This window comes from Homarus americanus, unplaced genomic scaffold, assembly GCF_018991925.1.
Source record: "Homarus americanus isolate GMGI-L3 unplaced genomic scaffold, GMGI_Hamer_2.0 scaffold57709, whole genome shotgun sequence".
Classification (NCBI taxonomy): domain Eukaryota; kingdom Metazoa; phylum Arthropoda; class Malacostraca; order Decapoda; family Nephropidae; genus Homarus; species Homarus americanus.
The window spans coordinates 54,339-126,427 of NW_024746467.1; the positions used below are offsets into that span (position 1 = coordinate 54,339).

Below are 72,089 nucleotides of genomic sequence, written 5' to 3' on the forward strand. Positions count from 1 at the left end.
CCCATCCAATACGCCCAAGGCCAGTGTGTCCCATTGTCTCACCTCCTGTGGGCGTGATCTCCTCATGATGGGCGGCACAAGTTTTCCCTTTGGCAGTCTTCTGAGTAGCCAGGTAGAAGCGTGTGACGTCAACACGGGTCAATGGCGATCACTAGGGACATCAGGTCACTCGCCGCCTCAGTTATATGGTCAAGTAAGCATCTAAATTAATTTTTTTTTAAGTTTCAATTATATTAAAAAAATACTAAATACAAAAATATATTAATTTCCCCAATATATTAAACGATTCTTAATTAATTGCTATAGTGAATTAAAAAACTCATATTATTTACACCAGACGTTCATAGTTGATAAAAATAATAATTAAATTTACATCTCATAATTAACGTACGTACATATATAATTACATTTAACCCATTAATTAAATTATTATTTTGATATATAAACTTTAGGCTGTGTGTGTGTGTGTGTGTGTGTGTGTGTGTGTGTATATGTGTGTGTGTGTATGTATGTGTGTGTGTGTATGTATGTATGTGTGTGCGTGTGTGTGTGTGTGTATGTGTGTGTGTGTGTATGTATGTGTGTGTGTGTGTGTGTGTGTGTATGTGTGTGTGTGTGTGTGTATGTGTGTGTGTATATGAGTGTATGTGTGTTTGTGTGTGTGTGTTTGTGTGTGTGTGTGTGTGTGTTTGTGTGTGTGTATCTGTGTTTATGCGAGTGTATATGTGCGTTATTTATCTGTGTATGTGTGTATGTGTGTGTGTGTGTGTGTGTGTGTGTGTGTAAGTGTATTTATGTGTGTGTAATACGACCGTGTGCACATTTTCACCAGGCTGTACGTCGCTTGGGGGACAATATGTACGTCGTGGGCGGCACGTCGGGCTATCACTTCTCCATGCACGCCCACGCCCTTCACCTGCCCACCCTCACCTGGACCTGTCTGGCGCCCCACGGTATCCTCAAGGTAAGCTTCAACCCCAGCTTATTACACCTGATTAACCCCCAGCTGAGGTAAAATTATATGTTCTTATATCTCACCTAACGTAACCTAACGTAATCTGACCTAATCTGACCAGGATGGTGAGCCACAGGGGAGGTATAGGGCAGAGGTGGGCGTGGTGCCTGGCAGACTGGTGGTCGTGGGCGGTGCTGACGCCTACAATGTGTTCTTCCTTGATGAGGTAAAGTACACACACACACACACACACGTCATCTCATAATGGCATAGTGTAACAACAACAACAACAATAATTATAATAATAATCTTAATAATAATAATAATAATAATAATAATAATAATAATAATAATAATAATTGTGTAGAAGCTGTCACCAACACAACAACCACACCCTGAGTTAACGAGCTGCATGACCCAGTGTCAAGGAATAGTCCGAGAAAACCGGACAACTCACCGACTGCACTGGCTAACCATTACCCCGGAACACAATTAACATCCAGGTCCCCAATTACTGCTGCTGGGTAGACAGAGACAAATGGCGTTGAGAAACTTGCCCATAGCTCCACCCTGCGTCATTAACACAACAGGAAAATATTGTAGGATAGCAGAACGACGCTGTCATGCCCGCCTTTGACTGACACATTGGAATTTCCTCTTTGCAGTTGCCAGTGCTGAGTTTGGACACGGGTAAATGGGAGATGGTTAAAACCCATCCAGACCCACTCGTAAACGCCTATCCCAGCCCAAGACGGTGTCACGCTGCCGTACAGAAAGATACAGGTGAGTTACAGGTGATTCACAGGTGAGTTACGGGTAAATTCTCTTAGTTATATAAGCTGTGTAAGTAACCTGTCGTGTGTACACCTGAGTTAATATTAATGAATGGTTTAAAGGGAATAAACATTTTATCTTACAAGCCAAGCCAAGGTTGAATGAAAACACACACACACACACACACACGGGCATCAGAACCAGGTCTGATAAGCGCTCGTATGTGGGATTAAATAAATTAATTTTTAGAAGAAATTCAAGAGAGAGAGTCCTTAACAGGTCCGTGTACTTATTCTTCCAGAGCTGTACGTGATAGGAGGCACGGACGGGTCAGAGGTGCAGTCTGACGTATGGAAACTGGACTTGATCTATCTCACCTGGACCAAAGTTAATCTGCAATTACCTAAACCTTTATATTTCCACGATGCAGCCCTCACTAAGGTACCTCACCCCTCACCTAGGTACCTCACCCCTCACTAAGGTACCTCACCCCTCACTAAGGTACCTCACCCCTCACCTAAGGTACCTCACCCCTCACTAGGTGCCTCACCCCTCACTAAGGTACCTCACACCCCTCACTAGGCACCTCACCCCTCACTAGTGCCTCACCCCTCACTAGTACCTCACCCCTCACTAGTACCCCTCACCCTCACTAAGGTACCTCACCCCTCACTAAGGTGCCTCACCCTCACCTAGGTACTCACCCTCACCTAGGTACCTCACACCCTCACTAGTACCTCACCCCTCACTAAGGTACCTCACCCCTCACTAAGGTACCTCACCCCTCACTAAGGTACCTCACCCCTCACTAGGTACCTCACCCCTCACCCTAGGTACCTCACCCCTCACTAAGGTACCTCACCCCTCACCTAGGTACCTCACCCCTCACTAAGGTACCTCACCCCTCACTGATATGTTGTTATTTTCCTCATTAAGTAATTATAATAAATATATCAGGTTAGTGTCAGGTTAGTGTCAGGTTAGTGTCAGGTTAGTGTCAGGTTAGTGTTAGGTTAGTGTCAGGTTAGTGTCAGGTTAGGTGAGAGGTTATGATTACAGAGCAGTTGTTTACAGAGCTTACATTAACAGAGCAGTTATTTACCGCAGTTCTATTTACAGAGCGGTTATCTCTACGTGTACGGCGGCCTGTCCTCCATAGGCAGCACCGACAGATCCTCAACCGTCTACCGCGCCAGGCTAGACACGCCGCCCCTACTGGAGGCTGCTTGGGAATCGTTCACACACTGTCCTGCCCTCAAAACTACTCCTTCTGCGTCATCTACAGCACCTACAGCCAGAGATCTCCTAGCGGCAGGTGTACCCAGGAACCTAGTCATACGGCTGGGGAACCTGAAGAAGGGAAGGGCGTCTAACCTGAAGGAGGAGAGATGTGACTACTAATAAGTATCAACAACTTTGCTGCCCTGCCCTGCCCTGCCCTGCCCTGCCCTCATGTTTTGTCCTATTTGCATTCCTGTTCATCCCTATCCTGCTTGACTGCCCCCCTACCCTATCCTGCCATCACCACACATCTGCCTCTCAGGACATCACGCCCCCCAAGGCTAAACAATAAGTTCCTACATTCTTTCTACACTTCTACGGGGAAGAGAATGATTAAGGTGATGTGTTCATAACTCTGTGTGTGTGTGTGTGTGTGTTGAGGAAATCATAATCTGGTGTCTTCAAGGTGGCGGGAGGAAGAGGAGGAGGAGGAAGGAGGAGGACGAGGAAGAAGAGGAGGAAGAGGAGGAAGAAGAGGAAGAAGAGGAGGAGGAGGAAGAAGAGGGAGAAGAGGAGGAGGAGGAAGAAGAGAAGAAAGAAGAGGAAGAAGAGGAGGAGGAGGAGAAAGAAGAGGAGGAAGAGGAAGAGGAGGAGAAAGAAAAGGAAGAGGAGGACGAGGAAGAAGAGGAGGAAGAAGAGGAGGAAGAAGAGGAAGAGGGGGAAGAGGAAGAAGAGGAGGAAAAAGAGGAGGAAGAGGAAAACAGGAAGAGGAGGAGGAGAATGTACCCTCACCGCCTCCTGCTTTCACTTTCGTCTCATGATCAAGTATGTGGTAACAAGAGAAGGTGAAGGGGTGTGTGTGTGTGTGTGTAATGTTTTGTGTGTTTAAATTTATCACATGTGTCATAATTCACTAATAAACATTCTTATTTTTTAAGTAATTTGATATGTAAACCATTTGAATTAAACACACACACACACACAAACATATAATGGTTGCCCCTAGTGTAACGAGGATGGCCGGCCCAAGGGCCACCTACTGTAGACGTGAATTTGTTTAAGGTGTAGAAGCTGTCACCAACACAACAACCACACCCTGAGTTAACGAGCTGCATGATCCAGTGTTTAAGGTGTAGACGCTGTCACCAACACAACAACCACACCCTGAGTTAACGAGCTGCATGACCCAGTGTTTAAGGTGTAGAAGCTGTCACCAACACAACAACCACACCCTGAGTTAACGAGCTGCATGACCCAGTGTTTAAGGTATAGAAGCTGTCACCAACAACAACCACACCCTGAGTTAACGAGCTGCATGCCCAGTGTTTAAGGTGTAAAGCTGTACCAACACAACAACCCTGAGTTAACGAGCTGCATGACCCAGTGTTTAAGGTAGAAGCTGTCGCCAACACAACAACCACACCCTGAGTTAACGAGCTGCATGACCCAGTGTTTAAGGTGTAGAAGCTGTCACCAACAACAACCACACCCTGAGTTAACGAGCTGCATGACCCAGTGTTTAAGGTGTAGCAGCTGTCACCAACACAACAACCACACCCTCAGTTAACGAGCTGCATGACCCAGTGTTTAAGGTGTAGAAGCTGTCGCCAACACAACAAATCACACCCCTCAGTTAACGAGCTGCACGACCCAGTGTCTAAGGTGTAGAAGCTATCACCAACACAACAACCACACCCTGGGTTAACGAGCTGCATGACCCAGTGTTTAAGGTGTAGAAGCTGTCGCCAACACAACAACCACACCCTAAGTTAACGAGCTGCATGACCCAGTGTTTAAGGTGTAGAAGCTATCACCAGCACAACAACCACACCCTAAGTTAACGAGTCGCATGATCCATTGTTTGAGGTGTAGAAGCTGTCACCAACACCACAACCACACCCTGGGTTAACGAGTCGCATGATCCAGTGTCTAAGGTGTAGAAGCTGTCACCAACACAACAACCATACCCTGAGTTAACGAGCTGCATGACCCAGTGTCTAAGGTGTAGAAGCTGTCACCAACACAACAACCATACCCTGAGTTAACGAGCTGCATGACCCAGTGTCTAAGGTGTAGAAGCTATCACCAGCACAACAACCACACCCTAAGTTAACGAGTCGCATGATCCATTGTTTGAGGTGTAGAAGCTGTCACCAACACAACAACCATACCCTGAGTTAACGAGTCGCATGATCCATTGTTTAAGGTGTAGAAGCTGTCACCAACACAACAACCACACCTGAGTTAACAGGCTGCATGACCCAGTGTTTAAGGTGTAAAGCTGTCGCCAACACAACAACCACACCCTGAGTTAACGAGCTGCATGACCCAGTGTTTAAGGTGTAAAAGCTGTCACCAGCTCAACAACCACACCCTAAGTTAACGAGCTGCATGACCCAGTGTTTAAGGTGTAGAAGCTGTCACCAGCACAACAACCACACCCTGAGTTAACGAGCTGCATGACCCAGTGTTTAAGGTGTAGAAGCTGTCGCCAACACAACAACCACACCCTGAGTTAACGAGCTGCATGACCCAGTGTTTAAGGTGTAGAAGCTGTCACCAACACAACAACCACACCCTGAGTTAACGAGCTGCATGACACAGTGTCCGAGAAGACCGGACAACTCACCGACTGCACTGGCTAACCATTACCCCGGAACACGATTAACATCCAGGTCCCCAATTACTGCTGCTGGGTAGACAGAGGCAAATGGCGTAAAGAAACTTGTCCATAGTTTCACCCTGCCCGAGGATCGAACCCGGGTCCACTCACTTGCGAGGCGAGCATACTGACCATTATACCACAGGTCGCCACACAAACACTTTCCTCCAGCAAAACTAAGACACATTTTGCATCACACTGGAGTGTTTCGTTGATACATCTGCCCAAGGTAATGAAAACCACAACACTTCCTGACCTCCCGTATGTCTATGGGAAAGGGTCGCGTAAAAGAGACGTGATTGCTGCCCGTATCATCATTGGGTATGACTTTGCTTGGGAGATTGGTATCCCCGCATCCCCGAGCAACGCTCTTGTGCATTATGCAGAAGACCCGACAGCAGCACCCTCATCCACTCCCCCCTAAGACGTCCCCACACACAACGCTTCCGTGACGCCTGCTGGACCACGACCCCCTGACGATGATCCTCCCCATACTGGCCAGATATTATGTAAATAATATTGATAATGTGCTAAAGGAATATCCTTCCTTCCTTAGGCTTTAGTAAGACCCTTTATAATATTTATATATACAATAGCTGAGACCTAGAAGGATTGTGTGATAACTGAAACAAGTGAGACGTCAGGGAAGCCACAAACAGAGCTCATGAAAATCCGTCCTTGTAAAGTTTGTTTACAAGTGTCGAAGGCGTCTGGCTGGCTGGTCAAAGAAACGTCCTGAATAATGATTTTAAACAACACCAAATAAATTATAAAGTGAACAATAACTATATCACCGGTTTATGCTTGGAATTACTGTTCTTTTAGGATTTATTTAAATTTTTACTGGAGATTATATGTGAATTTTAGCCCAGTAAAACAAGCAGCGTGTATGACGATAACTTAACCCTTTGATGACGATAACTTAACCCTTTGATGACGATAACTTAACCCTTTGATGACGATAACTTAACCCTTTGATGACGATAACTTAACCCTTTGATGACGATAACTTAACCCTTTGATGACGATAACTTAACCCTTTGATGACGATAACTTAACCCTTTGATGACGATAACTTAACCCTTTGATGACGATAACTTAACCCTTTGATGACGATAACTTAACCCTTTGATGACGATAACTTAACCCTTTGATGACGATAACAACCCTTGATGACGATAACTTAACCTTTGATGACGATAACCAACCCTGATGGCGATAACTAACCCTTTGATGACGATAACTTAACCGCTGATGACGATAACAACCCTTTGATGACGATAACTTAACCCTTTGATGACGATAACCAACCCTTTGATGACGATAACAACCCTTTGATGGCGATAACTTAACCCTTTGATGACGATAACTAACCTGATGACGATAACTTAACCCTGATGGCGATAACCTTTAATGACGATAACAACCTGATGACGATAACTTAAACCCTGATGACGATAACTTAACCTTGATGGCGATAACAACCCTTTGATGGCGATAACAACCCTTTGATGGCGATAACTTAACCCTTTGATGGCGATAACTTAACCCTTTGATGACGATAACCTTTGATGACGATAACCAACCTTTGATGACGATAACTTAACCCTTTGATGACGATAACAACCTTGATGACGATAACTTAACCTTTGATGGCGATAACAACCTTTGATGACGATAACTTAACCGCTGATGACGATAACAACCCTGATGGCGATAGCAACCCCTTTGACGATAACAACCCTTTGATGACGATAACTAACCCTGATGGCGATAACAACCGCTGATGACGATAACACCAACCCTTTGATGGCGATAACTTAACCTTGATGACGATAACAACCCTGATGACGATAACTTAACCCTTTGATGCGATAACAACCTTTGATGACGATAACAACTGATGACGATAACACGATGGCGATACTTAACCCTTTGATGGCGATAACTAACCCCTTTAATGACGATAACTTAACCCTGATGACGATAACAACCCCTTTGATGACGATAACTTAACCCTTTGATGACGATAACAACCCTTTGATGACGATAATTAACAACCTTTGATGACGATAACCTTTGATGACGATAACAACCCTGATGACGATTATTTAACTTTGAGGCCGATAACTTAACCCTTTGATAACGATAACTCAACCATTTGATGACGTCAACTTAACCCTTTGAGGAGGATAACTTAACCCTTTGATGACGATTATTTAACTCTTTGAGGAGGATAACTTAACCCTTTGATGACTATAACTTAACCCTTTGATGACGATAACTTAACCCTTTGGTGACGATAACTTAACCCTTTGATTACGATAACTTAACCCTTTGATGACGATAACTTAACCCTTTGATGACGATAACTTAACCCTTTGATGACGATAACTTAACCCTTTGAGGACGATAATTAATAGGACTTAACACTCTTTGATGACGATAACTTAACCCTTTGATGACGATAACTTAACCGCTGATGGCGATAACTTAGCCCTTTGATGACGACCTTAACCCTTTGATGACGATAGCAACCCTTTGATGACGATAACTTAACCCTTTGATGACGATACTTAACCCTTTGATGGCGATAACTTAACCCTTTGATGACGATAACTTAACCCTTTGATGGCGATAACTTAACCCTTTGATGACGATAACTTAACCCTTTGATGACGATAACTTAACCCTTTGATGACGATAACTTAACCCTTTGATGGCGATAACTTAACCCTTTGATGACGATAACTTAACCCTTTGATGGCGATAACTTAACCCTTTGATGACGATAACTTAACCCTTTGATGACGATAACTTAACCCTTTGATGACGATAACTTAACCCTTTGATGGCGATAACTTAACCCTTTGAATATAATTTAACCCTTTACCAACGATAATTTAACCCTTTAACAACGATAATTTAACCCTTTAACAACGATAATTTAACCCTTTAACAACGATAATTTAACCCTTTAACAACGATGATTTAACCCTTTAACAACGATGATTTAACCCTTTAACAACGATGATTTAACCCTTTAGTCATCAAGGAATTAAAAACAATCATTAGTAACTGGTCAGACAAGGTCAAGCTTAGTGGATCATGAATCGCATTACGTCACCACCAAGACTCAGAAAAATGCAGTGTTTTCCCTCCCAGTAAATCCTACTTCTTGCACTGTCACTGTGTTGAAATGCCCTGTAGTATGACCTTCTCCCCACCTACTTATTATATATCATATTTGTATCACTTATGTTACTTGTATATTATTGGTCACTCAAGAGACCCATTCCCCAATTATGTAACTGTATATTTTCAGCCTTCCAGCTGCCATGGTCTTTCAATAAACAGTTAATTATTACTATTATTATTATTATTATTCCTAGAGTCAAATAAGTGTTTTTATAATCATCTAAACATTCCTTCAACATTTATAGTTTTTTGGTAGGAGCTCAGACCTCAAACTATCGCCTGGTATAGTTTTCCCCTTAATATTCCTCAAGATGTGGGGAAAAGATTCATTTTCCTTCAATGACTCACTCAATGGGTAAGGAAGAGTTGCCACATGTGGGTATTTTGACGTTTATTTCCCGTTAGATAAATTATTTTTTTTACGGGTAAATTGGTGGTTTAAGGGGGGAAGGGGGGTAAATTGGTGGTTTAAGGGGGGAAGGGGGGAGGGGGGAATTACAAGTTATTTGTTTTTGATTCTTGACGCATAAATTAAATTCGCTTTAGTAAGACTAGGTCAGGTTATGGTTAGGTCAGGTCAGGTTATGGTTAGGTTAGGTTAGGTTATGGTTAGGTCAGGTTATGGTTAGGTTAGGTTAGGTTAGGTTAGGTCAGGTTATGGTTAGGTTAGGTTACAATGAGTCGCTATTTCCCAGCCATTAAGCGCAACAAAGTATAATTCTCGTCGGTAAAATCACCAGTTTGGGCTAATATGACCTGACCTATACAGTACTTTAGAAATTAGTTAATACCATGTAATTTACTGTGATTTAATTGAATTTTGACCATTATATCAGGTAAGACAGTACCCGTTTTAGAGTTAACCCCCCCCATGCACCCCCCCCCCACCCCCACCTCACAAACACAAAAAATAAAAACATATTATCAAATTCATTTCTGCCGCCGTCTTTCTTTGCCCGCTGGTTGAAATGGTGTTAGAAATATTCCAATAAGGGGTCTAAAAAGTTTAAAAATCAATACTTACAGTTAATTGACAGTCACCACCACTTAGTTACAGTCTGTAGATTGTAGAGGAACAGTTCACCACCACTTGTTTAGTTACAGTCAGTAGAGGAGCAGGTCACAGTCACCAGCTCAAAGTGACAGTACCTTCCGGCGCAGTTAATGTCGACACACTGACTTAGAAGTAGACAACATTGACTATTAGTATTGGAAATGCACACTAGTGGCGCTGGCGTAGTGAATGAATCAGCGAACCAAGAGATCCGAACCCCCAAAAGAACAGAACCCCCCAAAAGATCCGAACCCCCAAAAGAACAGAACCCCCCAAAAGATCCGAACCCCAAAGATCCCGAGTCATAGTGAAGCCAGAAGTCACTGAACCTAACACAATGAACAACAAATCCGAACCACAGTGAAGGAAGAGCCATTAAATCTAACACAGTGAACACAGTAATCCATTTATTTCTTGAAGTTATTTTCAGTTAATATAAAATAAAATACAACTTGAAGGTAAAATTAATACACACGAATACTTCTTTATAATTTATGTATAGTGTATAATGTAGTATATACATTATAGAAGAGAAAGACTTACCTGTTCCTCTCTCTTAGCTGTACAGGTAAAGTTATTAATTAACAAAAACACGACCCAAAAATATACATAAACTATACACACAGATTATTAATACATATACATTATAAACTAGAGGTAATTATATAAACATTAGGTGTATAAACCGGACTGAACGATTATATAACACGGGATTAAACTGGATTATTATACAGAGTGGATCCGGGTTGATATACTGTACAGTGTTAAGGCCTTGTGGTACTGAGCAATAGATAGTGACACGGCATGTGACACTGAAACATGTGACACTGAAACATGTGACACTGAAACTGACATGAGACACTGACATATGTGACACTGAAACTGACATATGTGACACTGAAACTGACATATGTGACACTGAAACTGACATATGTGACACTGAAACTGACATATGTGACACTGAAACTGACATATGTGACACTGAAACTGACACATGTGACACTGAAACTGACATATGTGACACTGAAACTGACATGTGACACTGAAACTGACATGTGACACTGAAACTGACATGTGACACTGAAACTGACACATGTGACACTGAAACTGGCACATGTGACACTGAAACTGACATATGTGACACTGAAACTGACATGTGACACTGAAACTGACATGTGACACTGAAACTGGCACACGTGATATCATTTAACTGAAACCATACTGTACACACACACACACACACACACACTGATAGTGTAGAACTGTCAGCCACGAGATGTTACCCTCAAGACTGTCAGCTTCAAGTATCCTCAAGACTGTCAGCTTCCAACAGACAAACCACAGCTCTCTCTCTCAGCCTGACAGTCTACACGTCTGCTATTATCTCACTATTATGTATTGCACCACCACTGTAGAGTGACATAGTGGAGGTGGGTGGGTGGTGGGAGGTAGTGGGGTGGGTGGGTGTGTGTGGGTGGGTGGTGGGGTGGGTGTGGGGAGGTAGTGTGGGGTGGGTGGGGTGTGGGTGGCAGGAGGTAGTATGGGTGGCAGGAGGTAGTATGGGTGGGTGGGTGGGGGTATGTGGGTGGCAGGAGGTAGTGTGGGTGGCAGCAACTAGTGTATGGATGGCAGCAAGTGTGGTATGGATGACAGCAATGGATGACAGCAAGTGATAATTCATCCACTTTTCACTAAACCATGAATATTGTGGTTTATGAATACATTTATACACACACATACATATATACATACAACAGCAACATACTGTATCCAGATTTATCATTTGTTGTATTAAAATCTGGGTATTGTATTTTAGTGACTTATACTGTTATATACAACTACTGTATATGTATAATAAATTCGTCCCTTATATATCAAATTATTTTTTCTCTGGTATAAATATGTTAGCGCTGTAAATACTGTATTGTAAGGCTGTATAAACTGTATTGTACTGTAATGCTGTAAATACTGGTACTGTAGAGCCGTAAATACTGTACTGTAACGCTGTATACACTGTACTGTACTGATGAGCAGGACAGGAGGATGTATGCAAGAGCCAGACACCAAACAAAGATAGAGTGTAGAAGGGCTGAAAAGGAGTTCCAGAGGCTGGTTGCAAGCGAGGTCAAGTCAAACCCAAAGGCGTTTTACCGCTATGCAAAGTCGAAATTAAAAACGTGAGTAGGAGTATCAGACCTGAGGCTGGTGGATGGTAGTTACGCAGATTCTGACCAGGATAAAGCTGAGGCATAGAACAGTTTCTTTTCCTCGGTGTTCACAAGAGAGGATGCGATTAGCCTTCCTGCGTTTGAGGACAGACGGTTCGACACACCACTGACCCACATTGTGTTCACAGAAGAGGGTATTAGAAATAAACTGTCCAGGCTAAAGGTCCATAAGAGTCCCGGCCCTGACATGGTGCATCCTAGAGTGCTAAGAGAGTTGTGCAACGAGTTTGCCGAGCCCCTGAAGATCCTGTTCTGTAAATGCCTGGATGAACAAAAGGTCCCCAGTGAATGGAAAGTGGCTTATGTGAGTCCTATCTTCAAGAAGGTCGATCATCACTCCACGAATAACTATAGACCGGTGAGCCTGACCAGCATAATATGTAAAGTACTTGAGAGTATTATCAGAGATGCGGCACTGGAACATCTACCACGAAACAACCTTGTAAAGGATTGCCAACACAGTTTTATGCCGGGGCGCTCCTGCTTAACACAATTGCTCAAGGTATTGGATATTTGGACCCATATTCTGGAACGGGGTGGTAATATCGACAATATATACCTAGATTTTGCCAAGGCTTTCGACAGTGTACCCCATGAAAGGCTGAAAATGAAACTGGAAGGGTACAGAATTTGGGGAAATGTCCTAGCATGGATAGAAGACTTTCTACATGACCACAAGCAGTGTGTGGTAATTAATGGCACGAAATCATCATCCATACCTGTCGCAAGCGGGGTACTATAGGGCAGTGTATTGGGCCCGCTGTTGTTTGTTTGTTTCATAAATGACATGCCTGACGTTGTACACTCCTCCATACAATGTTTGCCGATGACGCCAAGTTGTTTCAGGAAATCAAGAACCAAGCGGACTGTGAAGAGCTGCAGGAGGACCTCTGTGAGCTCCAAGAATGGTCGAAGAAATGGCTGCTGAGATTCAATGTCACGAAGTGTAAGAGGATGCACCTGGGGCGTACCAACGGTAAGGAGGCGTATCATATGTCCCAACGGGATGAAGAAAGTGCACTATTTGAGACTGAATGTGAGAAGGACCTAGGTGTGTATGTTGACAATGAGCTGAAGTTCTCGGGCCATTGCGAGAAGAAGGTAAATCAGGCAAATAAATTATTTGGTCTTATAAGAACGTCGTTCAGATATCTAGACGGTCCGTCCCTCGTAACGATCTTTAAGAGTGAAGTGCTTCCCCATTTGGAGTACTGTCACCCCCTCTGGTCCCCGAGATATGCTAGGGACTGTCAGTTGGTTGAAAATGTTCAAAGGAGGGCCACCAGACTGGTGCCTGCACTTCGGCACCTCAGCTACCCTGAGAGATTGGAGCGCCTGAACTTGCCTAGCTTATACTACAGAAGGGCAAGGGGGGACCTAGTTGAGGTGTATAAGCATCTCAGGGGGCACCACTCAGTTGAGTGTCCTCACCTGGAGCTGGCGGACGCTCGCCCCACAAGGGGTCACAGCTCAAGATTGAAGAAGCAGCAAGTCCAGAAAACTGTGAGGGCAAACTTTTTCGGAGTGAGAGTTGTGAACTGTTGGAACAATCTACCAGAGAGTGTTGTGATGGCACCGAGTGTGAGCTGTGTCAAGACAAGACTTGACCAACACTGGAACGGGTTCAGATACATTCAGGAGCTGGTGCATGCCCAGTACTTGCCAACAGTGTGTAACAGAGACGTGACCGATCGCCCAAGGGGCGAACGAGCCGATCAGTGGTGAAGAGGTTAGAAGTAAGTAAAAGTAATGCTGTAAATACTGGTACTGTAGAGCTGTAAATACTGTACTGTAGCTCTGTATACACTGTACTGTACTGTACCCCTGTAACAACTGTACTGTAGTGCTGTATACACTGTACTGTACTGTACCCCTGTATAAACTGTACTGTAGCGCTGTATACAACAAGAAACTGTCTAACTGTACATTGATAACAAATGTTTCAGTACAATCAACGTTCTTGACTGGCAGCGAACACGATTCAAGATTCTGCATCAAGCTTCTGCATCAAGCTTCTGAGTCCAGCTTCGGCGTCAAGCTTCTGCATCAAGCTTCTGCATCAAACTTCTACGTCAAGCTTCTGAATCAAGCTTAAAGGTGCCTCCAATGACCTCCCCTTCACCTACAGGATCCGTGATTAGGTGCCTCTCTCGACCTCATCTTCCACCTACAGGATCCATGGTTAGGTGCCTCCAATGCTTCACCTTTCACCTGACCTCTGCTCTAAGGTGTGAGAGGTTGTTGTCACCTACAGTACAAAGCAGAGACAATACTGTACACTTGTGACTAGTACTGGAGAATACAGGTGTGTGTGTGTGTGTGTGTGTGTGTGTGTGTGTGTGTGTGTGTGTGTGTCAGGGGGCGGTACAATACACACCTCCACACATCACAGTACTGTTCAATACACACCTCCACACATTACAGTACTGTTCAATACACACCTCCACACATCACAATGCTGTTCAACAATAATACAATATTGTCGACACATTGATGAACCTAGTACAATACCCTACATTTTGTTCATTATTCACCGCCTCTCATCAGCGTCTGAAGATCTGTTCCCAAAGTCGGTGTATTTCTTTAATATCATTTTAAGTAGTTTGTGTATTATTACTTTATGTATTCATATATGAAATACATAATATATACAGGTGTTTTTGTTTTTCTTAATCATAATACAAATACTGTTTCAGTCATTTCACAAATACTGTTTCAGTCATCTCACAAATAAAATAGAATTGATCGTCCTCAGTCTACTTGTGTTGGATGTGAAATGACTTAAACTGACTCCTGGATGATAATTTCTCCAGGTCTATTAATAACAAGACCAGCCCTAACCAGACCAGACCAGACCAGTGGAATAACGTCACTACCAAGGATCTCATTCTTCACATTATTGAACACCCTAAGTCAGGTCACAGAGGTTGAACACACAATCACGAATACTCTCGCAGCTTCACACGATTTACAAGACAATAAACAAAAGCTAAGAATTTTTCCTTGGTATTTTCCCGTTCTGGTGATGACACTTGACTACGAATTCAGCATTGGGATTGTCTTGATATATGGCCAGCAGCTTTGCATTGGGGTCCAGTCGACGATCACCTGTGTGTGGGAGGACCAGAGTTTACAGTGAGACAAAAATCAACAGAAAATAAGTTAAATTTTTGATGATGTGAGGTTAGGTTTGTGTAGACACCTTCACTAGTGTGTTTACAGGGGCTCATCATATAGCCTAGGTACAGTCCCCTTCACTAGTGTGTTTACAGGGGCTCGTCATATAGCCTAGGTACAGTCCCCTTCACTAGTGTGTTTACAGGGGCTCGTCATATAGCCTACAGGGTAGCCCCCTTCACTAGTGTGTTTACAGGGGCTCGTCATATAGCCTAGGTACAGTCCTTCACTAGTGTGTTTACAGGGGCTCGTCATCAGACTGTGTGTTTACAGGGGCTCGTCATATAGCCTAGGTACAGTCCCTTCACTAGTGTGTTTACAGGGGCTCGTCATATAGCCTAGGTACAGTCCCTTACTAGTGTGTTTACAGGGGCTCGTCATATAGCCTAGGTGCAGTCCCCTTCACTAGTGTGTTTACAGGGGCTCGTCATATAGGTACAGTCCTTCACTAGTGTGTTTATAGGGGCTCGTCATATAGCCTAGGTGCAGTCCCCTTCACTAGTGTGTTTACAGGGGCTGGTCATATAGCCTAGGTACAGTCCCCTTCACTAGTGTGTTTACAGGGGCTCGTTATATAGCCTAGGTACAGTCCCCTTCACTAGTGTGTTTACAGGGGCTCGTCATATAGCCTAGGTACAGTCCCCTTCACTAGTGTGTTTACAGGGGCTCGTCAGAAACATTTACCAAAACAAAACTGTCTAAAACTATCTCAACGAAGTTATGGACACAGTATAATTTGGCTACCACGACATCACCTAACACTAACCTAACCTAACCCCACCCAAACCTAACCTACCACCTTACCAATATTTCCACCTCGTTCGTGAATGGCATGATGGCTGAGGGCATTCTTCAGTGATCCCGTCAAGAGACAAGCGAGGAAGTGTGGTGCCGACGTGAGGGATGTACTGGTGTTAGTGGTGGTAGGTGGTGGTAGAGAGGAACCACATCCACTACCACCATTCCCCACGTTGGTCTTCTTGTACTGTAGCTCCCGACGGCCCTCCACGCGTCTAGGATTCTCCGGCAGCAAAGTCAGATCTTCGATGAACCTTTGAAGGAGAGGAAGAGAAGAAGTGTTATCAGGTGTTCCTAGTGTATTACAGGAGCTATTTACATGATCCTTGTTGATGGTAAGATATGAAAAGAATTAGGTGAGGTGAGGTGAGGTGAGGTGAGGTGAGGTGAGGTGAGGTGAGGTTAGACACACATGAGACATACTTGGTCAACAAATCACCCGCCGTCATTCGAGAGTTGAGCTTAACGGGGCAGTTAGTCTTGTTGAACTGTGGGGCAGAGACTCTCAACACCCCCTCTTGGTAGTCCACCTCGTTCTCTATGGGTCGTTGTATCGTCTCTTTACTCTTGCGGGACAACAAACGACGCATCTGTGGTGATCAAAGTCGGTGGTGAAAATAGAGGCTGTGTTTTGTTAACTTATGGAGATGCAAAGAAGGAGAAGGAGGAGGAGGAGGAATAGGAGGAGGAGGAAGAGGAGGAATAGGAGGAGGAGGAGGAGGAGGAGGAGGAGGAGGAGGAGGAGGAGGAGGAAGAATAGGAGGAGGAGGAGGAATAGGAGAAGGAGGAGGAATAGGAGGAGGAGGAGCAGGAATAGGAGAAGGAGGAGGGGCTGAGACACACACACACAATTGACCCACTAGCCAACTTCACCATATATAACTTATCACCTCTATTTATTGTATATTTTCATCTTTATGGCTGCCATGTTATCTTAATAAACTGCTTATTATTATTATTATTATTATTATTATTATTATTATTATTATTATTACACACATAACATAAGAACATAAGAATGGAGGACACTGCAGCGGGCCATACTGGACAGTCCCCTTTACACCCAACCCCTATCGCTCATATATCCACCCAACCTGTGTTTGAAGCTATCCAGCGTGTTAGAGTTAATGATGATGTTTGGTAACTTGTTCCACTCGTCCACTACTCTATTTCCAAACCAATGTTTACCTATTTCGCGCCTAAATCTAAATTTGTCTAATTTAAAACCATTGTTACGAGTTCGCTCCTGGTTGGAAAGCTTGAGTACCTTTGTAATGTCCCCTTTGTTTAGCCCTGACTTCCACTTATACACCTCTATCATGTCGCCCCTCACTCTACGTCTCTCGAGGGAGTGCACATTAAGATGCTTTAACCTGTCTCTGTACTCAAGGTTCCTAATGTCCGGGATTAATCTTGTCATTCTCCTCTGAATTCTTTCCAAGGATTCTATATCCATTCTGTAATACGGTGACCAGAACTGAACTGCTTAATCCAAGTGAGGTCTAACAAGGGCAAGATATAGTTAATGCTCACTCGCTGTTTCCTGTCCTGTAACCACGCCCTAATCCATTTTAGAACATCTCATTTAATGCCATGAGCCTCCACTTTTCTTATTAGTCTTTCGTGGGGGACTCTGTCGAAGGCTTTGCTAAAGTCGAGATATACCACATCATAGTCGTGCCCCTCGTCCACTGATTCGAAAACAGTTGAAAAGAATGTTAATAGATTAGTTAGACATGAACGCCCGCTTGTGAAGCCATGTTGGGAATCATTGATCAACTTGTGCTTCTCCAGGTGATTTCAAATAGAGTTTGAAATTATTGCTTCCAGCAATTTGCCTACAATTGATGTTTAACTGATTGGACGGTAGTTAGAGGATAGTGATCTATCTCCCTTCTTGAAAATCGGTATTACATTCACTATCCTCCAGGATTCTGGTACTACACCCGTTTTTAATAACATGTTAAACAACTTTGCTAAGGGCATACTAAGCTCTTCCTTACATTCCTTTAATACTCTGGCAAATATCTCATCGGGTCCTGGTGACTTATTAGGCTTTAACTTGTCCATTTCCTAACTAACATCAACACCAGTCATTACTACCCCATTTAACCTATTCTCCTCACTGTATACACCTACAGGAGTATAGTTGTGGTGTTTGAGAGCTTCTGTCTGGTACTGGCGACGTATCTGTGCCACAAGACGGTGAGGAACTGTCCACAAGATGTCTCTGTACTTGATCATGGCTTGAGTCAGCTGGGTCGTCACGTTGGCATATGTCATCTGTTGATTATAAATTTATTGTTACTGATGTTATAACATAAATATACTTTACAAGGTCGAAAATACATTGTGAATTATCTATACGTAATACATAGTGTCCTACCTATGCATAATACACTGTCGATACACTGAATTTTAATTACAGTATACATAATACATTGTGTTTTAACTACAGTATACATTGTGTTTTAACTATGCTTAATAAAGTTTTAACTATACATAATACAGTTTTATCTATGCATAATACACTGTTTTAACTACACATAATAAGTATATAAAGAATACACTTGTAGTCAATTTACTAACTATAAAATACATCTTTATACACACCCTAACACACCCCAACACACCCTCCACACACCCCAACACACCCTCCACACACCCCACACACACCCTAACACACCCTAACACACCACACACACCCTAACACACCCACAACACACCCTAACACACACCACACACACACCACAACACAACACACCCTAACGCACACCACACATACCCTAACACACACCACACACACACACCACAACACACCCTAACACACCACAACACACCACAACACACTCCACAACACACCCCAACACACCACAACACACAACACACCACAACACACCCTAACACACCCCATCCCAACACACCACCACACACCACAACACACCCTAACACACCCCAACACACCCTAACACACCCCAACACACCACAACACACCCTAACACATCCCAACACACACCACACACCACACACACCCTAACACACCCCAACACACCCTAACACACCCCAACACACCACAACACACCCCAACACACCCCAACACACCCCAACACACCCCAACACACCCTAACACACCACCACACACCCCAACACACCTCATGATTCAGCTGATGTTCCTTGTCTTCAGATGACCGCAGGTTGAGTTTGGACCGTTGGTGATGACCGTTGCTGGTTGGCAGGAAGAGGTTAGGAGCCATAATCATCGCTACATTATAAAGACTCATCTTATTGTCAGCCTCGAACGTTACCACTCGAGCACACAGTTCGAGGATGGCCTGGAGGGTGTCTCGGTGTGGGGTAGGCAGCAGGAGTATTAGCATTGTGAGAGCTAGTACCTTCTGTCCCATGTCTTCGATACCTGCAAGTGGAAGAAGGCTGTTAGGTTACGTCGGGTCGGGTCAGGTCAGGTCAGGTCGGGTCGGGTCGGGTTAGCTAGGCAACTCAACTACAACCATAGCTGCTATAAGATTCTCACACCAAATTTTCTTAATTATTTAAACAAATATAAGAACACTTGGAAACTTTCTCATGACCTTAAATAACAATTAATAGTTTATTATTATAAAAATGTAACCTTTGGATTGTTTAATAATTATCTTGACAGTAATACAGCCAATAACAGATCCACCAACCACCATTACATACAGCCTCCCTTTACCAAGTATTGCCGGTATTGTCGGTGAATCTTTGGCTGACTGTACATAGCAGGTGTTCCTACTTATGTACAAATACGACTTAACAACACACATACACAGTCAAGTACACACAGAACCAACACACACACACAGTCAAGTACACACACAGAGAACCACCACACACACAGAGAACCACCACACACACAGAACGCGACATCAGACGTACGATGAGTCTTGTAGAAGGCTGGCATGTAGGTGAGAGTTAGTAGTGGACGTGGCAGCTCCCTCAGGAAGGTCTTGACCAGGGAGGCGACGTCGTTGGGCGTGGCGTTCCTGAGGGCAGCGTCAGCAGTGGTGGAGGAGCTGTAGAAGTTGTTGTCTAGTGTACGTCGAAGCTGTTCAGTCTGTGATCTGTTGAGGTGAGTTAGAATTAGCTGAGGGTGAGTTAGAATTAGCTGAGGGTGAGTTAGAATTACCTGTAGATTAGTTATAATTAAATAAATATAAGAATTAGGTCAAATGAGTCAGAATTAGCTAAAATAAGTTAAAATTTTCTTAAGATGAGTTAGAATTACGTAAAAGTGAGTTAGATTAGTTGACAATGAGTTAGAATTACCTTTAGGTGAGCTAGAATTAGTTAAAGTGAATTATAATTAACTTTAGATGAGTCAAAATTAGCTAAAATTAGTTAAATTTTCATTACATGAGACAGAATTAGCTAAAAATTAGTCAGAATTTGCAAAAAAAAATATAATTAGCTAAATATTTATGAGAATTAGCTAAAATAAGTCAGAACTTGCAAAACAAAATAGTCAAAATTAGCTAAACATTGGTCAGAATTTGATAAAAATATTATGGTAATATCTCCATTGGCTAGAATCCCTCAGAAAATCGTTCCCAAAGCCGGAAAATTCCGGCTTTGGGAACGATTTTCCGCGGGGCAGATTTTTTAGGTTAGGTTAGGATAGGTTAGGTTAGGTTAGGATAGGTTGGGTTAGTTATGAAGCAAAATAAATTATATAGATCATAGACTACTGTATTTAATAGCTATATAAAGTTACTGAAGTAGAGAAATATTAAAATGAAAGTGATAATTTATTGACAAAAGTAGTGGAGATGTGAGAGAGAGAGAGAGAGAGAGAGAGAGAGAGAGAGAGAGAGAGAGAGAGAGGTCCTACCTGTGACCAGGGACCCTCAGGATACCCTCTTGGTGGAGTCCTTCTCGCTCCAGCTGCCACACCAACTGTAACAACAACAACAACATAAACAACAACAACAACAACAACACTACACTGCCATAAACCTGACCTCTACGGTATCTATCTATCTATCTATCTATCTATCTATCTATCCATCTATCGATCTATCTATTAATTCTATCTATCTATCTATCTATTAATTCTATCTATCTATCTATCTATCTATCTATCTATTAATTAATTATATCTATCTATCTATCTATTAATTCTATCTATCTATCTATCTACCTATCTTCATTAGGCTTATACTTAGGCCTATAAGATCCTTGAGTACAATAAACTCTGAATACTTTAACTTGAGTACAATAAACTCTGAATACTTTAACTTGTACTTGAGTAACATTAAAGTATCACTACTCCTACTCAAGTAACAGAGTCCAACACTACTCCTACTCAAGTAACAGAGTCCAATATATTTAGTACTCAAGACTGACCTTATAGAAAACGAGAGGTACATTGGACTCAAGGTGTAACTGCGGTAGAAAGTTGTGGTCCTTCTCCAGTAGACTCTCAAGTGGTACTCCAAAGACACCGCTCTCTGGAAGGTTGAGAACAAGAATTAATAGTTTTTTTACGTTTTTCCTCTTATTCTCGCCTTTATTACATTATTTTATTTCTTTGTCTGTTTATTCCTCCTCTACGTTGATTATATTTGCATTATTTTACTTCTCATTTATCTTAATTTTTGCTTTATTGCTGTTTATTCTTCTTTACGTGAATTATTAGCATTATTTCACTTCTCTGATTTATTCTTTATTGCTCTGTTTATTCTTCCTCAATCTCTCTATCTTCTCATTTATCTCAATTCTTTATTCTTCTATTTAATCCTCTTATCCTTTTACCTTCATTATCTTTACGTTAATTTATTCTATGACAAAAAAAAAAAAAAAATTGGCCAGGTTGTTTTTATTCATGAGGACTCCATCTTGTTTTTTTTTAATAGAATTCGTAAATAATTAAAAAAAAGCAATAAACTCAACCCATCCACCCACCTTCCTTACTCTGTTTCCTTTTCTTAAGTTTCCTCCAGCGGTGATGAATATTATGCTCTGTGAAGATAATGTCCAGTTCTAAGAGGGCGAGAGAGGTCAACTTCTGGAGGTCAGGTTCATCTAGCCAGTCCATGCGAGTCTGGCCACACCGACTGGTTTCCAAAATCAGCTCCTGTAGGGCCAAAGGTAGATGAGTTAGTGGAACTTTTTTTATGAATTGACTTGAATAATTATTAATAACCTATCTGGGAATAACTAATATAATCGGTTTGTTTGAATTATCTTTGGTTTAGCTCTGTTATTGTTTGTATACCTGTACTGTCTAGGTATATTGTTTGTACTAGAGTGACTGTATGCTAGTAACTGTCTGCTAGTGACTGTCTGCTCCTGACTGTATGCTAGAGACTGTACTTTTTGTTTCTCTGGGTAAAGTTTACGTAACACTGCCCTAACCTAACTCAATAAAAATTTAATTCTATCATCCTAACAACACTAACACACACACACACACACACACACACACACACACTCACACTCACACACACTCACACACACACATACTCACCGGAAACTCATCGTCATCCCTCTGGTACCTCACTTTAAAGCCCAAATCAGTGGCCGAGCCTGAACGAGGTCTGTTCTCTCTGTTCTCTCTGTGTTCACGGTGTTCACGGGCGTCCCTAGGAAGGCTGATTGAATACGCCTTCCTTAGTTCTCCTGAAGGACGCCGGGAATCCTACAGAAGGAGTGTCAATAAATAAAACAATTTTGATCCACAGCACAGCACAGCACAGCACAGCACAGCACAGCACAGCACAGCACAGCAGTAATTTATTATTTCATGTTGAATTATTTTTTCTCTTGAGTTAACATATTAGACTCAATATGGCGCCAAAAGTACACAGAGACTATTTCATCTTGAGATTAGGTTAGGTTAGGCTATATTAGACTCATACCGTGATAGACTCCAGATCCTGTGAGCCTTGGGATGAATTAGACTCGACAGATGGGCGTTTCTCCTTGGTACAGCGGGCGTGGGGTATATGTACCGACCCGATGTATCGATAGTTCAGTACCTGGACCTCTGTTGTGGGCAAGTAAACACATCATAAAGATTCGGTAATGAGTCTTATAGTGAAAGAAGAAACTAATTAAACAGTCTAATGAATAATAATAATAATAATAATAATAATAATAATAATAATAATAATAATAATGATAATAATAATAATAATAATAATGATAATAATAATAATAATAATAATAATAATAATAATAATAATAATAATAATAATAACATACCATGGTCATCCTGCGTAGCCTCGGGGAAGCCATACTGTCCTTGCTTCGACGAGTGGAAATGCTTCACGTCCCTGGCGATATCCCTGGCGTAGGATCTTTGTCTCCTTAGTTCCTTTCCCTTGGTAGGACCTGACGCCATCTTGGGTAGCATATCTAACGAGGGGGCGCGGTAGAGGTGGTGGGGAGAGGAGTGGGGAGAGGAGTGGGGGGGAGAGTGGTCATCTCGCCATTGGTTCCTGAAATATGGAGGCAAGATGAGGGGGTGAGGGGGGGGATAGTTAGGGTGTGTTGGTAGGGGGTAGGAGGGGTGTGTTAGGGATGTGTGTGTGTGTTTGTCTAACTATATTTTCCACACAGTGATGTATGGACAATGTAATACCTAACCTAACCTAACCTAATCTAACCTAACTTAACCCTTTCTCGCCTCTGAGGTATCGTTAGGGTGTTTAATCATCAGGTAAAACAAAGGTGTGAAAAATTAACTAATTGACTTAACACCTGGAAAAAACTCACCTGGCAGACGGGGCATCACCAGGTAGGTCATGTCTACGTACAGCGGGGTGTGACCTGGTCGTTGTGTGATGAAGGTGGTGGTTGTGGTCGTTGAAGGGGGTCGTTACGGAGGGGGTCGTTACTAATGAATGGTTACCTGAGTCTAATGACCCCCGAGAACGACTCAGATAAGGGTCAACCCATGATTTAGGGTGTGGGTCCGGTGGCGTTCTTGGAGGTGAGACCGAGTCCAGCGAATCCGGGGTGGCGCTACGACTCCTTGTGCCCGTACTGGAGTTCTGTTGGGGGAGAGGGGGTGGTTAGAGTGGGGAGAGGAGGAGTGTGGGAGGGGGAGAAGAGGAGAGTGGGGAGGGGAGGGAGAGGGAAGGTTGGTGGTGAGAGGGGTGAGGAGGGAGGGAAGAGTGGGGAGAAGAGGTGGGGAGAGAGGAGAAGGAGGAGAGAGAATGTTGGGGAGATTAAATATGATTATTAATTGGGAGAGGATCAGGTTATGGGAGGGTGTTGGGGAGAGGAGGTGATCAGAGGGGTAGAAGTGTAGGAGAGGGAGTATTGGGGAGACTATTTATAACTAGTGGGGAGATGGGGAGATTAAAATGGATAGAACGTCATAGTACTAAAGTTGGCGATATTTTACGTCAATTGGCGATACTCACGTCAGTGTTGGCGAAGAAGTTGCGTATATCAGGCTTTTGGCGTTGCTTCTTCCGGCGTATAGTTGCGTTAAGGGTCCGTACGCGACGCTTCAACGCTTCTTCCTGCAGCACAACACAAGAGACGTTAATATTAGGCGTATTAATAGTTTTGCTCCGTCAGTGAGTGAGTGAGTGAGTGAGTGATTTAGCCAGTCAAAAAGTCACTTGCAAAGGCGTTGGTGTAGTGAAGAGGTGTGTGTGTGTGTGTGTGTGTGTGTGTGTGTGTGTGTGTGTGTTTGTGACTCACCTAAGGAAGTTCTCAAACTCACCTGGGAACTTAATTAAGGTTTCACACACACCTGAATCTACCTGGAGACGCAATTTTAGCTTCCAGTACACAAAAATACACCTGGTGATTCAATTAGGTGAGTGTACTTAGGTGTGTGGGGGTGTAGACTCGTAGGGTAAAGGTTCAACACTCACCTGGCGAAGTTAATGACTCACCTGGGGACGGCCTGTCTCACCTGATGGTCAAAACCTTAATTAAACCACGTGAGTGTGTATGAGTGAGTCAAATTAGTCACCTGAGTCACCTAAGTGTATCTCTTTATACCGTAAGACACCTGGTGGCCTGCTTGAATCACCTGATAGTTACCTGAGTCACCTGATAGTTACCTGAGTCACCTGATAGTTACCTGAGTCACCTATGTGTATCTATTTCTCCCGTGAGTCACCCATATCTCTCTCTCTCTACCCCACGATTGACCTGGTGGCCTGCTGAGTCACCTGATAGCCTCCTGACTCACCTGGTGGCCTGCTGAGTCATCTGATAGTCTCCTGACTCACCTGATGGCCTGCTGAGTCACCTGATAGCCTCCTGACTGACCTGATAGCCTCCTGACTGACCAGGTGGCCTCCTGACTCACCTGGTGGCCTGCTGAGTCATCTGATAGCCTCCTGACTGACCAGGTGGCCTCCTGACTCACCTGGTGTCCTCCTGACTCACCTGATGGCCTGCTGAGTCACCTGATAGCCTCCTGACTCACCTGGTGGCCTGCTGAGTCATCTGATAGCCTCCTGACTTACCTGGTGGCCTGCTGAGTCATCTGATAGCCTCCTGACTCACCTGTTGGCCCACCTGAGCACACGTGAACTCACCTGGCGAGGGTTAAGAGTACCCATAAACTTGGTCAGGGTCATGTTGTCCTCGGAGAGCTCTGAGTCAGCCTTGACAGGTATACCCAAACCCTCGAGGAAATGTTCATCTGATTCCCCTTCATCTGTGGGCAAGAGTCATGGGTTAGGTTAGGTTTGGTTGGGTTTAGGTTAAGTTGGGGGACACACACACACATACATACATTAAAAATATATATAAACTTAACACACACACACACACACACACACACACACACACACACACACACACACATAACTCACCCTCGTGGCTCCTGGCTTCCTCCTCGGAGTGGGAGTTGGAGTGTGAGATACTCCTGTAAGTACGAACTTCATTCCAGTAATCCCTCATGTCTACTCCAGCATTAGCCTCCATATTTAAGTGTGATGGAGGGATGGAGGGAATGGAGGGAAGGATGGAGGGAGAGAGGGGGGGGGAGGGAGGGAGGGAGGGTAGGTTGATTTTTGTTGCGTCTTGGTAAGGCTTCCTCCTCTTGTTCCTATATCGCCATCTTGAACCTGTGAAAATAAATTAATGAATAAATAACTTGATAAAATAGTAACAACAACAACAACAACAACAACAACAATAATAATAATAATAATAATAATAATAATAACCACAGTGACGCTTATAATCTTAGCATAATATGATTTCTGGGTATATGTATAAGTAGGTACTGTATGCCTGTATGAATGTACAGTAAGTATGTATACACACTCGTGGTACTGTGTATATTATCACGTGTATAATAAATAATGCAAGATAATTAGTACAAGCAGGGCGGGGAGGTCAGGGGATCCGCCCAAACGTTTACTCACACACACACACAGTTGAAGCGTATATGGGTGTTTGATTCTGAAATTCAACTCGACTTTTTCCCACCAATAATTGCTTGGTTACTTTTACGCGCCAAAATTATTTAATACAATACTTTACTGAACAGTGAACGAGTTAAGAATATGGACGATTCATCTTTTACAACGAACCACAAGTATTGGCGACTTAGCGAGATAAAAAAAGGCCAAACTTCTCCCACTGTCTTTTGTAGTATGGAAATAAAGCCCTAAAAAAAATGTATAAAATGAAGCAAATTTCCTTCAATCCATCACCAGTTATTCCCAAACTGTGAAATAACTACGGTAATTTTCCTCTCTACAACGTTACTATACTGTGATAAGAAATACGATATATGCTTATCTCCTGGCGTGTTTTTAACTGGGACGGCGCGGCGGCCTTGTAGTCGAACCAATACGTGACGAGAAACACATATTGTCATTTCCTGTACATTATGGCTCCTTATCGACTATATCGGTATTATATAAACGATAAAATAATGTTTTTTCCTTGATATACATTGAAAGGGAGAGGAATTTCACGTTAATTTTAAAAAGATTGATGATTTTTAGGCTATCTTGTTACATTATTTCAAACTCTGTTAATTTGTTCTGTATTTACATCTCTTGTATTTAAGGAAGAATGACAATGAACATTCTAAATAATACTAAATAAAGATAAATATTAGTGTAATTATTAGTGTTTTTATTTAATACATGAAAAAATTACCTTCCATCATCTCGATCGACCAACATTTTAAAGCCACTTCGATTCTCATTTAATCTTGGCTATTTTTCCTTCGTTTAATCTAGAGGTTTACTAAGGAGTAATTAAACAAGCTAAAATCTTTATATATACAGCTAAATTATTATTATCATCATCATTAAGGCGTAAATTACTCATCTAGCGGAGTGATGTAGAACTTCGTCGATGGCTGATATCAATACGTCTCTCCCCATGTTGTCACCTCCATTTCACTTGATATATTTCACTCCTATACTTTATCATAACACAAATATATAACATAAATATAGTTTTTTTAACCTATAATAACATATAATCTCCTTAATGGGTAAATATATCCCATATAATCACCAGTATTATAAGAATTAGTCATTATTGAACTGGTTAACGCGTCTACAGTTGGGTATACAGTCTACAGTTTAGTTCACTCACTCAGTTATCGCACTCTTGAAGGAGTTATGTAGTTTCATGTACCTAACATTAACCTAACACTAACACTAGCCTAACACTAACCTAACACTAACACTAGCCTAACACTAACCTAACACTAACACTAACCTAACCTAATACTAACTTAACACTAACCTAACACTAACCTAACACTAACCTAACACTAACCTAACACTAACCTAACACTAACACTAACCTAACACTAACCTAACACTAACCTAAAACTAACCTAAAACTAACCTAACACTAACCTAACACTAACACTAACCTAAAACTAACCAAACACTAACCTAATACTAACCTAAAACTAACCTAACAAGGCTTAAATAACTCACCCCCCCCCCCCTATAAAACACTCCACTGAACCACTCTGGGTACAAACTGTGATAACCTTAGGCCTCTCATGTAACTATCTGCTATAGGCCTAACGCACACATGAGCTGAAGAGATAATACGCTCTCAAAACACAGTACGGAGTGATAAGAATATGCAGTGGTTCTCGTTCTGTGGTGTATTAAACCTATGTGTTAAACCTGTGCGTTCAACTTGTGTGTTAAACCCTGGCCTAGTAACATGTAGTAAGGAGAGAGAGAGAGAGTAGACGTGAGAGGGTCAGGGAGTGAGAGGGGTCAGGGAGTGAGAGGGTCAGGGAGTGAGAGGGTCAGGGAGTGAGAGGGTCAGGGAGTGAGGGATAGAAGGTTAACGTATTACATGGTCTCTCTAGCCTAGTGATAAGACTATTAAAAGAGGCGGTGAAATACTCGGAGGGAGGGAGAGTGACAGGGAAGTGGGAGGGAGAGACGGATTGTGGGAGGGAGGGAGGGTAAGCGTGTCATCTCTCTAGTGAGTGTCATCATCCTGGATACCAAAAAAAAACATTCCTGCTCGATTGTAAACTAACTATTTCACTTATTATTTCTACCTTATTCTCTCCATTGTAGGGAATATCTCTCACTTCTAGAGGCTAAATAAGGCTAATATCTCTCACTTCTAGAGTCTAAATAAGGTTTTTTGTTTAAGGAGTCGCTTGGATTTTATTTAACATTATCGACCAAATGCCTTGTAGTGGACGTCTCCCCTACAACTGCCTACAACTGCGTAGCCACAGCCACCACCTGCTACCGCCTTCCCTAGCAACCAACCAGATGTTACCGTATCTTAGCAACGGAACCAGGAACCGGCGATTTTCTGGGTTTTCCCAACATGACTCATAGCGGCTGCTGGGTATATAAGCTCTGTCTCTCCATTGAGATTCATTCTGATCATTCTTCTTGAACAAGCAACACCTCCTCCTCCGCCGCTGCCTGGCTGCCTTCGCTTCTCCTCGCCTGCCTGGTGGTCCTCGCTCCCGCCAGCGAGCATGGCGACCCACCAGCTGTCCTTCTCTGAGTTTCCTCACCAACCGGCTTTCATTCTGCCCATTTTCCTGAACAAGCAACACCTCCTCCAGCAAGCTCCACGCTGTCAGCATTCATTCAACCAGGAGGCCAGCAACAGGCAACATCTTCTCTAACGAAGCTCCTGCACATCTACCTCCTTCAACACGCTACTCACTGAACGTCTCTACTGAGCAGCTCCTCACCACACGGCACCTCCAGCACCAAACTGTCTATCATATAACTTACATTATACAAGTAAACCACATTAGAGTTTCCTTCCATCCTGAGTGCTAGACAACATTATAACACGAATCCCTACAGCCTTCTGACGTCATGATCCCCCAAGTATGTAGATTCAGGAATTAAATAATAAAATATAAGTAATTAACAAACCACTGTCCCGTGTAGCAATTAATTAAACGTGTTATTAGACTTTATTCAATTAATTAAGGTTTACCAGAAATAAACAGAGTAAATATAATGAAAGTGAGTTATTTTTTTTTATTGTTTCACCATTGATTACGTTTGTTGATGTTTGTTTGTTTGTTTGTTTGTTTGTTTGTTTGTTTGTCTGTCTGTGTGTGTGGTAATGCCTCGTTAACCAGTTCAATAATGACTAATTCTTATATTGCTGGTGATTATATGATATATATTCACCCTTAAAGAGATTATTATAGGTTATTACAAGTGAACGTGGGCCCTTCGTGCTTGGCTAGAGCACAACCGCCGTCCGGCTGACAGCGTACAGCGACAAAATTGTTAATTAATGCCTCCCTAAAGAAACCATCGACATGGGACCAGGTTTGTTCCACTCTAAGAATTTTTTGCGATTTTTCCACCAAGTTTGATGAAAAACGATTGTGCCGTTTCGGCTGCCCAGAACAGACACACACACACACACACACACACACACACACGGCTATTCCTATAGTATATTAGATAGGCTAAAAAGATTATATTTATGTTATATATTTATGGTATAATAAAGTATAGGAGTGAAATATATCCAGTGAAATGGAGGAGACAACATGGGGTGAGTATTGACATCAGCCATTATTATTGAACATTATCCACCAAATGCTTCTTGACGTCATGATCCCCAAATTATGTAGATTCAAGAATTAAATAATAAAATATAACTAATTAACAAACCACTATCCTGTGTAGTAATTAATTAAACGTGTAATTAGACTTTACTTAAATATTTAAGGTTTACCAGAAATAACTTGCAGTAAATATAATGAAACTGAGTTACTTTTTTCTTTATTGTTTCGCCATTGATGAGATTACGTGATTGGTTTGTTGATGTCTCTCTCTCTCTCTCTCTCTCTCTCTCTCTCTCTCTCTCTCTCTCTCTCTCTCTTCTTCCACCTCCACCTTTTGTTACTCTTCCTATTGTTTCTCCTCCTCTTCCTCCCTCCTCTTCCTCCTCCTCTATGACACCTCTCCTGCCTCTTCCTCCCCTTCTTCCCCCTGCGTCGTGGCTCTGCAATATTGGATTGGGGTTGGGTTACTAACATCGTCTACCTCCCCCGCCGGACAGGTTATCAGGGGGGTCAATCTCAGTGACGTAACGTAAGGGTGGGTGGGAGGTGGTGGGAGGGAGGTGAGTGGGGGGTGGGAGGAGGAGAGTGAGAGAATGAAAGTACTTTCACCACACATTTACCATCTACTCCTAACTTACTGACACTAACATAACCTAACACTAACACTAACACTAACACTAACACTAACACCTAACCTAACACTAACACTAACTAACACTAACACTAACCTAACACTAACCAAACACTAACACTAACCTAACACTAACCTAACACTAACCTAACACTAACCTAACACTAACACTAACACTAACCTAACACTAACACTAACCTAACACTAACCTAACACTAACACTAACCTAACACTAACCTAACACTAACACTAACCTAACACTAACCTAACACTAACCTAACACTAACACTAACCTAACACTAACCTAATACTAACCTAACACTAACCTAACACTAACACTAACACTAACACAACACTAACCTAGCTTACTGACACTAACCTAACACTAACACTAACTTCTTTTAACATAACACTAACCTAACAGCACTAACCTAACACTAGCACTAACTAACACTAACCTGTACTGACCTAACACTAACTAACACTAACGCTAACCTAACACTAACCCTAACACTAACCTAACACTAACCTAACTTTCACCCTACTTTTACTTTTAAACACACCTAACCTAACACTAACCTAACACTAACACTAACCTAACACCACCTTACACCTCACCTCTCCCCCTTACACAACACACTGGAGGAGATTTATCTTGTCAAAAAACTTTCAATTTCAGTTCATATCCTGGTGTTAAGAGACCCTGTGTGAGCTAACTCTCTCTCTGTCTCTCTCTAGAAGTGGAGAGTAAGTGGGTGAAGAGAGAGAGAGAGAGAGAGAGTGTGTGGATGGGTACAGATTCAATCCACATCCACTTAACCATCTCGTCCCCAGCCACACAGTCAAGCCGCGTGTCTACTTCCTAAGACGGACCCTGATCACAGTACCCCCCTCCCCCCCACAGGTGAGTCAAGTTTACCTCGGGTCCACTTCACAGGTACACACACATACACACAGGTACACACACACTTAGGTACACACACACACACACACACAGGTACACACACACACACTTAGGTACATTCACACACACACGCACACACACACACACACACACACACACACACACACACACACACACACACACACACACATGTGTATGTCTAAATCAAATGTAAGTCTGTATATTTTCAGCCACCAGCTACACTCTATTAACAGCCGTTTGTGTGTGTGTGTACACACACACACACATCACACCTAACCTAACCTAACACTAACCTAACCACACACAACCAAACTTCACGCAACTACGAATGGTCAGGAAGTGGACTGACAACCCTGACGTTACCTAACAACCTTGTACCCACCGAACCGCCCAATTGAGTCATTACCATCATTCACACATCAATAGCAAGAGACGAATTCATGATTTATGTGTGTGTGTGTGTGTGTGTGTGTGTGTACGTACCCTGTTAGCACCGTTTGGCTTGTGTCCGTTACGAGTGACACACACACACACACACACACACACACACCTGTAACCAGTATTTAGAGTATGTAATTAATAACTTACAACCATGGATGTATAATTATAAACATTTATTATTCATTGACCTTCAGAGGTTAGGTTATCATAGAGGCGAACAGTGAGTGTAGGAGCCGGCATCTATTCACGTTGACTGGCTGACTGGCTGACTGGCTCACCACAGTATCATTCACCCCCCCCCTCTCTGAAGTAGATAGTTCTTGTTAAAACTGACTTAATTACTCACATTTGGGAATTAGATACTTAACTTCACACTTGTAATTCCCTAGTAGTTGATGTAGTTATAGTACATGTAGAAAGTAAGTTAACAATGATTCATGGGTCAACAAGATCATTTCTCAACCGGTTATTTATAAAAAGTATAACCACAAAACTGATCACTTGTTGACGATGGCAGTACAGTCCACGGGGCTTGATTTCAGTCTGTCGCTGGACCCAAAAGAACCCAGATCGGATACTGAGACCTCTGCAGTACTAGGCCAACCTTCTCTGTACAGCTGTATATAATCAGATCTACATAATACACTGTAAATATATACACACAGCCGTCGTGTATATCTCATCCAACATTTATTGAAGAAATTAACTTCTGTAGACATTAATTAACGACAGTCCCGACATCTGGGTAATAACAACATGACTCCAAATAACTACAAGAAATATATTTAAGTGGGACTGTCTGCCCGCAAGTTCCACTCATTATACACACACACAAGTTCAAGTTCACAAGAGACCAGACGTAGGGTTCAATTTGGGTCAGGTACAGGGTACGACACACACACACACACACACACACACACACAACACACACAATAATAATAATCACACACACACACACAGTAACTGAGGGACCCTTGACCAGTTTCAAGTTCATAAGTGAGTCATTGGAGGGAGGGAAGGAGGGAGGGAGGGAAGGAGGGGAGGGAGGGAAGGGGAAGGAAGGGAAGGAGGAGGGAAGGAAGGAGGAGGGAAGGGAAGGAGGGAAGAAAGGGAGGGGGAGGGAAAGAAGGAGGGAGAGAAAGAAGGAGGGAGGGAAGGGGAAGAAGGAGGGAAGGAAGGAAGGAGGAGGAGGGAAGGAAGGAGGAGGGAAGGAAGGAGGGAAGAAAGGAGGAGGGAGGGAAAGGAAGGAGGGAGAGAAGGAAGGAGGGAGGGAAGGAAGGAAGGGGAGGGAAGGAGGAAAGAGAGGGAGGAAGGAAGGAGGGGAGGGAAGGAAGGAGGGAAGGAAGGAGGGGGAGGGAGGAAGGGGGAAGGGGAGAGAAGGAGGAGGAAGGAGAGAGGGAAGGGGAGAGAAGAGGAGGAAGGAGGGAGGGAAGGAAGGAGGACCACCACACCACCATACAATTACACTCACTTCTCTATTCACCACTAAGCCTCCTCCTCTGCCCTCACACACACGACCACATATGTAGTTACTTTGGGTATGAAACTTGGACAAGGGGAGGAGAAGGGGGAGGATGTAGATGAGGGGAGGAGAAGGGGCAGGAGGTGATGATGAGGGGGAGGAGGATGTAGGGATGAGGGGTGGAAGAGGAGGAGGGGGAAGGAGGAGAAGGAAGAGGAGGATGTAGAAGGAGTGGGGAGGGGGAGGAGGAAGAGGGGAAGAAGGGAGCCATCACATTAAGGGGGAGATAGTTATCGAAGGGGTGTATGGTGACCCAACACTCCATTGTTCCCTTGGGGTGATAAGGAAGGTGGGGGAGAGGAGGAGGGGGAGAGGAGGAGGGGAGAGGGGGAGGAAGATTGGCCTTGACCCCTGAAGGTGTTGGGGAGGATGCTGCCGGGGTACAAGAGGTCACGAGGTCATTAGAGGTCACGAGGTCACAAAAAGCCATAAAAGGTCACGAGAGGCCACAAGGTCAGAAGAGGTCAGAAGAGGTCACGAGGTCATTAGAGGTCACGAGGTCACAAAAAGCCATAAAAGGTCACGAGAGGCCACAAGGTCAGAAGAGGTCAGAAGAGGTCACGAGGTCACAAAAAGCCATAAAAGGTCATAAGAGGCCACAAGGTCAGAAGAGGTCACGAGGTAACAAAAGGTCATAGGAGGTCATGAGATCATATGAGGTCACGAGAGGTCATAAGAGGTCACAAGAGGCCATAAGACGTCACAAGGTCACAAGCGGTCATAAGAAGTCACAAGAGGTCATAAAAAGTCACCTGCCTGACCTCACACTTGTTCAACACCTCACTAGTGGCCTCAACAGGTGATGTACATGTACAGTATGTATGTACAGTATGTATGTATGTATGTATGTATGTAATAATAATAATAATAATAATAACAATAATAATAATAATAATAATAATAATAATGATAATAATAAACGGTTTATTAATAGAGCTGCAGCCGGTGGCTGAAAATATACAGACTTACATGTGATTTAGACATAATGATATAATATGCGTTGAATACATTTACAGGGCTGTACAGTACATAAATCAGGAGTTGTTTATTATTTTAACAATAGATGGGATGGTGCTGTTCTTATATCTATCGGTGCGGGCTCCTATGGGCTGAATTTTGTTGTAGTGGCGGACTGCGCAAGGTGGGCGGGGACTGCCGGTGGCAGGAGGTGGCGATGACGAGGGTGGTGCAGTAGTCCACTGCCAAACCTTGCTAGTGCTTGGTGGTGGAGGTCACTGAGGGATGGCATTTCCAGGGTGGAGAGAGCGTTGGTGTAGCCGGAGTATTCTGCGCCGAGCATGATTCTGCAGGCCCTTTTCTGTACCTTCTCTAGCTGACGTTGTTGGGTGGAGTTGAGAGAAGACGACCAGGTTGGTGACTCATTCGTTAGTTTGGGGAGAATAAAGGCGTTGTAGATGGTCCTCAGCTCTGGCGTGGGTGTCCCAAGTGACCTGAGTCGTCGTAGCATGTAGAGACGGTACAAGGCTGCCTTGACGGTGTTGTTTACATGGGCCTTCCAGTCCAGTTTGTGGTCTATGGTAACACCCAGGAGTTTGGCATACTGCACTAACTGGAGAGGATGGGCACCCACTGTGACTGATCGTTGATCAGGATGAGGAAGCACAGTAGTCCCATCTTGGTCCCCTGGGTAACACCGCAGGTGAGGTGTTGGAATGTGGAGACAGAACCCTGGTACCTGACTGCCTGACCACGCTCACTCAGGAAATGAGTGAACCATGAGACCAGGTTGGTGGGCAGCCCTAGTACAATGGCCGTGTTGATAACAGTGCAGTGATCAACAAGGTCAAAAGCTTCCTGAAGTCAACAAGGGCAACGGCCAGTGATGTCTTACGTTTCTGCAGGTTTTTGTGAAGGAAATCCAGGAAGCTAACTAAGCAGTGTGATGTAGAGGAGGTCCTCATATTGCCAAATTGGTGTGGATCAATTGACTGATAAATACGAGCAAATGCCCACCCAAACACAAAGTCTTCACAGAGTAGACTGGGTATGGGGGTAATGGCAACTGGACTGAGGTCATTAGGGGACTGTGGGGTGGTGACCTTGGGGATAGGGGTGACAAATGCGGTTTTCCATTCATTAGGGCATTTGCTCTTGTCTGAGGGATGCATTAATAATAGAACAGAGGGGGGTGGCAAGTTCAACTGCAAACTCCTTGTAAATTTTGATTGGGAGGTATGTATGTATGTATGTATGTATGTATGTATGTATGTATGTATGTAAACCCTCAGAAAGACAGTCAGACAGACAGACACCTTAGCTCACCTGTTCATTAACTAATTAGCGGCTGTTCCACTTCGGCCATCTGTGGAGGAGAGAATATATGTAAGAATCATTATACACGAGATATATAATGACGATAATGATGACAATGATATATAATGAAGATAATGATGACTCATAATAATAATGACGACACTGATATATAATGAAGATAATGATGACAATGATATATAATGACGATAATGATGACAATAATAATGACGATAATGATGACTCATAATGATAATGACGACACTGATATATAATGAAGATAATGATGACAATGAAATATAATGACGATAATGATGACAACAATAATGACGATGATAATGATGACTCATAATGATAATGACGACACTGACATATAATGACGATAATGATAACAATGATATATAATGAAGATAATGATGACAATGATATATAATGACGATAATGATAACAATGATAATGACGACAATAATGATGATAATGATAATGATGACAATGATATATAATGACGATAATGATGATAATGACGATGATAATGATGACTCATAATAATAATGACGACACTGATATATAATGAAGATAATGATGACAATGATATATAATGACGATAATGATGACAATGATATATAATGACGATAATGATCACAATGATAATGATAATGATGACAATGATATATAATGACGATAATGATGATAATAATAATGACGATGATAATGACTCAATGCTAATGACGATGATAATGACTCATAATGCTAATGACGACAATGATATATAATGAAGATAATGACGACAATGATAATGACGACAATGATATATAATGAAGATAATGATGACAATGATATATAATGAAGATAATGATGACAATGATAATGACGATGATAAGGATGACAATGATAATGACGACAATGACAATGACGATAATGACAATAATAATGACGTGATATATATCATTATCGTCATTATCATCATCGCTACCACTCCTCTACCATTTATCCTCTCTCTCTCTCTCTCTCTCTCTCTCTCTCTATCTATCTATCTATCTATTCTCGCTATTTATTATGATGTGGTATATCTCGACTTTAGCAAAGCCTTCGACAGAGTCCCCCACACGAAAGACTAATAAGACAGGTAGAAGCGCATGGCATCAAAGGTAATATCATTAAATGGATTAGGGCGTGGTTACAGGACAGGAAACAGCGAGTGAGTATTAACGGCACTAAGTCCCATTGGAGCAACGTCACTAGTGGAGTTCCCCAAGGCTCAGTACTTGGACCATTATTATTTATTATATACATAAACGACATAGATATCGGCATAGACAGCAACATAAGTAAATTTGCTGATGACACTAAAATAGGACGTGTTATTAAATCTGACGAGGACTCCACAAAACTACAGGAAGATCTAAACAAATTTTTCGAATGGTCTGAAAAATGGCAGATGAAATTCAACGTGGACAAATGTAAAGCACTCAGTATACGAGATGTAAACAGGGAACCAGTTACCAAATGAACAACGATGCCATTGAGAAATCCGACTGCGAGAGAGATTTAGGAGTAATGATAAGTAGGAACCTTAAGCCAAGTAAACAATGTGTATTTGCTCGAAACAAGGCTAATAAAGTACTTGGGAGTTCTGTTACGAACCCCTCCACCCAGCACTACGAACCACGCCATCTATTGTCCTGATCTACCTACCCAGCACCACGAGCAACGCCATTTAGGGACGAGACACGAGTATGACTCGTCTTAGTTAACACTCCGGGGTTTCCCTTCTCCATATCCTGGTTGTTGCGTCACTTCCTCCAAGTCTTCTTTGTGAGCTCCAATTCGAGGAGAGAGGACTTGGCTCTGGGAAGTGACCACAGGATCATCTATCCTCTAAACCTACGGACAGTGACTACCTACCGTCTTCTACAATACTCAGCCTTACTCGTCAGCCATCTCAGCTCCTCACTTAAGTACTTGTATCTTGTATTGCCTCCCCCACGTCCACTTGCTTCAAAATTGTTTATGTTGTATTAATATGTATATACTGTTAATGTTTAGGTTAAGTTTGGTTAAGGGTAATTTATAAGCTGAATATTTTGTTTAGGGATTTATGGTACTTTATTATACACAACGAAAACTCGCATCCTTTGTCTACCCTTTTATAGTCCGATTGTCTTTGTTTTTTGTTGTTGTTACCTGTTGGGATCTGGGTAGACGTATAACTATATTCTAAATCCCTAACTCGTAACAGTTCATACAAAGGAGTGTTAGTTACAAGACTAGCGAGGTCATCCTAAAACTGTATCTTGCACTTGTGAGACCACACCTGGATTAGGCAGTTCAGTTCTGGTCACCGTATTACAAAATGGATATAGAATCCTTGGAAAGAATCCAGAGGAGAATGACGAGACTAATCCCGGGCATTAGGAACCTTGAGTACAGAGACAGGTCAAAGCATCTTAATGTGCACTCCCTCGAGAGACGTAGAGCGAGGGGCGACATGATAGAGGTGTATAAATGGAAGTCAGGGCTAAACAAAGGTGACATTACAAAGGTACTCAAACTATCCAACCAGGAGCGAACTCGTAACAATGGTTTTAAATTAGACAAATTTAGATTTAGGGGTGAAATAGGTAAACATTGGTTTGGAAATAGAGTAGTGGACGAGTGGAACAAGTTACCAAACATCCTCATTAACTCTAACACGCTGGATAGCTTCAAACACAGGTTGGGTGGATATATGAGCGATAGGGGTTGGGTGTAAAGGGGACTGTCCAGTATGGCCCGCTGCAGTGTCCTCCATTCTTATGTTCTTATGTTCCACCATAGGTAAAAGGAAGAGGAGGAGGAGGAGGAGGAGGAGGAGGAGAGGAGAAGAGGAGGAGGGGAGGAGGAGAAGAGGAGGAGGGGAGGGAGGAGAGAGGGGAGAAGAGGGAGAGGGGAGGAGGAGGAAGAGGGAGGAGGAGAGGGGGGAGGAGGAGAGGGGGAGGAGAGGAGGAGGAGGAGGAAGAGGGAGGAGATGGATTGTACTTCAGACCTTTCTGCCTGCTGTATATACGTAAACACACACACACACACACACACCACGTGAGGCCCCTCATAACACCATCTGTGAGGGAATTACACCACGTGAGGCCCCTCATAACACCATCTGTGAGGGAACTACTACACCACGTGAGGTCCCTCCTAACACCATCTGGGAAGGAGTTACTACACTACGTTTTTGCTGTTCAACACCTACATTAATCTGTATGTTCACTGTATGTTCCTTTACCTTTCTCTAATGAAGGCTTTTGTTAAACCACCAATGTATGTAATAAGTCATTTATGCCCAATGTATATTTTCAGCCTTCGGGCTGCAGAACTTTTTGGTCAAAACCGTTTATATATATTACATATATATACACACACACACACACACACACAGTTGCTGCAATACTGAAAGAATGAAAGAGAGAGAGAGAGAGAGAGAGAGAGAGAGAGAGAGAGATCCATGTGTGGTTCACCTCTCGCCTGTTTAAAGGGACAGTAGCCTTGGGCAATACCTTGGGCAATACCTTGGACAGTACCTTGGACAGTAGACAAATCCTCCTGTCAATATTGATACTGGATAGTGTACAGTAAACCGTCTTATTCCCGGACAGGTAGACAGACAGGTGTTCTTAATTAGGTAGACAGAACCCCCAGGTAATCATGTTGACGGGTCTGTTCCCCCCTTCCCCCTTTAACAGACGGCCCCCGTCAGTTCTTTTCATTATCTATCTGTCTGTCTGTCTGTCTAGGTAAGGGTGTATAAGTGGTGGTGGTGGAGGTGGTGGTGGTGGTGGAGGTGGTGGTGGTGGTGGTGGTGGTGGTGGTGGTGATTGGTAATGATAAAGTCATAAATTCATCATCATCACTACATCATCATCACTACATTAAAGATATCATGTCATTACCCTCATAGGGGTAATTAGATAATAGGTTGTTCAGTAATTAAGTTATTATATCTCTAATTACTTCATTATAACCACCTGAAGATTAGCCCCCCACCTTATGTTACCTGGTGATTAAGCTCCCCTAATCCTACCTCTGGGGGTTAGGTTAGTGTTAGGTTAGTGTTAGGTTTGTGTTAGGTTAGTGTCAGGTTAGTGTTAGGTTAGTGTCAGGTTAGTGTTAGGTTAGTGTTAGGTTAGTGTTAGGTTAGTGTCAGGCTAGTGTTAGGTTAGTGTCAGGTTAGTGTTAGGTTAGTGTTAGGTTAGTGTTAGGTTAGTGTTAGGTTAGTGTTAGGTTAGTGTTAGGTTAGTGTCAGGTTGGTGTGTTAGTGTTAGGTAGTGTTGAAGGTTGAGTGTTGTGTTAGTGTTAGGTTAGTGTTAGGCAGTTAGTAGTTAAGTTGGTTGGGTTAGTGAAGTTAGTGTTGTTAGTGTTAGGTTAGTGTTAAGTTAGTGTTAGGTTGTTAGGTTAGTTGTTAGGTTAGTGTTAGTTAGTGTTAGGTTAGTGTTAGGTTAGTGTTAGGTTAGTGTTAGGTTAGTGTTAGGTTAGTGCAGGTTAGTGTCAGGTTAGTGTTAGGTTAGTGTTAGGTTAGTGTTAGCTTAGTGTTAGGTTAGTGTTAAGTTAGTGTTAAGTTAGTGTTAAGTTAGTGTCAGGTTAGTGTCAGGTTAGTGTTAGGTTAGTGTTAGGTTAGTGTTAGCTTAGTGTTAGGTTAGTGTTAGTGTTAGTGTCAGGTAAGGCTGTTTGTTTACACTTCACGTCTCAACACCACAGCAGTTTGGTTGGCCACTGTGAAGCACTGGAAGGATAACAGTCAAAACCAGACATAATATTTATAATAATATATTGTAATTTAAATAATAATAAGGTATAAAAAATAAATTTGTATATATGTTGAAAATTGTACATAGTTGGTCTAGTTGACTAGTGAGTGTGTCAACGTCCCGTGGCCAGCATCAGTCAGCGCCCCTTGTGGCCAGCCTCAGTGAACGCCCCATGGCCAGCAGTAGTGAACGTCCCGTGGCCAGCATCAAAGAACGCCCCGTGGCCAGCAGTAGTGAGCGTCCCGTGGCCAGCATCAAAGAACGCCCTGTGGCCAGCAGTAGTGAACGTCCCGTGGCCAGCATCAAAGAACGCCCCGTGGCCAGCAGTAGTGAGCGTCCCGTGGCCAGCATCAAAGAACGCCCTGTGGCCAGCAGTAGTGAACGCCCCGTGGCCAGCAGTAGTGAGCGTCCCGTGGCCAGCATCAAAGAACGCCCTGTGGCCAGCAGTAGTGAACGCCCCGTGGCCAGCACCAGTCAGCGCCCCTTGTAGCCAGCACCAGTAAGCACTCCTGTATTATTTACATTATTTTGGTTGACTCTACATCTGGAAGACGTAGTTGAAGGTGACCACCTCGTTGATGTAGGCCTCGAGAGTCAGAGACAACACCACCAGCAGGAGAAGTATCAGCAGAGGCGTCAAGCACCCCAACTCATCCTGACCTCCCCAACTCTCTCTCAGCCACGACACGCCCTCCTGTAGACACCAGTGGGCATCAGTCCTACTCCCGGCAGCAGCGTCAGACAGGACACAGGTGCCGCTGTTGCTCCTGAAGAGTTTTGGACGCTGGCGAGAGTCCCAGCAGGCAGCCGCCGAGGACTTGGACTCACTTCTGGGACTGCTGACGCAGGTGGTCGTCCCACTGTCAGTATTGAAGCCCAGGAAGTCCTTCATGCTGTCGGCTGAGTTGTGGAGTAACAACACAAGCAGTTATCAACCGACGGTGACGAAGGCTCAGCTCCTCCAGGTCACTGTAGACTCTTCACTGTAGATCACCTTCAGGAAAATGTCTTAGACGTGCTGTATGTTTAGTCACTAATTCTCCCTAGTGACTTATCTCTCGTTAACTGTTGTGTTTACACGTGAGGTCCTCAAGCCTTCCTTACAGCTGGAAGATGTAGTTGAAGGCGGTGTTCTCGATGAGGTAACTCTCCAGCACCACCATTAGGTACAGCACGGCCATAGCGGGAGCCAGGAGGAGGCGGCTGTCGAACACCTTACTGTCGTATTCCATCTTGAGGAGAAGTAAACAAGCTGGAGGAGGAGGCGGTGTATCCTGACGAAGGTGAAGGATGAGTGAGGCGAAGGTCTACCCTGACGCAGATGAAGGAGAAATAAGACGTAAGAGTACCCTGACGAAGGTAAAACTCAGGTGATGATACGTCAACACAGGGGGAACAGATCCAGGTGCTGCGTCGTGGTCGGTCAAGGCAGCGGGTGAGTGAATATGTGTATGTCTGCTCTATAGCCAGTCAGGCGAGGGAGTAATGGATACACGGGGAGGTGCGGGCTTTATATATACCACTGGCGGGAGGGAGGGACGGTACAGGACCCGACCTTATCATCAAACATCAGCTGCCAAGTATGGATTATTTCATCGATATTATCTCCAACTGTTTTTTTTTTTTTTTAAAGAATTTCCGGAACACCTCAGGAACACGACCTCAAGGAACATGACCTCACGGAACACGAGATCGAAACACGACCTCAAGGAACACGACCTCACGGAACACAAAGATCGAAACACGACCTCAAGGAACACGACCTCACGGAACACAAGCTCAAAACACGACCTCAAGGAACACGACCTCACGGAACACGACCTCAAGGAACACGACCACAATGAACACGACTCATGGAACACGACCTCAAGGAACACGACCACAATGAACACGACTCAAGGACACGACCTCAAGGGACACGACTCACGGAACACGACCTCACGGAACACGACCTCAAGGAACACGACCTCATGGAACACGACCTCAAGGAACACGACCTCAAGAACACGACCTCAAGACGACCACTGTCCTGACACACACACACACACACACACACACACAGACACTACACACACAACTACACCTCATGTACACACTGAGGACGCTCATGGCTCTACTCTCATGAGAGGGAATGCACACAGCCATGTCCAGCGAGAGGGAGGGAGGGAGAGGGAGAGACGGAGAGAGGGAGAGTGAGAGTGTGAGAGAGAGGGGGAAGGAGAAGATGGAAGGAAGGAAGAAGGAAGGAGAGAAGGAAGGAGGAGAGGAGGGAAGGGAAGGAAGGAAGGAGGAGGAGGAAGGAAGGAGGGAAGGAAGAGGGAGGAGGAGGAAGGAGGGAGGGAGGGAGGAAGGAAGGAGGAAGGAAGAGTTGTGGATACAGGTGAGGTTCCATCAATATATCCTCACACCTGGTGTTGAAGGGGCAGGTCATTACTAACAGGTGAATGGGTGTTACCTGGAGGACGGCAGGACGGGAGGTGGAGGAGGACGGGAGGACGGAGGTGACGGCAGGAGGAGAGGACGGCAGGACGGCAGGAGGAGAGGACGGGAGGACGAGGACGGGAGGAGGAGAGGACGGCAGGACGGCAGGACAGGAGGACGGGAGGACGGCAGGAGGACGGACAGGACGGCAGGACAGGACGGAGGACGGCAGGAGGAGGCACGGAGGACGGTAGGAGGGAGGAGGAGAGGACGGCAGGACGGCAGGACAGGAGGACGGAGGACGGAGGAGGACGGGAGGAGGAGGACGGTAGGACGGCAGGACGATAGGACAGTAGGACGGGAGGACAGGAGGACAGGAGGGGGGAGGACGGCAGGACGAGGAGAGGAGGACGGGAGGACGGAGGACGAGAGGACGGGAAGACGGGAGGACGATAGGACAGTAGGAAGGGAGGACAGGAGGACACGGGAAGACGGGCCGGTTTATGCTCTGTCACACATAAGGACGTGTTTGTGTGCGTGAGGCGCTACACACACACACACAGACACACACACACACAGACACACACACACACACACACACAAACACACAGAGTCGATAATAATAACAATGTTAATATGGCTGAGAAGAGAGAGAGAGAGAGAGAGAGAGAGAGAGAGAGAGAGAGAGAGAGAGAGAGAGAGAGAGAGACTTGGCTGGGTAACCCTTATCTTGACGATCTCTCACCCCCTTTACCCCTCACCACCCCCTTTACCCCTCACCACCCCCCCTTACCCCTCACCACCCCCCCTTACCCCTCACCCCCCTTATCTCATACTATGTTATATTTAGCCTCTTATCCAAACGTACCGTAGCGCACCGACCGTCACTCTACCGTAAATATTCTCCCAGTTATGTAAGGGTCACGTTGGGTAGATTTGGAGGGGGTGGGGGTGGGGGGGATGTAACAAGAGCCGGTGGACAGTAATAACCCCAGCTTATTTCAGCTTGAAATTATTATTATTATTATTATTACTATTAGTATTATTATTGTTGTTATTATTATTGTTATTGCTGTTGTTGTTGTTATCAGTGGTAGTAGTAGTAGTAGTAGTAGTAGTAATAGTACTCCCAATGCGTGTATGGCTCTTCCTATGACGTCGATCACGCTATGGTGTGCAAGAAAGGGGGCTTCATATGCATGAGGCATGATGAAGTAAGGGATCTCTCAGCAAATATGTTGAAGGAAATCTGTCGTGATGTCAGGGTAGAACCGACCCTCCTTCCATGGGACGGTGAGATCTTTCAACATATGACTTCAAACACATCCAATGAAGCCCGTGTTGACGTCAGTGCTCGAGGATTCTGGACGCGGGGACAGCGAACCTTCTTCGACATCAGGATTTTTTATCCCATGGCCGCATGTCACCGTAACTTAGCTCTCGATGCTGCACACAGGAGGAACGAGAACGACAAGAGAAGGGCATATAGGGAGAGAATTCAGACCGCTGATCAAGGCAGCTTCACTCCTCTGGTGTTCACAACCTCTGGTGGGATGGGACCAAGTGCAAGATGCTTCTACGCCAAACTCGCGGAGGAGCTATCCGAACAGAAGCAGCAGCCCAGAAGTTATGTTACAGCCTGGGTGAGATGTCGACTGTCCTTCTCTCTCCTTAGGTCGGCTTTGCTCTGCCTCAGGGGAACGAGAGCATCGGCCCCAAAGCCGACAACAGTTGCAGATATTGACTATGAGGCAACAGTCACTGAATGCCGCATAGATCTGCGGCTCAACACAGCTAGGATGGCTACTTATGTAGCTACTTATATTAAGGTAATAAAATAGCGGCGAAGGTGTGGCTATTGGGAGGGGGGGGGAGGAGGCTGTAGTGTGTGTGTGTGTGTGTGTGTGTGTGTGTGTGAGCTATATTTACCCAGTCTGCATCTCTGAGCTATATTTACCCAGTCTGCATCTCTAAATATAGAATTGATAACGACAAGAATAGCTTGTCCAAACATTTTTACGTGTGTGAGTGTGTGTGTGTGTGTGTGTGTGTGAGCTATATTTACCCAGTCTGCATCTCTAAATATAGAATTGATAACGACAAGAATAACTTGTCCAAACATTTTTTACGTGTGTGTGTGTGTGTGTGTGTGTGTGTGTGTGTGTGTGTGTGTGTGTGTGTGTGTGTGTGTGTGTGTGTGTGTGTACTGTGGCAGTATGTTTATCTATGTCAGTGTGAAGTGTGTGTGTGTTTATACAGTAACTCATTCACACTCACACAGGATAGGTTAGGGTTACGTTACGGTAGGGATGGATTAGGTTAGGTTAGCATTAGGTTAGGTTGGGTTCTACCTCTGACCTCTGAAACATAATTACGAGTCTTTCCTGGTGGCCGGAGAGACACTTGAGAGCACTCACACTTATCATCTGAGTCAATGAGTACAAGCTCTCTACTGTTACCTGCCTGACCTCCATCACGTAACACCTGTCTTGGTTCACCTGGGGATTAGTGGAGATGTGAGGTGGATGAGTGTTGGTGGATGGGTGGATGAATGGAGGAATGGAGGGAGTGGATAAGTGGATGAATGGATGAGTGGAGGTGGAGGAATGGATGAGTGGAAATGTGTAGTGGATGAAAATGGATGAATGATGCTTGGTAAACAGTGCTCCTTGGTGACGAGGAAGGAAGGCAGGAAGGAAAGAAGGAAGGAAGGAAGGAAGGAAGGAAGGAAGGAAGGAAGGAAGGAAGGAAGGAAGGAAGAGATGAAGGAGGAAAGAGTGAGGTGAGGTAAGTGAGAGGTGGGGTGGGGTAAGTGAGAGGTGAGAGGTGAGAGGTGAGGTGAGTGAGAGGTGAGGTGGGGAGTGAGGAGGTGAGAGGTGAGGTAAGTGAGGAGGTGAAGTAGACCCAAGCACAGGGTACATCTAGTGTTGTGTTGACATTATGAGGCAGACCCTGTTTATAGACCCATGAGGGACAACGATACACAGGTATATTTAGAACAACTATTGATTACCTGAGCTATAATTAAGTACAGTGTCACGACCCCATGATAGGAAGGCCGCGACGGTCCCTCCATGGGGGGGAGGAGGAGGGGTGATATACTATACTCAGGGTGCAGTATAGCTTGTTGAGTCACCTTGAGTTGCAGTAGTTTACCTCCAAGGCTTACGATCACCTCAAGATAACCTAACCCTAACCTAACCTAACCTAACCTCTACCTAACCTAACTCCAACCTCCTAACTCTCAACATCAAGCCTCTCGGAGTCAAACCCTCGCATTGGACAGGTGTGCAGCAGAGTCAACCGTGCGTGCCCAAGCACACACACACACACACACGCCCATGACAACGCCTTTCTCTCTCTCTCTCTCTCTCTCTCTCTCTGCATTGGGTGGTGAGTTGCCCATGGGAACGACAATCAGGTAGATATAAGGACGCTGTGCAGGTGTGTGTAGGTGTGTGCAGGTGTGTCAGGTGTGTGTAGGTGTGTGTGCAGGTGTGTGTGGGTGTGCGGGTGTGTGTGTGTAAGTGTGTGTGGGTATGTGTGAAGTGATTTGGTTAGTGGAGAAAAGAGAGAGAGAGAGAGAGGCCCTTACATAACCATGTACGCACCGCCAAGCATAAATAAATAATTCGCCTCTGTCTTATATAATAGTTTTGTCCTTTACACTCTGGGGGAGACAACAACTCAACACACACACACACACACACACACACACACACACACACACACACACACACACACACACACACACACACACACACACACCTCCCATGGGGTGCAGCAACACTTGTCTCTTCTTAGAACACCTACACTACCATCTCAGGACAGCCAGGACTTACCGACTACTGACTCTGCCATGCGGCGTTTTGGAGCAATGGGTGACCGGTATCCTGGACTGAAGTGATCACAGTAGACGATGTGCAGAACAAGTGGGATAATTACCTGGACACTATCACCAAAGCCTACCACCACTTCTTTCCAAGACACTGAGGATCCACCCCCGATGATGTCCCGTGGATTACACCCGTATCAAAAGACTAATTGAGCAGCGCAACAAGGCTTACTACACCAACAACCGCCTGTACAAAGTCTACGTAACCAGGTCATCAGGGAAATCAAGTCAGCCAAGAAGAATTATTACCCAGGAAAGTGCAGGGCCTCAAAGTCGGCATCGGTCAGAGAGTACTCCAAGGTAAAAGATCTCTGTGGTCTCAACCGTCAGTCTCCACACTTCCTTTCATCTCACATTCCCTGTGAGGAGGCAGCAGAGATAATTAAAACCATTTTACTACCATATATCATACACTACCTAGTCTTAGCCTCCTCTCCTCCCAGCTTACTTACCTTCCCCCTCCTCCTCTCCCCTCCCAGTGTTCAACCATTTGAAATCCCCAACAAACTCTGAAATTTCAATCCAAACGCTCCACAGCCCCAATTGACTTCCCAAACAAAATTTACAAGAGTTTGCAGTCACACCACCCCCCCTCTGTTCCATTATTAATGCATCCTCAGACAAAGCAAATGCTAATGAATGAAAGCACTTGTCCTCCTATCCCAGGTCACCACCCCACAGTCGCCTAACGACCTCCAGGCCGGTGCCATTACCCCCATACCCAGTCTACTCTGTGAAGACTTTGTGTTTGAGTGGGCATTTGCTCGTATTTATCAGTCAATTGATCCACAGCAATTTGGCAATATGAGGACCTCCTCTACATCACACCTTAGTTAGTTTCCTGGATTTCTTGCACAAAAACCTGCAGAAACGTAAGACATCACTGGCCGTTGCCCTTGTTGACTTCAGGAAGGCTTTTGCCCTTGCTGATCACTGCACTGTTATCAACACGGCCATTCACACTAGACTGCCCACCAACCTGGTCTCATGGCTCCCTCATTTCCTGAGTGAGCGTCGTCAGAACAGTCAGGTACCAGGGTTCTGTCTCCACATTCCAACACCTCACCTGCGGTGTCCCCAGGGGACAAGATGAGACCTGTGCTTCTTAATCCTGATCAACGACGCTCTATCTGACACTCCTCACAGCAGGTGGAAGTACGTGGATGACTGCACTGTGGGGGTTAATGGACAACACCTCACCGGACTACTCACCATACAGGCACCTGGACAGGCTACAGGCATGGACTACGGAGAAAAAGGTCACCATCAACCACACACAAAACTGCAGTCATACATCAATACCGCCACCACTCCAGTGCAAGCTCCAGCAGTAACAGTGGTGCCATCCTCTCCAGCTGGTGCAGTCTGCAAAACTCTGGGTGTTACCATAGACCACAAACTGGACTGGAAGGCCCATGTAAAACAACACCGTCAAGGCAGCCTCATTGCCGTCTCTACATCTCGACGACTCAGGTCACTTGGGACACCCACGCCAGAGCCTGAGGACCATCTACAACGCCTTATTCTCCCCAAACTAACGTATGAGTCACCAACCTGGTCGTCTTCTCAATCCACCAACAACGTCAGCTAGAAGAATACAGAAAGGGCCTGCAGAATCATGCTCGGCAGCAGAACCTCTCCGGCTACATCAACGCTCTCTCCACCCTGGAAATGCCATCCCTCAGTGACGTCCACCATCAAGCACACGGTTTGGCAGTGGATACTGCACCATCCTCGTCATCGCCACCTCCTGCCACCGGCAATCCCCGCCCACCTCGCCAGTCCGCCACTACAACAAATTCAGCCCATAAGAGCCCCGCACCGATAGATATAAGAACAACATCCCATCTATTGTTAAAATAATAAACAACCCTGATTTATGACTGTACAGCCCTGTAAATGTATTCCGCATATTATATCATTATGTCTAAATCAAATGTAAGTCTGTATATTTTCAGCCACCGGCTGCAACTCTATTAATAATTTTATTATTATTATTATTACACACACACACACACACACACACACACACACACACACACACACACACACACACACACACATAATAACAAACTCTCAATCTACGTCTGATAAAGACAGGAATAAAGACAGAACAGACAGACAGACTACGGTACCTGGCCGGGAGGCGCTACTCAGTTCACCAACAGGTGTGTGTGTGTGTGTGTGTGTGTGTGTGTGTGTGTGTGTGTGACTACGTAGTTTGAAGATCCAGGTCCTTCAAAGTGCTCCTTCATTTCCTCCTTCCTTCCCTCCTTCCTTCCTTCCCTCCTTCCTTTCTTCCCACCTTCCTTCTTTCATTCCTCCTTCCTTTCCCTTTCTCCCTCGTCTTCCGCATTCACCCAATTAAGTCATAGCCCTAACACTAACCTGACACTAACCTAACACTAACCTAACACTGACCTAACACTAACCTAACACTGACCTAACACTAACCTAACACTAACCTAACACTAACACAGCACTAACCTAACACTAACCTAACATTGGCCTAACACAACACAACACTAACCTAACACTAACTAACACTAACCTAACACTGACTAACACCAACCTAACCTAACCTAACACTAACCTAACACTGACCTAACACCAACTCAACACTAACCTAACACTAACCTAACACTGACCTAACACTAACCTAACACTAACCTAACACTAACCTGACACTAACCTAACACTAACCTAACACTGACCTAACACTAACCTAACACTGACCTAACACTAACCTAACACTAACCCAACACTAACCTGACACTAACCCAACACCAACCTAACACCTGACCTAACACTAACCTAACACTGACCTAACACTAACCTAACACTCAACCTAACACTAACCTAACACTGACCTAACACTAAACTAACACTAACCTTACACTAACCTAACACTAACCCAACACTAACCTAACACTGACTAACACTAACCCAACACTAACCTGACACTAACCCAACACTGACCCAACACTAAACTAACACAACCTAACACTAACCTAACACTAACCTAACACTAACCCAACACTGACCTAACACTAACCTTACACTAACCTGACACTAACCTAACACTAACCTAACACTGACCTAACACTAACCTAACACTAACCTAACACTAACCTAACACTAACCTAACACTGACCTACCCTAACCTAACGTACATGGTCTTATTCAACAGGATGTAGACGTTTATGTAAGTCTGTGTGTACGTTTGATAGGTATATCATGTACATACACGTCGTGTACACAATCAAAGAAAGGAGTGATTCTATAAAGTGTACACGTGTTTGTACATATAGACACACACACACACACACACACACACACACACACACACACACACACACACACACACACATACAAAACTACATACATACATAGCACACACAGACACACACACACACATGCACACACAAGCACAGCATATGGTAATAAATCTGTACTCAAACACACGTACACCCACACACACACACACACACACACGTACACACACACACACACACACATACGTACACTGAAGACCCTTGACAACACCAAGTCTATAAATGTGCATTATACCAGGCCTCCTCCTCCTCCTCCCTCCCTCCTCCCTCCTCCCCCTCCTCTTCCTCCTCTCTCTCCCTCCCTCCTCTCTTCCTCCCCCTCCTCCCTCTCCTCCCTCTCTCCTCTCTCCCTCCCTCTTCCTCCCCTCTCTCCTCCTCACTCTCTCTCTCCTCCCTCACTCTCTCCTCTCTCTTCTTCTCACTCTCCCCACCACTCAGCGCCACAGTCAATCGTTCAGGCCAGCGATCGAAAATTTCCCCATCGTTATGCACGTTCTATAAATCACATGCACACACACACACACACACACACACAACATGACCGTAAGCCACAACAGGAGAGGCTTATTGATGGCTTTGGCTTGAGAGAGAGAGAGAGAGGTACCCCCAGCGAACGCCAGACGAACGAAAGATAAGAAAGCCACCAAGCCCTCCCCACAGCGAACGCCAGACGAACGAAAGATAGAGAAAGCTACCGCCTTCCCCTACAGCGAACGCCAGACGAACAAAAGATAGAGAAAGCCACCAAGCTCCTCCCACCCTACAGCGAACGCCAGACGAACGAAAGACAGTGAGAACAGACCACAACCCAACCAGACCCAAATGCACTTGACGCCCCTGGGCTCTGTAACGTCATCGTCTGTACCCAAACACCGAGCGAACGGACCACAGTACTGTAGAGAGGACGCGTCCTGTGTCCTCCCCTTCCTCTCCATCCCACTCTCCCACCTCTCCCCCCTCTCCCCCCATTTCTCTCCCTCCTTTCTCCCCCCTCTACCTCCCCTGACCCACGACACCAACTTTCCTTCCCACCTTATACCCCTTCCTATCCCTCCCCTTAGAAGACAGTGTAACTCCCCTCCCATCACTCCCACCCCCCATAATACCCCAAGTAGATGGGGGAGAGAGGGTTATGGCGGACACACACACAGGCATCAGGTGAAGAGGAGGGGGAAGGGGAAGGAGAGGGGAAGGGAAGAGGAGGAAGGAAGAGAGGGGGTTGCCCGGCGAACAACGCGTCATTTCCGCCTTCCTCCTCCTCCTCCTCCTCCTTCTGCCTCCTCCTCCTCCCTCGTCCTCCTCCTCTTCCTCCTCCTCCTCTTCTGCCTCCTCCTCCTCCCTCCTCCTCCTCCCTCTTCTTCCTCCTCCTCCTTCCTCCTCCTCCTCCTTTCTTCCTCCTCCTCCTCCTCCTCCCTCTTCCTCCTCCTACTCTTCTTCCTCCCAACCTCCTCTTCCTTCTCCTCCTCATTACTAGACTGTTCTTCACCCGGGACGACCCAGAGACGACTGAAATATTCTACCCACGACTCCCCAATGGTCGTACACGTAAGGAATGAGCAGGGTGTGGAGGGTCGTCCATGACACTGGTGGTGGGGTGGTGGTGGAGGGTCGTCCATGACACTGGTGGTGGTGGTGGTAGTGGTGGTAGAAGTTGTGGTGGTGGTGGTGGTATTGGTGAGTGGTGGTGGTAGTGGAGGGTCGTCCATGACACTGGTGGTGGTGGTGGTGGTGGTAGTTGTGGTGGTGGTGGTGGCATTGGTAGTGGTGGTGGTAGTGGAGGGTCGCCCATGACACTGGTGGTGGTGGTGGTGGTGGTGGTGGTGGTGGTGGTGGTGGTGGTGGTGGTGGTGGGTAGTGGGTGTGGTGGTGGTGGTAGTGGTGGTGGTGGGTGGGTGGTGATGGGTAGTAGTGGTGGTGTGGTGGGTGGGGTGGTGGTGGTGGGTGGTGGTGGGTGGTGGGGTGTGGGTGGTGTGTGGTGGTGGGTGTGGTGGTGGTGGGTGGTGGTGGTGGTGGTGGTGGTGTGTGTGGTGTGGTGGTGGTGGTGGTGGGTAGGGTGGTGGTAGTGGTGTGGTAGTGGTGGTGGTGGTGGGTGGTGGTGTGGTAGTGGTATGGTGGTAGTTGTGTGTGTGGGGTGGGTGGGTGGTGGTGTGGTGTGGTGGTGGTGGGTAGTGGTGATGGTGGTAGTTGTGGTGGTGGTGGTGGTGGTGGTGGTGGTGGTGGTGGTGGTGGTGGTGGATCGTGTAGTGGTGGTGGTGGTAGTGGTGGTAGTAGTGGTGAATGCAGAGTGGACTCCATGTACCCAGACACACACACAGACAACGACCTTCTCCTTGACCTCCAACTCTGCCTTCTTTCCCCCCTCCGCATGCTTCCCAGATGGGCGCTGTAAACGCTTCTGCGCTTCACCTTGCACAGGATGTAAGGGGGTGCCCAATAAACTAGCCCCCCTCCGAGGCAATCTAAAAGAAAAATCTCCTCCTCCTCCTCCTCCTCTCTTCTTCCTTCTCTCTCCTCCTCCTCTTACTATTCCTTTACCATCGTCAACGCTATCACCACAGCTACCACCACCACCACCACCACTACCACCACCACAACTACCACCATCACCACCACCACCATCACCACAACTACCACCATCACACACAAACACGTCTTATGCAATCTCAATTGAAACATGAAAGAGAGAGAGAGAGAGAGAGAGAGAGAGAGAGAGAGAGAGAGAGAGACCTTCTCTTAATAACAGCTTAGTAACAGTCTCTCTCTCTCTCATGTTTCAATTGAGATAGCATAAGACGTGTTTGTGTGTGATGGTGGTAGTTGTGGTGGTAGTTGTGGTGACAGTGTTGGTGACAGGTCAGTATTAGTCAATTTACTCTGTCAGTACAGAGTGAGTGAGTCAACACGCGGTGATAACACGACAGATAACTCCAACCTCTTGTGATAACAGGAGAGCCATGCAATGACCTGCCCAACCACGACACCAAGTAGTTCTAGTAGTAGTAGTAGTAGTAGTAGTACCATCTTACAGTCAACTGAGGGAACAACACAGGGGGACCCTGTTGCAATGGCAATGTACTCAATAGGCCTATCAGTGCTCCAACACACAATAAAATTTGAAACAACCGAGGTCAAGCAAGTGGCGTACGCTGATGACCTAACAGGAGCAGGAAAAGTGGAGGACATCAAAAAGTGGTGGGACCTGGTAACATCACGAGGCCCACAAATAGGGTACCACCCAAACGCCAGCAAGTCCTTCCTCATTGTGAAGCCAGAAGTGAGGTGGAAGTGAGGTCAAAATAACAAAGGATGGCCAAAGACACCTAGGCGCAGTAATCGGCACGAGGGACTTCAAGACCGAGTAGGTAACGGGAAAGGTGAATGAGTGGGTTAGGGAAACCCAAGCTCTGTCGGATATTGCTAACACAGAGCCACATGCGGCTTTTGCATTTTGCAACATTCACCCATGGAGTCGAGCATCGCTGGAACTACCTGATGCGCACTATCCCTGATATCGGACCCCTCCTCCACCCTCTGGAAGAACGTATCAGCGTCAATTCATTCCCAAATTAGTGAAACATCTTCACTTAACCCCAGCAGAAAGATCACTCCTTGCACTACCACCGAGACTGGGAGGAATGGGACTGACCAATCAAGAGGAGATTGCTGCCACCAAACATCAAACTTAGTTAAGCTCACGGCAGCCCTCACTTACCACATAATAGCTCAGAACGCAACAGGTGAGGTGGATACCAGTGAAGTAAACAAGATTCGAAGGTCCATTACGACAGCATGGCCAAAGTGATAAGTTGCAGCAACTGTTGCTGCAAGTACCAGAGAATTTTAAGAAGAAAAAAGTAGCTATAGCGTAGGAGGTGGGCGCCACGAACTGGTTAACTACGTTACCGATAAGAGCAAATGGTTTCAGTCTCAGTAAACAAGAATTTACAGATGCCAATGCTCTAAGGTATGGTAGGCCAGTAGAAGGTTTGCCCTCCCAATGAGTGTATGGCTCTTCCTATGACGTCGATCACGCCATGGTGTGCAAGAAAGGGGGCTTCATATGCATGAGGCATGGCGAAGTAAGGGATCTCACAGCAAATATGTTGAAGGAAATCTGTCGTGATGTCAGGGTAGAACCAATCCTTCTTCCATTGGACGGTGAGATCTTCCAACACAGGACTTCAAACACATCCAACGAAGCCCGTGTTGACGTCAGTGCTCGAGGATTCTGGACGCGGGGACAGCGAGCCTTCTTCGGCATCAGGATTTTTTATCCCATGGCCGCATGTCACCGTAACTTAGCTCTCGATGCTGCACACAGGAGGAACGAGAACGACAAGATAAGGGCATATGGGGAGAGAATTCAGAATGTTGATCAAGGCAGCTTCACTCCTCTAGTGTTCACAACCTCTGGTGGGATGGGACCAAGTGCAAGATGCTTCTACGCCAGACTCGCTGAGGTGATATCCAAACAGAAGCAGCAGCCCAGAAGTTATGTTACCGCCTGGATGAGATGTCGACTGTCCTTCTCTCTCCTTAGGTCGGCTTTGCTCTGCCTCAGGGGAACGAGAGCATCTGCCCCAAAGCCGACAACAGTTGCAGATATTGACTATGAGGCTACAGTCACTGAATGCCGCATAGATCTGCGGCTCAACTAACTCAACACAGCTCTCTCTCGTTTTTACTTTCATTGTCCCCCCTCAAAAAATGGTGATAAAGATGTGTACAGAACAGTTTGCACCACTAACACAGCTTGTACCACTAACACAGCTTGTACCACTAACACAGCTTGTACCACTAACACAGCTTGTACCACTAACACAGCTTGTACCACTAACACAGCTTGTACCACTAACACAGCTTGTACCACTTGTAATAGCTTGAAAATTCACTAACACAGCTTGTACCCACTCAATACAGCTTGTACCACCTAACACAGCTTGTACCACTAAACACAGTTTGTAGCCCACTAACACAGCTTTCTTGTACCACTAACACAGCTTGTACCACTAACACAGCTTAAAATTAATTAACACAGCTTGTACCACTAACACAGCTTAAAATTAATTAACACAGCTTGTACCACTCAACACAGCTTGTACCACTAACACAGTTTGCACCACTAACACAGCTTGTACCACTAACACAGCTTGTACCACTAACACAGCTTGTACCACTAACACAGCTTGTACCACTAACACAGCTTGTACCACTAACACAGCTTGTACCACTAACACAGCTTGTACCACTAACACAGCTTGTACCACTAACACAGCTTGTACCACTAACACAGCTTGTACCAACAGTTTGTACCACTCAACACAGCTTGTACCTGACTACAGGTACCACTAACATGGAAGTACCACTAACACAGCTTGTACCCACTAACACAGCTTGCACCCACTAACACAGCTTGTACCACTAACACAGCTTGTACCACTAACACAGCTTGTACCCACTAACACCAGGCTTGCTGATACAGCCAGACAGGTAGTAAGGTCATGATTACGCAGGTAAAAACACAGGTATATTATAATCATGGGGGGTAGGGGAGAGGGGGAGGAGAGGGAGGAGGGACGGGAAGGGGAGGGGGGAGGGGGGAGGGGGGAAGGTTGGGTACAAGTGAATATCGTCTGGGGTGAACAATGCTCGGGGGAATATTGTCTGGGGTGAACAATGTCTGGGGTGAACATGACTCAGTAGAACTTTGGTGAACTATTAAAGTGAACACTAATAAAGAAAATATCCCATAGGTGAACATCAGAACATAGGTGAACATTACTGAAATGAACACATAGGTAAGTCCTTCGGTGAACATTGGTGAGCACTTATCATGAGGGTTGTAAGTGAGGATTTAGAGTTAATCAGTTCAAGAAAAAAGAATTGAATTTCATCAGTGGTTTAAATAATCCCTCGGCTGTGACTCATGAACTTACAGACACCAAAATCAATAGTCGTCATTAAATGTGCATGAAGAATGAAGTTTGCTGACCATCCTGCTAATAATAATAATAATAATGATAATAATAATAATTTCTACTATTATTATTATTATTATTATTATTATTATTATTATTATTGTTATTATTATTATTATTATCATTATTATTACATGACATTCTACACGTACACACACATATTGCTCATACAACAGTTTGACGTCATAATGCTTACAGTTAGGTCGATAATCCCACCACATACTGCACTCCAATGGTCTGTGTGTGTGCGTGCGTGTGTGTGGTGTGTGTGTGTGTGTGTGTGTGTGTGTGTGTGTGTGTGTGTGTGTGTGTGTGTGTGTGTGCGTGTGACAATGTCTTAGGTTCACATTTTCCAAAGATTCATTATTATTATTAATATTATTAGTAGTAGTAAGAGTAGTAGTAATAGTAGTAGTAATAGTAGTAGTAATAGTAGTAGTAATAGTAGTCATCGGTACAGTAATACGTAATCATCAACACCATCATCCAGAACTCACTAGTGCTTGTCCAGTTATCAATGCACGACACATTAACCTCTGTTATCCTCACATGCACTGGGTACCAAAAAATGCTAAGATAACACACACACACTTGTTTGGGTATGAAGACCGATAACGTACATGTGTGTCTGTGTCTGTGTGTGTGTACGGGGTGACACAGTACGCTTGTGTAAGTAGTGTTCAGTCGTGTCTTAATATGACCCATGAACGCTTAGGTTAGGTTAATGCTCGGCAAGACCTCATGACACACACACACACACACACTCACACGCACACACACACACACACACACACACACATACACACACACACACACACAGAAAGAAGCTGCAAAATCAATAGAAGAGAAGGAAGAGGAAGAGGAGGAGAGGAGGAGGGGGGAAAGGAGGTAAGAAGAGGAAGAGGAGAAATAGGAAGAGAAGAATGAATAGGAGAATGGAGAAAAGAAGGAAGAGGAAGAATGATGAGAAGAACGAGGATGAGAAGAACGAAAAGGAGGAAGAAAATAACGAAGAAGAGGAAGGAAAAACAACGGCAATAATAAAGGTAAAAATTCACACAGGATTTTTTTTTCTTCCTCTTAAAAACATCAACAAACACGATTAAATTTTCTTATGTAACACACACATACCTGACTCTCCTTACTGGGTTAATATCTCCCTCAAACCTGACTCTAGCAAGGACATCCCTCCCCACCCCCCTGGACACCCCCTTCAAGGACATCCCCTCTACCACTCCTCCTCACCCCCACCCCCATCCCTCCCCTCTCACGGACCTACAAGACTACGCCCATGAATGCTGCCGTACCCTCTCTTACATAACTACGGGAAGCCACGGAGACCCACGTTTAGTATAGTTATCCACAACAAAATATCCGTTTTCTTTAAAAACTTTTTGTAACCATGAGAGAAAACGTAACTGATATGGGATTATTGTGGACTAACTAAACTAAACGTATCACATACATACATGATCATCCTTATTAACCATATACAATAATACACTATCATCATATACCCTATGCAATCCTAAAATGATACTATAATTTGACTTACGTGAATATAAAAACCAGATTACCAAAAATAAAATGCATTAAAATTTTAAACAAACAAATTCAAATACTTTCATAATTCTAAATTAGGGTTAAAATACGTAAACAATGAGACCCATATATAATACAGCATCACAATTATATCAGCGATGTATTACAGGTATAATAACGTTCTGTAATTGGCTGTAATATATGGTTTTAACTGTATTTCTGACTGGCTGTTATTATAAAGCGGCTGGATTTGGTTTACAGGAGTGGCGTTATTGACTGGTTTATGGGGGGAGAAGGAGGGGAGAATGGGAAGGAAGAGGAAGAAGAACAGGGGAGAAGGAGGAAGAGAGAATGAGAAGGAAGAGGAGAAGGAGAGGAAGAACCCGAGGAGGAAGAATACGAAGAATACGAAGAAGAGAGAGAGAGAGAGAGAGGTAACAGCTGTAATGGTCGTTCCCACGGCACTAATTTAGCCACAGGTATAATAAAACATGAACAATACCTAACCTAACCACACCTCCACTCTCTCTCTCTCTCTCTCTCTCTCTCTCTCTCTCTCTCTCTGTAACTCACAACACCTGTTCACTGTATCACCTGTATTCCTAATTAACCATCGCCTTTAATTACCCTACCATCTTAACTACTAATTACCCAATTACCTTTAACTACCTACCATCAAGAATAGTAATTAATTAGTACACCTTAATTATTACCTGTGTAATTAACCCACCGTTTGAGTTATTTAAGGGTCAAATTACGGTATAGACTTGTTATTAACGTACTAGATTACTTTAGGTACCGTCTGGACTCTAAACTCGGTACCAAGTATGTAGAGGCAAGCACGAGAATTTACGGTAAGTGTTGATAAACTGTAAATGTTCGGTAGGTGTGGGAGAGAGGGAGGAGAGAGGAGAGAGAGAGAGGGAGAGAGAGAGAGGGAGGAGAGGGAGGGAGGGAGGAGGAGGGAGGGAGGGAGGGAGGAGGGAGGGGAGGTGAGGTAGACCAAAAGTGAAGGCCATAGACCCACCGCGCGGGTAGGTGGGTTACTGGAACACTCATACCCACCTACCAATCAACAGACACATAGAGAGCATTAAATCAAGTGAATGTTAGGCTTTTACTGGTGGTTCTTGCAGACAAACACAGGTAGAACAGGCTGTGCAATTGTAATATATAAAGAAAAAGAGATGATAGTGTCAAACAAGCAAAGGCTGAACAACTGGGCCAGCACAACAAACTGAACTAACTGAATTCATTTAGCCACAGACTACCCAAAGAAATGGAGGTGGGGTGATATTCTGTGACTCTCAAAGTGCTTTGAAATCAATGAACAGCCCGTCAGCCTATGTCTAAAGTTGTCTGTGATATTAAAAGGAATGTGATAACTGCCCATGAGAACAACTTTCGTATCGAATTTGTGGATTCCGTCCCATGTTGGAACCAGGTATCATGGCCGTGCTGATAGACTGGGCAATGAGGCATGTAAGAAAGAAAATGTTGACTGTGACCTTGGCCTGTCCAATGCTGTAATTAAAACATTCAAGTCAGAATCATGAACTCTGATCTAGAAGAAGTGAGAAATGCAGAGAGACCTGACAGTTGTAGCATTAGTAAATATGACAAATTTTGTGACGAGAGGTACCAGTATGGCCAGCATAAGGACAGAACCAGACAATGTGATGTAGTCGTGGCCAGAATTAGGCTCGGATACAGACACATCTGGCAAGTTAGTAACGCTGTACCCATACCGGAACACTCAGCGTGTAAACTATATTATTGAATGAGACACTGTCAAAGACTTCAGGCCACCTGACTTACTGTATCTTGAACTATGTAATTACTTCATTGAATCAGGTGTGCTTGAGGACATTCTTGCTGTTTATCCCAAATTTGCTGCTAGCCCACACTGATTAGTCTTCAATTAGAATATGACTCCAATGTATGTGATCCACTGACCTATATATACTGCTAATGAATATGATGTATTTCTTCTTTGTGTACGAACCTCTGTCCTGCGTGGCAGTGAACAGTGGCATTACCTACATGAATCTGACCGACGTATATGTATGGATGTGTATATGTATATGTATGTGTGTATGTAAAAGATATATATATATATATATATATATATATATATATATATATATATATATATATATATATATATATATATATATATATATATGTACATGTATATGTGTATGTATATGTGTATATGTATGTATATGTGTATGTGTATGTACATATATGTATATGTACTGTCAATGAATATGATGCATCTCTTTGTGATACCACCCTCAGTGTCAAGACCTGACTGAATTACTCAGAATAGGCAAACTGTATTACAAACTCTGCCAATAAATTTGTTAAACTAAAACTACCAACCCACCCACTCAACCATCTCTCTCTCTCTCTCTCTCTCTCTCTCTCTCTCTCTCTCTCACTAGGGTTAAGATGTGAGACAGGTACACGGGGCCTACTGATTGTCGTAATTAATGAGTCACCTGTAGGCGATCACACTAACCTAACACTAACCTAACACTAACCTAACACTAGCTTAACACTAACCTAACCTAACACTAACCTAACACTAACCTAACACTAACCTAACACTAACCTAACCTAACACTAACCTAACACTAACCAGTCTCATAAATCATGTTACCTGTAGCAGTGTGTGTGTGTGTGTGTGTGTCAACAATATAACTCACGGTTCACTGGTTCGAAAGTTCATTAGCTCGAAGGTTCACTGGTTCGAAGCTCTCCAGCACAGTTCCAGGACAGACAGACAGAAAGACACACAAGGAATCCAATTCTCTTGTTTTTCTTCAACTTACACAACACTATAGGAAGGAAGGAGGAGAAGGAGAGAAGGTGAGGGAGAGAAAGGAGGAGGGAAGGGGAAAGAGGGAGAGAGGGGGAGGGAGGAAGGGATTGAAGGAGAAGAGAGGAAGGGGGGGAGAGAGGATTGAAGGAGGGAGAGAGGGGAGAGAAGGAGGAGAGAGGAGGGAAGGAGGGAAGGGAGGAGAGAAGAAGGAGGAGATTGAAGGAAGGAAGCCAACCACACCGAGACAGTCATCATATGTGTGTGTGTGTGTGAAGTACCAGGAAGAAAGAACTCTCTCTCTCTCTGGGTAAAAGGAGTCAACCATTACGTGACGTCATATCAAAACAACAGCTAGTGTACTGCGCATCAGCTCATATTAAGGTCAGTTACACCTTCCATGCTGCATTAACTCTCTAACTCATTCTCTTAATATATCAATAATGTTCAACTATTATTATCTATTACATTTTTTCTCGTATATATCGTAAAAGTTTATCTTATTTGAGTTTTCGGTGTTTAGTATGTGTTGTTTTCGGTTAAGTTTGGTTAGGTTATAAAAGGTTAGGTCAGGTCAGGTCAGGTCAGGTCAGGTCAGGTCAGGTCAGGTCAAGTCAGGTTAGGTTAATATTATATTAATAATAATAATAATAATAATAATAATAATAATAATAATAATAATAATAATAATAATAATAATAATAATAATAATAATCAAACAAACAAGCCCAGCATACACACACTCTCTACTGACACACACACACACACCGTTCGCCACACCGCCATGATTCCTCGTCTATAAATCCGGATTCCACCTCACGAACGTAAACAAACTGATCCACGTTCTCAATTGAGCTTGAAATAACATACATCTTGGCAGGTGGAGGGATTAGGGGTGGAGGGGGATGAGGGTGGAGAGGGGGATGAGGGGTGGAGGGGGGATGAGGGTGGAGGGATGAGGGGGTGGAGGATTAGGGGTGGAGGATTAGGGGTGGAGGGGGATGAGGTGGAGGGGGATGAGGGGTGGAGGGGGGGATGAGGGGTGGAGGGTGATGAGGGGTGGAGGGGTGAATAACATAAGAACAGGAGTCTGCAATGAGCCGGTTGGCCTGTGCATGGTAGCTCCTGTCGAGAGTTACCACTCTCTATCATCCATGAATCTATCCAGCCTCCCTTTAAAACTTTCCATCGTTCCAGCACTTACTACAAAGTTGGTAAGCTTGTTCCACTCGTCCACCACCTATTTGTAGAACCAGTTTCCTTCCCTATCTCCCTCTAAACCTAAACTTATCCAACTTAAACTGTTGCTCAGGTCCTATCCTGCTCGGATATTATAAGAACTTTATCTATATCGCCTTTATTGATTCCTTTCACCCACTTAAATACTTCTATCATATCTCCGCACCTCCCCGCACCTCCCACTCTTCGTCTTTCTAGGAATGCAAGTTTAGTTTCTTTAACCTATCCTGATATGGAAGGTTTCTAAGTCCCGGAATCATTTTCGTCATTCTTCGCTGCACCGACTCTAATTTATATCCATTCTATAATAGGGGCACCAGAACTGAACCGCATAATCGAGGTGCGGCCTGACTAGGGCAAGATATAGTTGCAATAAGACCTCTGCACTCTTGTTACTTACACTTCTAGATATAAAACCCAATACTCTGTTCGCCTTATTTCGAACATTAACGCACTGTTTTCTAGGCCGTAGGTCCAGGTTTCAAGTACCCCAAGGTCTCTTTCACAAGTCGACTTCTCTAGGTTGATGTTGTTAAGGCTGTATATATTAACAGTATTTGTTCTTCCAATATTCAGTACGCTGCACTTGCCGGTGTTGAATTTCATTTGCCATTTTTTCAGACCACTCCTGCAGTTTATTTAGATCCTCCTGTAGTGCATTAGCATCCTGTCCTGAATTAATCTGCCGCCCAATTTTGGTGTCATCCGCAAACTTGCTTATGTCACTGCTGATCCCAGTATCTAGATCGTTTATGTAGATTATGAACAAGAGTGGGCCGAGTACTGACCCCTGGGGAACCCCACTGGATGGGGTGATGGGGGCGTGAGAAGGGCTGTTAATACTATAATTGATGGGATACTGATGGGGTAATACTATTTGTGTGTGTGTGTGTGTGTGTGTGTGTGTGTGTGTGTGTGTGTGTGTGTGTGTGTGTGTGTGGTGTGGTGTGTGGTGTGTGTGTATGTGTGTGTGTGTGTGATACTTATATGCGAAGGTTTCTCAAGTTCCTGTCACACACACACACACACACACACACACAACATCTTGAATCTAATTAAGTGTACAGGTAGACATTCCACCACCTGTCTGTCTGTTTGTCCGTCCTGAAGTCTCCCTCCCGCCCTTCCCGCCCCTCCCCGCCCCTCCCCCATTACCATAACCTCCTCCCCTCTCAACCTAACCCACCTACTTCCCCCGTAGCAGATGAAGCTGAACTGACCAATGGGAGAGAGACGGAACGAGTCGACATTCAAAGGACTAAATTAATAGTAAACATTCACTTTCTTGCGTCATTCAACCTTGCGTCATTCAAGCTTGCGTCCTCCGCCTACCTTGTGTGTTGGAGGAGGGGGAGGAGAAGGTGGGGAGGTGGTGAGGAAGGATATGAGGGGAGGGTAGACGAGGATGGGAAGAGTAGATGGAAGGGGTAGAGAAGAGGAGGGAGGAGGAGGAGGGTAGACGAGGATGGGAAGAGTAGATGGAAGGGGTAGAGAAGAGGAGGGAGAGGAGGAGAGGGTAGACGAGGATGGGAAGAAGAGGAGAGGAGGAGGGGAGAGGAGGAGAGGAAGAAGAGTAGGGGAGGAGGAGAGGAGGAGGGAGAGGAGGGAGGAAGAGGAGGGAGGAGGAGGAGGGAGAGAGGAGGAGGGAGGAGAGGGAGGAGGAAGAAGGGGAGGAGGAAGAGGGAGGAGGAGGGAGGGAGGGAGGAGGGAGGGAGGGAAGAAGAGTGGGGAGGAGGAGGGAGGAGGGGGAGAGGAGGGAGGGAAGAAGGGAGGAGGGAGGAGAGGAGGAGGGGGAGAGGAGGGAGGAGGGGAAGGAGGAGGGAAGAGGGGGGAGAGGAGGGAGGAAGAAGGAGGAGAAAGAAGGGGAGAGGGAGGAGGAGGGAGAGGAGGAAGAAGGAGGAGGGAGGGGAGAGGAGGAGGAGGAAGAAGAGGAGGAGGAGTAGAGGAAGAGGAGAGCCTTCGTTCACTGAGACTCAAGACAGGTTAATTGCTTTAATTTGGAGTCTACACAGGTACAACCCAGCCAGGTGTACCGACGGGTGAGGAGCCCAGTGATGACGTCAGTAGGTGTGGCTCTCCTCCTCCTCCTCCTCCTCCTCCTCCACCTCCTCGTCTCCTCTCCTCCTCCCCCTCCTCATCTTCCCTCTCTCCTCTTCCTCTTCCTCCTCCTCCTCCTCCCACTGGTGGTATGTGGCCTCAACTTACTCCCACACCCCTGAGGGATGTGGCCCCCTGGGTGTGGCTGTATGGGGACCAATACTAATCACCTCACCCAAGGACTAACTACCCCCCACGCTTGAACTACCCACAAACACTAACGACCCGCAGTCCACACACACCTGTAGGTATATTTATTGACCTTAATTGATGATGAGTAAACCTAACCTAACTTAACCTAACCTAATTAACAGGTAATATTAACATGTGCTACAGGTAAAAGAGTCCACAAGGCCGCCATTCCTACCTGTGAGAGAGGAGGGAGGGAGAGAAGGTGGAGCAGGGGTGGAGCAGGGGGGCGCGAGTAATATTTAGGTGTGGTTGTGTGGTTATGGGGGAGGAGGAGTTAACAAGGTGATTAAGTGGCAGTACCAATACCACTCAATCACCACTTTCGCGACTTTCGATTTTTAGTTTCGTGGCAGAAATCACATTACGATTTAGAAAGTGGCTATCATGCTATACTATGATAACTCAAGTGGAATGACGCTTCACTTACCACCTCTAAGACGAACAATATATACCTTACTAGCAACACCTGTCGCTAATGATTCACACCTGTATATTAACTATTGCTAGGGGACAGGTATGAACAGCAATACACTATACACTACTACACCCAGTACACTACACACACACACACACACACACACACACACACACACACACACACACACACACACACACACACACACACATTTACCTGCAGTGACTCAGGCCAACACATACAGTATACTCCAGGTGATAACTATATCACCTGGAGTAAACATTATTATCAGTGTTCCTCTCTCTCTAACCTGTTGTGTTTATACCTGTGTTAATGTTTATACCTGTGTTAATGTTTATACCTGTTAATGTTTATACATGTTAATGTTTATACCTGTGTTAATGTTTATACCTGTGTTAATGTTTATACCTGTGTTAATGTTTATACCTGTGTTAATGTTTATACCTGTGTTAATGTTTATACCTGTGTTAATGTTTATACCTGTGTTAATGACTTACAAATGCTTATACCTATTCAAATTACCTTAAAATTTTTATAGCTGTCAAAATTACCTAAAGTTCGTCCCACAATTTAAAAAACAAACATTAGTTTTTTTATAAAACTCAAGAAACAAATAAAAAAATCATAATAAAACAAACAACAAATCACTACAAGACGTCACACCTGAGTAACTAACATAATTAACCTGTAATTAACCTGGCATTAACCTCACCTTTGGTTTATATTAACATCTCATTTACACACCAACACCTGTAATTATTATTATTATTATTATTATTATTATTATTGTGTGTGTGTGTGTGTGTGTAATAGTTATTATTATTATTGTTAGTTTTATTATTATTATTGTTGTTTATAATAATATTAATAATAATAATAATAAAATAATAATAATAATAATAATAATAATAATAATAATAACTAATAATAATAATAATAATAATAATATTAACAACAACAATAACAACAACAATAAGTTCCCCTCAGCTGAACACCATAACCATGAAGAACACAGCTGAACAAACCGAACAAGAACACCAGGAAGTAGAACAGGGTGAACAATATTATGAACAGTTCTGAACATCCGGCGTGGTGGGGTGTGTGGACTTGGGGTCTGGTAGGGAGTTTAGTAGGGAGGAGGGGAGAGGGAGGGAAGAAGGGGGAGAGGGAGAAGGTAGTGGTGGTAGAATGGGTGGGGTGGGGGAGGAAGAAGGAGAAGGAGGAGAAGAAGAGGAAGAATCAAGACAGGCGCCACACACATCATCACTTTATCATAGTCCCCCCGCCCGTGCTCTGTGGTGACCCGCCAGCTGAGGCAAACACGCTATCCTCACGCTGTTGACGCTATCCTCACGCTGTTGACGCTATCCTCACGCTGTTGACGCTATCCTCACGCTGTTGACGCTATCCTCACGCTGTTGACGCTATCCTCACGCTGTTGACGCTATCTCACGCTATCACGCTGTTGACGCTATCCTCACGCTGTTGACGCTATCCTCACGCTGTTGACGCTATCCCACGCTATCCTCACGCTGTTGACTATCCTCACGCTATCCTCACGCTATCCTCACGCTGTTGACGCTATCCTCACGCTATCCTCACATACACACACATAATAATGGAAACCCCTCGAAATCGAGGATGGCCGAGCCCAAGGGCCTCCTAGGCGTAATTTGTCAAGGTGTAAAGCTGTCACCAACACAACAACCACACCCTAAGTTAACGAGCTGCATGACCCAGTGTTTAAGGCGTAAGCTGTCGCCAACACAACAACCACACCCTGAGTTAACGAGCTGCATGACCCAGTGTTTAAGGCGTAGAAGCTGTCCTCAACACAACAACCACACCCTGAGTTAACGAGCTGCATGTCCCAGTGTTTAAAGTGTAGAAGCTGTCGCCAACACAACAACCACACCCTAAGTTAACGAGCTGCATGACCCAGTGTTTGGTGTAGAAGCTGTCACAACACCACAACCACCCTAAGTTAACGAGCTGCATGACCCAGTGTTTAGGTGTAGAAGCTGTCGCCAACACAACAACCACACCTAAGTTAACGAGCTGCATGACCCAGTGTTTAAGGTGGAAGCTGTCACCAACACAACAACCACACCCTGAGTTAACGAGCTGCATGACCCAGTGTTTAAGGTCTTAAAGCTGTCACCAACACAACAACCACACCCCTAAGTTAACGGCTGCATGACCCAGTGTTTAAGGTGTAGAACAGGGTCACCAACACAACAACCACACCCTGAGTTAACAAGCTGCATGACCCAGTGCTTAAGGGTGTAGAAGCTGTCACCAACACAACAACCACACCTAAGTTAACGAGCTGCATGACCCAGTGTTTAAGGTGTAGAAGCTGTCATAACACAACAACCACACCCTAAGTTAACGAGCTGCATGACCAGTGTTTAAGGTGTGTAGAAGCTGTCCTACACAACAACCACCCTAAGTTAACGAGCTGCATGACCCAGTGTTTAAGGTGGGAGAAGCTGTCACCAACACAACAACCACACCCTGAGTTAACAGAGCTGCATGACCCAGTGTTTAAGGTGTAGAAGCTGTCACCAACACAACAACCACACCTAAGTTAACGAGCTGCATGACCCAGTATTTAAGGGCTGTCACCAACACAACAACCACACCCTGAGTTAACAAGCTGCATGACCCAGTGTTTAAGGTGTAGAAGCTGTCACCAACACAACCACACCTAAGTTAACGAGCTGCATGACCCAGTATTTAGGTGGGCTGTCACCAACACAACAACCACACCCTGAGTTAACGAGCTGCATGGACCAGTGTTTAAGGTGTAGAAGCTGTCACCAACACAACAACCACACCCTAAGTTAACAGCTGCATGACCCAGTGTTTAAGGTGTAGTCAGAAGACCGGACAACTCACCAACTGCTGTTTAATTACCCCGGAACACGATTCGCAAATCAATTAACATCCAGGTCCCCAATTACTGCTGCTGGGTAGACAGAGGCAAATGACGTAAAGAAACTTACCCATAGTTTCACCCTGCCACATACATACATACATAAATAAATACATACATACATACATACCTGACGTTGTATTTATTGCATGAGAGAGAGAGAGAGAGAGTGAGAGAGAGAGAGAGAGAACAGACACAAGATAGATATGAATGTGTTAGCTTATGAATAACAACAACAACTACCACCACTACTAACATTACTACAACAATCACACCTCCAATTACCAACACTAATTATCAATAACCACCACTACTACTACCACCACTACAACCTCCCCCACCACAACTACAACTATCATCACCACTACCACCACCCCACCACTATCACTACCACCACCAGAACTACCATCACCACCACCACAACTACCACTACCACCACCACCACCACACCACCACCACTCCACCACCACCACCACCACCACCACCACCACCACCACAACTACCACTACCACAACTACCACTACCACCATTCCCCAGATGTTCTTACCCCACTAATTGTTATGCTACATGTAAGAGACGTCATTAAGATGCAGGTAACTTGAGACCAGGTGAGGTACACAAACTATTTAGCATGTCTGTTCACCTGTGTGTGTACCAGGTAGACTAATTACAAGTAGTTAGCCCTTCATCAGGTAAGAGGGTAATGGCTATTGACCTCATTAGTGAACGGGCGGAGGGTGGCGGGAGGCACTAGAGGGTGGCACTGGCGGGAGGCACTGGGGAGGCACTAGAGGGTGGCACTAGAGGGGTGGCACTAGAGGTGGCACTAGATAAACACACACACACACACACACTAGGGTGGTCAGAGGTGTATTAGCCCCTCCTACTATAGTCTTTAAGCCAGCCTGTGTCAAGGTAGTCAGATCGATGTGGCATGGGACGTGTCATAAGTAACTAAATGACACGTGTCGATCGTTCGTGGCGTGTCCTTTATATGCTGTCAGAGTCTTAAGGTTAAAGAGACAGATTAAGTTAAGCTGAGTCACTAAAGTTAAGCTGAGTCAGTGAAGTTAAGCTGAATCAGTGAGGTCAGGTGATGATGGTAAATGGCACTCTTTGTTGGCACTGTCGTCAGTCATCGTCAGTCATCGTCAGTCATCGTCAGTCATCGTCAGTCATCGTCAGTCAGGGGAGGAGAGGAAGAAGAGGAAGAGGAGGAGGAGGTGAGGAAAGGACGAGAGAGAGATTAATGTCTTTCTTTCTCAACCTTGATTTCTCTCTCCCCTCCTCCCCCTTCCTCCTACCCCTTCCTCCTACCCCTCCTCCCTCCCTCCCCTCCTTCCTCTCCTCCTTCTCCCACACAAATACACACACGGGTTGTCAACTCTTACTATTGACAAACACCCTCTTCCCTCCTCTCACCCCCTCTCCCCCTTCCTCTCCCTCCCCTCCCTCCTTCCCTCCCCTCCTCCCCTTGGTGTGTCTTTTATGCTCGTTCTTATCCACCGTAGGTAAGGTTAACTCTCTCCCTCCTCCTCCTCCCCCCTCCCCCTCCTTCCCACCTCCCTCCTCCCCTCCTTCCCCCTCCTCTCCCCTCCTCCCTCCTCTTCTTCCTCCTTCCCCCTCCTCTCCCCCTCCCCTCCCCATCTAGTTTTCAGTTACATCCAGGTATATGTTGCTGTTTACGTGTCAGGGGAGTCGGGGGAGGCAGAGAGAGTCAGGGGGGGCAGGGGGGAGAGCAAGAAGCTGGGGAGGGAATAGGAGGGGAAGGGGAGGCAGGTGTGGGGGGAGGGAGGGAGGCTGTATGTATGTATGTATGCATGAAGTATGTATGTATGTATGTAATTTTGTACGTGTATCTGGACTGTGTACGTGTGTCTGTGACTGTGTACGTGTGTTTGTGACTGCTGCACGTGTGTCTGTGACTGTGTCTGTGACTGTGTACGTGTGTCTGTGACTGTGTACGTGTGTGTGACTGTGTACGTGTGTCTGTGACTGTGTACGTGTGTCTGTGACTGTATACGTGTGTCTGTGACTGTGTACGTGTGTCTGTGACTGTATACGTGTGTCTGTGACTGTGTACGTGTGTCTGTACGTGTGTCTGTGTGTACGTGTGTCTGTGTTGTCTTTGTTTACATAGAGTGCGTGTAAAGTCTGAAGCATTATTAAAGTGAATGTATATCGTTGGGTGGGTGGGTGGGTGGGTTACCCCTTTCTGTCTGACTCTTTGTTTTACCTGTCTGTTTTACCTGTCAGTCAGTCAGTCAGTCAGTACGACCTTGGTATACGACCACACAATTAATACCAACTACCCAGCACCCACGACCCAGCACCAACTACCCAGCACCGACGACCCAGCACCCACGACCCCTTCAAGGTTCACCTCCTGACATGACAACAATGATCAGAATGTGACAAGAAAAAAAATCATTTCTCCTTCATAAATACATTAAAATCAACGAATAAGATTTAAAAATTAATAAAAATAAATCATAAATGAATAACAAATATAGATAATTAAGACACAAAAGCGAATAAATAAGAAAAGAAAAGATAAAATAATACAAAAATTTCTCTCATATACGAACGCATAGAGGAAGCAGGTGATTGGTGGAGAGGAGGGGACCAATGAGAGGCCGTCATAATCCTCCCACCTGAGAATTTGTCAACAATGGTTTCGGTCCATTGATGAAACAGACGTCATTAACCCATGGCTCTTGTAGGAGGAACATCACCAGGGGCAAGACAAGGCTAAACAACAAGAGATAATGGAAATGATAAAGAGAGAGAGAGAGAAGGAAGGAGGAGAGAAGGAAGGAAGGAATAGTGTCTTGTATCATCTTGCCTCTGTAGCCAAGGTCACCTGTGTGTGTGTGCTGTGTGTATGTATGTATGTATGTATATATGTGTGTGTGTGTGTGTTTTACCTCCGTCCAGATATGTTACGTAGGGAGGAGAAAGTGACGCCTTAGTCCATTCGTTACGGCAAGGTGACTCTCTCTCTCTCTCACAAAACACGGCAGGCTTGGACACTTACCTGATAACAAGGGGATTCAGGCTAATGGTCGGGAGCTTTTAGTAGTTAAGAAGACTGAGTCGACAACACCTGAACACAGAAATAATATAACAACAACAACAACAACAACAACCAATAATAATAATAATAACAACCCACACCCATCATCACAACCACACCATCATCACAATCACAACATCACAACCACACCATCACCACAACCCACATCACCACAACCACCATCACCACAACCACACCATCACCACAACCACCATCACCAACCACACCATCACAACCACACCATCACCACAACCACACCACTGACCCACACACCCCATGGGCATGTAAAAATTCTCTCTCAGTGTTATTGTGTGTGTAATAATAATAATAATAACAATAAAGGTTTATTAATAGGGTTGCGAGTGGCTGAAAATATACAACTTACATGTGATTTAGACATAATGATATAATATGCGTTGAATACATTTACAGGGCTGTACAGTACATAAATCAGGAGTTGTTTATTATTTTAACAATAGATGGGATAGTTGCTGTTCTATATATCTATTGGTCGCGGGCTCTTATGGGCTGAATTTTGCTGTAGTGGCGGACTGTGGGAGGTGAGACTGCCGGTGGCAGGAGGTGGCGATGACGAGGTGGTGCAGTGATCCCACTGCCAAACCTAGTGCTTGGTGGTGGAGGTCACTGAGGATGGCATTTCCAGGGTGGAGAGCGTTGGTGTGGCCGGAGTATTCTGCGCCGAGCATGATTCTGCAGGCCCTCTTCTGTACCTTCTCTAGCCGATTGTTGGGTGGAGTTGAGAAAGACGACCAGGTTGGTGACTCCATAAGTTAGTTTGGGAGAATAAAGGTGTGTGTGTGTGTGTTGTGTGTGTGTGTGTGTGTGTGTGTGTGTGTGTGTGTTGTGTGTGTGTGTGTGTGTGTGTGTGTGGTGTGTGTGTGTGTGTGTGTGTGTGTGTTAGTGTGTGTGTGTGTGTGTGTGTGTATTTTGTGTGTGTGTGTGTGTGTGTGTGTGTGTGTGTGTGTGTGTGTGTGTGTGTGTGTGTGTGTGTGTGTGTGTGTGTGTGTGTGTGTGTGTGTGTGTGTGTGTGTGTTGTGTGTGTGTGTGTGTGTGTGTGTGTGTGTGTGTGTGTGTGTTATGTGTGTGTGTGTGTGTGTGTGTGTGTGTGTGTGTGTGTGTGTGTGTGTGTGTGTGTGTGTGTGTGTGTGTGTGTGTGTGTGTGTGTGTGTGTGTGTGTGTGTGTGTGTGTGTGTGTGTGTGTGTGTGTGTGTGTGTGTGTGTGTGTGTGTGTGTGTGTGTGTGTATGTGTGTGTGTTGTGTTGTGTGTGTGTGTGTGTGTGTGTGTGTGTGTGTGTGTGTGTGTGTGTGTGTGTGTGTGTGTGTGTGTGTGTGTGTGTGTGTGTGTGTGTGTGTGTGTGTGTGTGTGTGTGTGTGTGTGTGTGTGTGTGTGTGTGTGTGTGTGTGTGTGTGTGTGTGTGTGTGGTGTGGTGTGTGTGT

The 72,089-nt window shown here is 44.7% G+C and overlaps 3 protein-coding genes across 3 annotated transcripts in view; 2 read left to right on the forward strand and 1 right to left on the reverse strand.

The window, feature by feature from the left end:
- LOC121879244 (kelch domain-containing protein 10-like) overlaps nucleotides 1-3,281 on the forward strand; it is a 13,859-nt gene extending 10,578 nt beyond the window's left edge. Inside the window, exons 3-8 of the mRNA XM_042385842.1 lie at nucleotides 1-193; nucleotides 833-964; nucleotides 1,077-1,181; nucleotides 1,621-1,738; nucleotides 2,031-2,170; nucleotides 2,849-3,281. The exon at nucleotides 1-193 is cut by the window's left edge and continues 47 nt beyond it. Of these exons, the coding sequence (XP_042241776.1) occupies nucleotides 1-193; nucleotides 833-964; nucleotides 1,077-1,181; nucleotides 1,621-1,738; nucleotides 2,031-2,170; nucleotides 2,849-3,130 (970 nt within the window). The 3' untranslated portion in view covers nucleotides 3,131-3,281. The remainder of the gene's footprint in view (nucleotides 194-832; nucleotides 965-1,076; nucleotides 1,182-1,620; nucleotides 1,739-2,030; nucleotides 2,171-2,848) is intronic.
- Nucleotides 3,282-14,449: 11,168 nt separating this feature from the next.
- LOC121879246 lies at nucleotides 14,450-35,940 on the reverse strand. The gene is made up of 17 exons (XM_042385844.1): nucleotides 35,890-35,940; nucleotides 25,895-26,149; nucleotides 25,616-25,737; nucleotides 24,479-24,580; nucleotides 23,826-24,103; nucleotides 23,313-23,548; nucleotides 22,967-23,094; nucleotides 22,576-22,746; nucleotides 22,011-22,182; nucleotides 21,453-21,556; nucleotides 20,938-21,002; nucleotides 19,986-20,170; nucleotides 19,220-19,482; nucleotides 18,207-18,350; nucleotides 16,491-16,657; nucleotides 16,074-16,321; nucleotides 14,450-15,200 (listed from the first exon to the last, which is right to left on the reverse strand). Exons 2-17 carry the CDS (start codon nucleotides 26,004-26,006, stop codon nucleotides 15,082-15,084), a joined length of 2,616 nt encoding a protein of 871 aa, XP_042241778.1. The 5' UTR covers nucleotides 26,007-26,149; nucleotides 35,890-35,940; the 3' UTR covers nucleotides 14,450-15,081.
- Nucleotides 35,941-40,830: 4,890 nt separating this feature from the next.
- Nucleotides 40,831-41,148, forward strand: LOC121879245 (serine-rich 25 kDa antigen protein-like). Its single transcript, XM_042385843.1, has one exon. The coding sequence runs from the start codon at nucleotides 40,831-40,833 to the stop codon at nucleotides 41,146-41,148; it is 318 nt and encodes a 105-aa protein (XP_042241777.1).
- Nucleotides 41,149-72,089: the final 30,941 nt, after the last annotated feature.

Bases quoted from the DNA above. Each gene is read 5' to 3' on its own strand.
- LOC121879246 (XM_042385844.1), bottom strand. From the start codon at position 26,006: ATGGAGGCTAATGCTGGAGTAGACATGAGGGATTACTGGAATGAAGTT. The intron at 23,549-23,825 runs GTGAGTTTTTTC...TCCATATTTCAG, and splicing joins GGTGATGCCCCGTCTGCCAG to GAACCAATGGCGAGATGACC. The intron at 15,201-16,073 runs GTAAGGTGGTAG...TCCCACACACAG, and splicing joins CGAACGAGGTGGAAATATTG to GTGATCGTCGACTGGACCCC.
- LOC121879245 (XM_042385843.1), top strand. From the start codon at position 40,831: ATGGCCAGCAGTAGTGAACGTCCCGTGGCCAGCATCAAAGAACGCCCC.